This window comes from Armigeres subalbatus, chromosome 3, assembly GCF_024139115.2.
Source record: "Armigeres subalbatus isolate Guangzhou_Male chromosome 3, GZ_Asu_2, whole genome shotgun sequence".
NCBI classification, from domain to species: domain Eukaryota; kingdom Metazoa; phylum Arthropoda; class Insecta; order Diptera; family Culicidae; genus Armigeres; species Armigeres subalbatus.
The window spans coordinates 282,287,594-282,359,682 of record NC_085141.1 but is presented as its reverse complement, the minus strand read 5'-3'; positions in this window follow the sequence as shown (position 1 = coordinate 282,359,682).

Here is a 72,089-nt window from a genome sequence, read left to right as displayed (position 1 = left end):
TCACCTTAAGCTCAGGAGATACGTTCTGCTATAGTGGAGCTTTAGCGAATGGATGTTGCTTTCGATGGTTTTAGCCCCTATGACGATGGACGGAAATACCTGCCGTGTCCCTATAGCTTTGTTTGTGTCATTCTATCATTACAGAACAACACGTCTTGGGTTCCGAAAGTAATCCTTTATACCCACCCCCATATCGCAGTGTGATGCCATGCTGTTCATTGTTCATCACGGCTTATGCTCCCACACAGATCTTGCTCGGGTTGTTTTTGTACCCGTGAGAAAAAGAAAATTTAATTAAATGCATATTCCCGTGCATTATAGACGCCACAGTATATTAAATTATGTTCATACATCAACACAGTCTTATGAGCCCCATAATAATTAAAATGAAAATCTGCGCTCCTGGCGGCTGGCTAGGACAAGGTGCACCCTATGAACGATGGCCATCATGATGCTTGGCTACAGCGATAAACTTCTGACGACGGTATGGTGGTGTTTAATAGTGCCACTGAGACCTGCGGTTGAGGTCTTCTACAAATGGTTGATGCCCGGAAGGCTGAAATAATGTGGTGTTTTTTACTCCATTATTGCTGCAGTCTAATAAAATCATAACTTTTCTTAACATAATTTATGAACGTGCAGGGTACGGATTCTGTACTGATCGAAGACTTTCTTAAGTAAGACATGACATGAAACATGTAGGTAACAGTGGATGAAAAATAAATAAAAATGACAATCAAATTTTCAGCTTCTTGTGAGTCAGCCTATTGTCGCAGAGCCATGAGGCTGCTGCAGCATGGCGCTCAACGAGGTGCACCTCAGGAAGGTGTAAATAACTGTTACTGCTTGTTTTTACTTGCTATGCATAATCACTGAGAGTGTAGAAGAGAAAACCCAAAAGAGTTTTCATTGTACTACGGGTCCGGATATAGTTTATAGTCAAGTTAATGGCTGTGCATGTGCAGTTATTGTTTTCAGTTTCCAGTAATTACCATTTTTTGCCGTCGAGTTACTTTAATCTACCATACGTGTAATTAAAACACTTTTATTGAAAATTTAAAATTACCATCGTTTTGCCGTTGGAAAAAAAACTGTTAGACTCTCTCTGAAGGAGTAAATTCGCCCGTATAGAAGTATAATTCATGACAAATTAAACAAAAAAGGTAATTAACCCTCTAATGACCAAACCTGCGTTTAGATTAGGTGGCACTTCTGTCATTTTTATCATTTTTAGTCATTATCAACTAAACAGAATTCAGAAAGTGTTTGACTTTGGTAAACAATATAAACTTTAATGCATGTTAAGTTAAGGGATATATCTGATGTTTGTTAATTTCCAAAATTAACCTTACATAGTAGAAGGTTATGGTACAATTTTTAAATATTTTTTTTATTCTAGTGAATTTGTATTTTATATATTATGTAAAATTCTAATATGTTCATACCAAATATTTTTTTACACGGTTCTTTATTTTTTCGGTTAACCTGAACTTTTACAGCTTTTAAAACACCACCTGAATTTTCTTTGATTTTTTGTGATTTTTTTTCGTGATGAAAAGATTCAAAAACTAATATAAATGGATAAAAAACTGGGAAAACGAAATACTCAAAATTCAAAATCTGTAGTTGATGAAATCGTGAAATTTAACTTTTAATTGCCCAGCACGTAATTAGATACTACTGTTATCGTCGTACGCACTAATATTTTTTCTAAATTAATCGTTCTATATTTCAAGGTCTACACCGGAACGAAATTATTGCTCAATCATTCATGTACTGCATTTTTTGTGGTAGCAAATCAAAAATGTTCGAAAAATGGAAAAAAAAAGATCATCTCGCTATGCTATGTTGCACAGATGTTCTGACACGGCCGGATACGAACTAACCAACAATATCACATCGTTATCGCTATCGATGCGCAGCTCAAATATAGTCGTCCCATAATAAAAATAAATCAGTCAACGTTGTGGGACTTTTTGGGTCTTCTAATTCGTAGTTTTATAGTGGTTTTATGAAAATACATGAATATTAGTGCTTGGCACTATTTCCTTCTAAGTTCCAAAAACTTTGAAACGAAATCCACAACCAACAGTAAAGGCTGGGTCACAATAGCACGTTGCGCTGGGCGTTGAAGTCCGCGTTTTGTACTAGAACGCAACGCTAATAAACGTGACGCATTCATGCCCACCATGCAACGTTCGCGTTGTGCGTTTATAAAACAACAATAATGATATTGGAGTTTCTAAACAAATCCGCTCTGAAATAATATTTATTATCAAATAGGCAGAAAAAAAAAACAATATGCAAGCTTCCTCCAGGAATTCCTTCGACAATTGCTCCAGTCCACAATAGGACAGCCCCATATAAAGGTGTGGCCAAAACTACCAAAAGGCCAATTTTTGATTTGGGCGAGTAAAATGTGATGAATACACAGCTTATAAACTATATTTCTATAATCAGGACGGTTTTATTTTTTAGATTTTTAAGGGAGGGGTGGGGGGCGTTCAAACAAGCCCCTCCTAGAAATGGTATTTTTACGTTTTTTTGGGAAAACAGACAGCTTTGCCATGTTTTCGTTTCAAAAGTTACATATTTATATATCTTTACAAAGCTCATACACAGATCTATGCAATATGCTCGATAATGTAATAATAAGTAGCTCCGTTCAGAATTTAGTTTTTAGTAGTTTTGTAAAAGCATATTTTACGCAATATTTAACGAACAAAACAGTTTGGTACCCAGCAATACCCCGCAGTAAAACATCATGTACTTCACTATTGAACTCTTAAGCTTTGAGGACCATGAATAAAATTCTGCCCAAACTCACCATTTTGTAAAATACATGAGTTTTAATAATAGCCCATTTTTGCCTTTCTCGTGTACTAAGTATACGTAGAAGCTATATGATCGCTCTAAAAGTATTTAAAAAAAGCCCAAACACTCATAGTGTTATATACCGATCGACTCAGTTCGAAGAATTGAGGTGATGTCTGTATGTGTGTGAGGAAAAATGGTCTTAACTTCTTTTTAAGCACTTACTCTAAACCGATTTACTCGCAATAAGTTTCATTCGTCAGAGAACGTTGGTCCATTCTTCCATATTAAAAAGAGGCTGGATTGGACTTTGGGCTCAAAAGTTATGGCCAAAATACATTTTCTTATAATGTACGATAAAGACAACATTACCGCTAGGGGGGTCAATCAGGTGTTTTAGTAAACTTCTTATTTTTCAATTTAAATCTGAGTTACTCAATAATGCCACTTTAATTGAATTTGGTGACGAACACAATTTACATAACATTTTAAGGGGGAGGGTTATGCCTTAACGTTGCGCATGATTCAAGAAAAAAACATTTATCATATAAAAAGCGTTACACATTGAGAAGGGAAGGGAAGTTGTTCAAAATTTACAATTTTGATATTACTACATTAAAGGAGCGAATTGTAGATTTAACCATAACGTGTCATAACGTGTTGGATAACTAGTGTGTTGAATAACTCCTTGCCACAATACCTTTTTATAATTATGAAAGAAATCTTAATGAAATATCAAATAAATGAAATTCCATTTCGTTGATGTCACAATATGACTCTAATTGAATCTGTTTTACCCTCCTTTGTTGGTTTAATAAGTTCTACTTAGTAAATTTTCAACACCAGAAGCTAATAGTGCTTTTTTGATCATTTTAGGAAATCTGTGTTGCGTCAATTTGTCTGTAACACGAATATACAGTTAAACCCTTTATATGACCATAAGTAATTTATCCAGCATCAAACAGGCTTATTGCAAGCCAAAAAGTGACCAAATTCCGTTGGTTTTGTAGAATATGACAAAAATCGATACTATGCCGAAAATTGGCCCCATACCCCATTGAAGGCTCAGAAAAAATATTTTTCTTTTCTATCTATGTGCTTATGATGAATACCACTGTTTATTGCAGGATTCATAATTTTGGCCAAAAAACCTCCTTTTTTCCTATTGTGCAGTCATTCTATCCGAAGTTCTATCAGGAATTCTTTAAGTATGCCTCCAGCAACTTCTTCGGCAATGTCTTCAGGAATTTTACCATTAATTTCGTCGAGAACTAATCCAAAAATTTCACCATTATTTACTCCAAGAAATCTTCCACGAGCTCCTTTATTGTAAGTACTGCAGGGAATAATTCTTCGTGCTGTTTCTCATAAAAATTTCTGAAAAATTGCACCGTAAAGTTCCTAAGAATATTCCCTGGAAATTCCGCAGACATTCCAGTAAACATTCCTGAGAATTTCGAAAAAAATCTTCGAATTTCTTGTGTAAATTCCATAAAATTTTCCCCGAAAGTTTCAAATAATTTCTTGTGAAAATTTCAAAGAATTTCTCCTGGAATTCCACCGAACATTTTAACAGAAATTATACCGAAAATGAAATTTTCGGAGGAATTCCTAGATTAATTCCCAAAGTAATCCTGAAAGAATTCCGGTGAAAACATCAAGATTTCCACTGCGAAATCCTCCAGGAGTTTCTCCAAAAACTCCTCCTGGAATTCTTCCAGGAGTTCCACCGGCAGTTCCTCCAAGAGTTCTTTCAGGATTTCCTCCGAGAATTATTCCAGTAGTTCTATCGGCAGTTCCTACGGGGGTTCCTCTGAAAATTCTTTTGGGAAATTCTCCAGAATTTCCTCTGGGAATTCATTCAGGCCTTCTTTGTAGAATTCATTTAGTTTAGGAATTTATATAGAAATTTACCCAGAAGCTCCTCCGAGAATTTCTCTGGGAGCTCCTCAGGGAATTCTCCGGGATGTCCTCTGACGATGACGATGGTCCAACTATATACCCCTACAAAGGTTTCAGCTAGACGAGATTTGTCTATAAGATGAATTTTCCACGATTTTTTCCGAGGATTCTTCTGATAGTTTCACTGGCATTTCCTCCGGGAGTTCCTTTGAAAATTCTCCCGGGAGTTTCTTCAGAAATTCCTTCGGAAGTTCTTACGAGAATTCCTCCGAGAGCTCCTTCGGGAATTCCACCAGCAGGAATCCACTCTGCCAGGAACTCATTCAGGTTTTTTTCAGGAAATGATTTTGGCTTTCTTCAGAAATTTAAATGGAAATTCCTCCTGAAGTTCTTCCGATAGTTTCTATGGGAGTTCTTCCGGGAGGTCCTCTAGGAATTCTTCTAGGAGTTCCTCCTGAAATTCTTTCGAGAGTTCTTACGGGAGCTCCTCCGGCAGTTCCTTCAGGAACTCCTCCGGGAGATACACCTCAGAAGAGGAATTCCCAGACTAATTTCTGGAGGAACATCCGGAGGAATTCCTGTAGAAATTATCAGAGGAATTCTAAGTCGCTAAGTTAACTAAGTCCTGTTTTATTAGGAAATTCTAAGACAATGTAACAATAAAACCGGACTTAGTTAACTCCTTGATAAAGGTACAATATACGTAACAGAAACGTCGGATAAAAAGTAAAACCCGTTTTTGAGCATAAGAAGACTGAAAGCCATAACCTCAAATATTATTATTATCTTTATTTGGGAAGTTTTCAGTCCAAGGCTGGCTCACCTCGAATCCAGGAATTCCCTGTGAAGTTCCTGGAGGGATTCCCGGAGGAACTCTTGGTAAAACTCCTGGAGGAGCTCCTCCCGGAGGTACTCCCACAAGCACTTCCAGAGGAATTCCCACAAGGAAGTCCTGAAATAATTCTTGGAGAAGTTCCTGAAGGAATTTCCGAAGAAATATCAGAAGTAATTCCCGGATAAAATACCAGGAGGAATTAATGCCGAAATTCCCAGATGAAATCCTGAAAGTATTCCCAGATGAATTGCTGATGAAATTACTGGATGCATTCCCGGGCGTTTGTTCTGAAGAAATTCCTGGAAGAACTCAATGAAAGATGTCCAAGTCCGGAAAGAATTCTAGGACAATTCTGCGAAAAAAATCCCGGTGTAATTCCTGAGGGAATTCCAGGAGAAGTACCTGAAGGAATTCCCGAAGAAATACCTGGAAGAATTTCCGGGGAAATACTTGGACGAACTCCTGGAAAAATTCTCAAAGAAATTTGTAGAGGAATTCTTGAAGGATATTCTGAAGTAATTGCGAAAAGAATTCTAGAATGAAATCCTAAAGGATTTCGCTATTAAGTTTATGGCGGTTTTATCCCAGAGGAGATTTATCCCTCCTGGAGAAATGCCTGAAGAAGTTCCTTGAAGAATTTCCGAAGGAATTTCTTATAGATTTACAAGTGAAATTATGGAGCAGAATCGGAGAATTTCTGTCATAATTTTTTGAAAAAACTTCTGGTGGAATTTCGGGAGGAAATTCCATATGTATTCTTGAAGGAACTCTCGAATACATTCCAGAAGAAATGCCGGAGATTTTGCTGGAAGAATAGCCGAAGAAATGTCTAGAAGTAAAACTTAGAAAAAAGTAAAAAATCTTCAAGGAATTTCCTCATGAATTCCCTAAAAAAAAATAGTGAGGGGTTTATAGATAAAAAGGAATTACAATTACATGAGAAGGATTTTAGAACGATTTTCAAAAGGAATTTGTGGATAACTTTCCGGAGGAATTAAGAAGTTCCTAGGGGAGCTTCTAGAAGGATTTTAAGGAGAATTTATGACCCCGAAATGTTTCGAGTTGTTTGGAACTTTCATATGTATTATGGATTCTGGATACCCTAATAAGTTTTTGGGAATCTTTTGAATTTCAACCACCTATTTCTGAATATGATTGGATTGTGAAGTGCACATGTTAAGGGAATTCATTCCAGTCCCCGTTCAATCTTACCATAATACCCCCTGCCCCCCTCTGGCTACGCCCTTGCTCTCCTAAGGATCTCAGAAGAGATTTCGGGGCGATTCCGGTTGCTGAGATAACAACAGGAATTATACGCACGTCCTCCATGTGCTACATCTGCTTCAACTCCTCCGCCAAGTCGTGGTATTTCGTTATCTTGTTGGAGAATATTGTTTGGACATTATGGTCTAGCGGTACAGCAATGTCGATGAGGGTTACCGCTTCATCCTTTTGTCGTAGACCACAATATTAGGCCGATTGGCACGAATAAGCAAGCTGTTGGTACACAATCTTGGCTATTTCGTTATGGCGACCGAGATAGGCTGAATTAGTTAAGGCTGAACACCCGGACACGATATGCTCGATCGTCTCTCCTATTAAATTGCACTTCCTGCAGCGGTCCTCCACGTTTTCGTGCAATATATAATGCCGATAATTCTTCGTCACAATTACCCGGTCGACGCCGCTTTGTCGATATATCCCAGCTCCATCTGATGGGGGTGCGTCCCATGCCACTTCTTCTGCTTCCACGATGCGATCATCTCGTCGACAGATTTGATGTCAATTCAGCTGATAATCCTCCTGCGCCAGATGCAGGGCACTGAATCCGTGGTCAGCTTCATAGATTTCGTGGCGGTTCTGGCTTTCCACGAAGTATCTTCGCAACTGCTGGATCTGGGAAATACATATATATCGGTATATCGGTGACGCCTCTTCCTCCTACTGTACGTGGCAGGGTGACTCCCTCAATTGACGATTTTAGATGGCGCATGCGATGCTTAGTGAACGCCACTCGTACTGCTCGTTCTAACACCTCCAAGTCAGTCTTGGTCCACTTCACCACCCCGAAACTGTATGTCATCAAGGGCACGGCAAACGTGTTTACCGCCTTCACCTTGTTGCCGGCCGACAAGAGGCTCTTCAAAATACCGTTGATATGATGCAAGAACTTTTCCAACAGCTCTTTCTTGATCATCGTATGGTGAATTCCTTTCTCCTCCTGTTCGTTAACGCGGAAACTGTCTGTATCCACCAGGTGACCCCGGTGTAGATGTATGGATCGACATTTATCGATACCAAACTCCATCCGGATGTCGTTGCCGAATACCGTTACAAGCCGCAGAAATTGGTGCAGCTTCTCCACAGATTCCGCAAACAGCTTCAAGTCGTCCATAAAGAAGGTGTGGGTAATGTTTGTACTCCTTTCCCCACTCTTCAAATGATAGCCATAGTTGTGTTGGTTGAGTGCTCTGCTAAGAGGGTGCATGGCAAGGCAAAACCATAGAGGACTAAAGGTATCGCCTTGGAATATGCCCCTCCTGATGCTGAGAATCCTGGACCGTAACACCTTTTCTCCGTCGGTAATGTGTTGGGATGTGCTCCACATCCCCATAGCGTGCTGCATTAGCCTGATGACGTTACCATCTATCTTATACAACTGCAGTACCCTAAGAAGGTACGAGTGAGGTACTGAGTCGTATGCCTTTTTATAGTCGATATGCGTCATGCTCAGGTTTCTTTGCTTGTGGGTGGCCTGCCCAACAACGACTGCAACAATGATGACCTGATCCTTGCAGCCTCGTGTGTTACATCGACAACCTTTTTGTTCCTAGGTCATCAGGTTGTTAACGTCGCAATGGTTCTGCACCCTCCTCGCTATTACCGATGACAGCACTTTGTACAGACTCGAAAGGCACGTTATTGGTCTGTACTTGGCTGGGTTCAAAGTGTTCCGATCTTTCGGCAGAAGATAAGTGACACCCCTAGTGATGAATTCCAGTAGCTGCCCGGGGTTATCTAGTACCGTGTTGAAGCATTCCGCCATCCGCCCGTGGACCGTTGTGAGTTTTTTATACCAGAAATTATGCATAAAATCGGGTCCTGGTGCAGCCCGATTCCTGGTATACCGGGTAGCCTCACGTATGTCTTGGGCGGTCACGTTGATAGCGGTCATGTCTCCAATTCCACTACAATATTGCTCTTCTTCTGCCATCCACACCCCATCGCCGTTGTGTATGACGGGGTTGGACCAAAACTGCGTGACTTCTCCAATCTCCGGAAGGCCCTCCCCAAAATCTGCTTTGTCGTTTCGGATGATGTTGTAGAACTCCCTTTCGTTGATGTTGAACATTCGGTTTTGCTTCTTCCTCTTCGAACATTCTCCATAAGGTCGCAGTCGTTTAGCAAGAGCACTCAACCGCTGTACATGGGTATCAAGGATCTTAATTATGTTCGCCTCGGTTAGATCACAGAGTTCAGCAACATTCCGAACTAGCCTGGTTGATCGATTCCCCTGCTTGTACTGTGTTAATCGACCAACCTTTGACCGCAGTGTAGCGATGCGGGTCTCCAGACGTCGCATCCACGCGGGTTTTCGTGCTTTGTGGCGTGCGCGTCCATCACTCTCACCTTGTGGGCGCGTTCGCAATCCCAACGTTCTTACAACAGCCACTGCAGCCGAATACACGATAAATTGCAGCTCCTCAAGGTTCTCCACGGTTTCCAAGTACTGTGGCAAAATATCCTGGTTAAGGATGCTTACCGTACTCGTCAACCGATAGGAGTACTGCAACTTGGGTATCCGGTGTCGGGACATGGGGTCTGTCCCACGGAACTGTGTAACTGCTGTGCCCATATGATTAGCTAGTTATTATTATTTATTCAGACTAAGGCCGAAGTGGCCTGTGCGGTATATAAGAGTCTTCTCCATTCGGCTCGGTCCATGGCTACACGTCGCCAACCACGCAGTCTACGGAGGGTCCGCAAGTCATCTTCCACCTGATCGATCCACCTTGCCTGCTGCGCACCTCGCCTTCTTGTGCCTGTCGGATCGTTGTCGAGAACCATTTTCACCGGGTTACTGTCCGACATTCTGGCTACGTGCCCGGCCCACCGCAGTCGTCCGATTTTCGCGGTGTGAACGATGGATGGTTCTCCCAACAGCTGATGCAACTCGTGGTTCATTCGCCTCCTCCACGTACCGTCCGCCATCTGCACCCCACCATAGATGGTACACAGCACTTTCCTTTCGAAAACTCCAAGTACGCGTTGGTCCTCCACGAGCATCGTCCAGGTCTCGTGTCCGTAGAGGACTACCGGTCTAATGAGCGTTTTGTAGATTGTCAGTTTGGTACGGCGGCGAACTCTATTCGATCGGAGCGTCTTGCGGAGTCCAAAGTACGTACGATTTCCAGCCACTATGCGTCTCCGAATTTCTCTGCTGGTGTCATTTTCGGCAGTCACCAGTGAGCCCAAGTACACAAATTCTTCTACCACCTCGATTTCGTCACCACCGATGCAAACTCGCGGTGGGTGGCTCACATTGTCTTCTCTTGAACCTCTTCCTATCATGTACTTCGTCTTCGACGTGTTGATGACTAGTCCGATCCGCTTAGCTTCCCTCTTCAGTCTGATGTAGGCTTCCTCCATCTTCTCAAAGTTACGTGCCATAATATCTATGTCGTCGGCGAAACCAAATAGCCGGACGGACTTATTGAAAATTGTACCACTCGTGTTAATCCCTGCTCTTCGTATTACCCCTTCCAAAGCGATGTTGAATAGCAAACACGAAAGACCATCACCTTGTCGTAACCCTCTGCGGGTTTCGAAGGGACTCGAGAATGCCCCTGAAACTCGAACTACGCACATCACCCGATCCATCGTCGCCTTGATCAACCGTATCAGTTTATCCGGAAAACCGTGTTCGTGCATTAGCTGCCATAGCTGGTCCCGATCGATTGTATCATATGCGGCTTTGAAGTCGATGAATAGATGATGTGGGCACGTTGTATTCGCGGCATTTCTGCAGTACTTGGCGAATGGCGAACACCTGGTCCGTGGTGGAGCGTTCGCCCATAAAACCCGCCTGGTACTGCCCCACGAACTCCCTTGCAGTTGGTGCTAGTCGACGGCATAAAATTTGGGAGAGTACCTTGTAGGCGGCGTTCAGCAATGTGATTGCGCGGTAGTTGCTACAATCCAGCTTATCGCCCTTTTTGTAGATGGGACACACGACACCCTCCATCCACTCCTGCGGCAAAACTTCCTCCTCCCAAATCTTGGTAATGACCCAGTGCAGCGCTCTAGCCAGTGGCTCACTACCGTGTTTAAATTGCTCTCCTGGTAGTTGGTCAACCCCAGGAGCTTTGTTGTTCTTCAACCGGCCAATCTCCTCCTGGATTTCCTGGAGATCCGGAGCCGGGAAGATTATGTCCTGCGCGCGTTCTCCCAGGTCCATCACCATACCGCCATCTTCGTCTGCCACATCGCCATTCAGGTGTTCTTCGTAGTGCTGCCGCCACCTTTGGATCACCTCACGCTAGTTTGATTAGCTAGTTCGTCCTTCATTTGCTATCGTTGCAATTTCACTGTTGGTCCTGGAGCGGCGGGTGCAATCGAATAAATAATATTATTATTATTGCAAATAATATTATTATTATTATTATTTATTCAGACCGAGGTCGAAGTGGCCTCTGCTGTACATGAAAGTGGTCCAATTTAAAAAAAATTATGTGCAATCTGAAGAACTCTTTTAGAATATTTTTTATTAATCCCTGCAAATTTCGAACAATTTTTTGGGAAAATTCAAAATAATTTTCCTTGTAAATTCCTGTTGAAATTCATCACCTGTTGAAGTTTCGTTCAAATCAAAGTTTTGAATAAGAAAAAGTCGAGAGTCACAATACCCAAAGTTGTTTGGCCGAGCAAATTATTAGACTGAAACCTATTTGACCGAATATTATTTGGGCGAAAGTGAAGTTCGACCGGAAAGGTCATTTGGTTGAAAAAGTTGTCTGGTCGAATAGATCATTAAGCCAAAATTGTCGTTTAGCCGAAAAGCCATTTGACCGAAATGGACATACGGAAAGCTTAGCTTGGCTGAATATGTCATTTTGCAGAAATAGTCATTTAGCAGAAAGGGCCATTGGCCGAACGGGTCAACATATGTACCGTTCAGAAAATGAAATTTTCGACCGTATGATCTGTTTGGCCAATCGACTTTTACGGCCAAATGACATTTTCTGTTACGCCAAACGAAGTCTACAGACCAGATATTTTAAATCCTGTGGGAATTTCCTTGCCCCAATTTTCCCCTCTGTTGCATATGAATTCTTCAAATATCACTATTTTCGACCTTAAATCGCCGATAACAAATCATGTTTGCAAAAAAAAACATCCCTGGTCTATTTTGATTATATATACATTTTTGTAGAACATTATATTGACCTGAAACTGTTAGTTTCGAAAATATCTTTAAATACTGTTTTTTAGGGTCTGTCCATAAAAAACGCCCGTATTTCAAAAACGATGATAGATGGACACTTGGTGTCTTCAGCAATAAAATTCATAATAAATTACACTACAACTTTGCCAAAGACAGCATATTTAAAAATCGTTTATTAAAGAAGTTACATTTTGCAGCGCCACCTGTGGCAAAAATTGGAACTACACCTTTTCGTCATTCGATGCGCCATATTTTTCTAAAATTTATTCCCGAAGACACCGATGCCAAAAAATAACACCCTGAAGTGGTAAAAAAAAAAGTTCACGATTTTCGTCAAACGCACCACTGTGCGATGTCTGTAAACCCTGCTGAATCAGTGGTTCGGATGAGCTGACCGGTTGAGTTTTTGATGCTTATTGAAAACATGAATAGATCTACAGTGCATATATTCCAAATCGCGATCCTGAAGCGACAAATCAGAAAGTTTTATGAAAAACCCAGATGATTCCACCTAGCGGTGATGGCGCCTTTCTCGTTTCTTTCGAGTGAGTAATTTCTACGCACTTGTGGTGAAAAAAAAGTATATTGACCATAACTTCTGAGCCTATAGTCCGATCCGGCCAATTTTCAACAGAAAACAATGGGACCGGATTCTGCATCGAATGCAACTTCTTGCGAGCAAATCGGCTGAGGGTACATATGTGACTAAAATGAGTGAGATTTTGAAAAATGTATTTTGGCCATAACTCCGAATCCCGCCAATTTTCAATACGAAACAATGGGACAAGATTCCGCGTCGAATGCAACTTTTTTGGGCAAGATTCTACGTCGAATGAAACTTGTTGCGAGTAAATCACACTACTAAAAATCCACACATATTTATTGGCAAAAATCCATAGATTTAACTTATGGTCTATATCAGCGCACACATAACCATTCTCCACGCGAACTACTAATAAAATATATATCCAAATAAACTTTATGTGTGGTCTCGAATTAGCAATTATTTAATTTATGTGTGGTTCTATATCGATTATATTAGGGTGGAGCTATTGCAAAAATTTATAATGGCGACACATATATCTTATATAGATATTTTTGGCAGTGCAGCTAAGAGTAAGTGCCTAAAAAGTGAGTTAGAATTTGTTTTATGAAAAAATATATTTTGGCCATAATTCCGAAGCCCATAGTCCGATTGGGCCAATTTTCAATACGAAACAATGGGACAAGATTCCGCGTCGAATGCAACGAAACAATGGGACCGGATTCTACATCGAATGCAACTTCTTGCGAGCAAATCGGCTGAGGGAAATATGTGATTACAGTGACCGGCATAATAAAAGGCCCACTAGCCGTTTTTCATACAAAATGGTCAACTTTGGAGATCTAGATCTCGATTGCGTGAGAACCAATTTTGCTGAAAATTTGACCAGAGCTCAGATATAACTTGAATTTTACCACACCTGAGTTTCGACCATATTGATTCATAGGGTAAAAAATTATTGCGGTACTACCAAAATGATTTTTTTGGCAAAAATTTCTTTTTTAAATATCTTGAATTCTATAGGTTGTAAGCTGATGACTTATTCAGCAAAAACGCGTATTTTGGCAATACAAAAAAGTTTGCGGAATACACTTGTACACTAAGAGTTGTAGTTTTCAAGATATTATAAAATCATTTTTTGCCAAAAAAATCGTTTTGGTATTACCGCGATAATTTTTTACCCTATGAATCAATATGGTCGAAATTCACGTGTGGTAAAATTCAAGTTATATCTGAGCTCTGGTTAAATTTTCAGCATAATTGGTTTACACGCAATCGAGATCTAGATCTCCAAAGTTGACCATTTTGTATGAAAAACGGCAAGTGGGCTTTTTATTATGCTGGTCACTGTACATGAGTGAGATTTTGAAAAATGTGTTTTGGCCATAACTCCGAATCCCGCCAATTTTCAATACGAAACAATGGGACAAGATTCCGCGTCGAATGCAACTTGTTGCGAGAAAAACCGTTAAAAATAAGTGCCTGAAAAATGAGTGCGAATTTTGAATGTGTTTCCTATGTAAAAAAATGAATTTTGGCCATAACTTCGAAACCCATAGTCTGATCTGTCCAATTTCCAATACGAAACAATTGGACAAGATTCTACATCGAATGAAACTTGTTGCGAGTAAATCAGCTAGGAGTAAGTGCCTAAAAAGTGAGTGAGAATTTTTCTTATGAAAAAATATATTTTGGCCATAATTCCGAAGCCCATAGTTTGATTGGGCCAATTTTCAATACGAAACAATGGGACAAGATTTCGCGTCGAATGCAACTTTTTGCGAGCAAATCGGTTAGGGATAAGTGCCTGAAAAATGAGTGAGAATTTTGTACGTGTTTCTTATGTAAAAAAATGAATTTTGGCCATAACTTCGAAACCCATAGTCCGATTGGGCCAATTTCCAATACGAAACAATTGGGCAAGATTCTACATCGAATGAAACTTGTTGCGAGTAAATCAGCTAGGAGTAAGTGCCTAAAAAGTGAGTGAGAATTTTTCTTATGAAAAAATATATTTTGGCCATAATTCCGAAGCCCATAGTCCGATTGGGCCAATTTTCAATACGAAACAATGGGACAAGATTCCGCGTCGAATGCAACTTGTTGCGAGCAAATCGGTTAAGGATAAGTGCCTGAAAAATGAGTGAGAATTTTGTACGTGTTTCTTATGTAAAAAAATGAATTTTGGCCATAACTTCGAAACCCATAGTCCGATTGGGCCAATTTCCAATACGAAACAATTGGGCAAGATTCTACATCGAATGAAACTTGTTGCGAGTAAATCAGCTAAGAGTAAGTGCCTAAAAAGTGAGTGAGAATTTTTATTCTAAAAAATATATTTTGGCCATAATTCCGAAGCCCATAGTCCGATTGGGCCAATTTTCAATACGAAACAATGGGACAAGATTCCGCGTCGAATGCAACTTGTTGCGAGCAAATCGGTTAGGGATAAGTGCCTGAAAAATGAGTGAGATTATTTTGCGCACACACATACACACACACACACACACACATACACACACACACACACACACACACACACACACACACACACACACACACACACACACACATACACACACACACATACACACAGACATCACCTCAATTCGTCGAGCTGAGTCGATCGGTATATAACACTATGGGTCTCCGGGACTCCTATCAAAAGTTCGTTTTTGGAGCGAACATATAGCCTTTACGTATACTTTGTATACGAGAAAGGCAAAAAGAAATGATTTGGTCATTTTCACGTCAAAATATTCACGTAAGAAATTTTTATTTTATAATTAGGCATTTGTTCAACTGTCGCTATTCCAAACTTACGCATTGGAGAAAAAACAAATACCTCGCACCAATGAGATAACATCCGACCATCTTGCTTCTACATAGCTACGGTGATCTGAACCGACCGCTTTTTCCCGTCTGGTTCCACTTTGCGAAGTGGTAGATTGAATTCCGCTTCCCAACCTTTGTGCTTCGATGATCATCATATTGCACCCCATCCTAATGCGGGCTTCATATGCAGCACACATATGGATTGCAACCAATGATGATGTAGAGCAAAATGTGCATCGATTGCAATCATTTCACTCGCTGATTGTCGAATTTATGTTCGCTGCATCCAGAGCTCGTTTGGTGTGTGATGAATGGAACCTGTGATGATGATTCGTTCATGGTCGATATAGGAATTTCAACTGAGCAGAATGTATGCACTCGCGGAAGTGATCCTTTTCCCGACTAAAAAGTAAATTTTATTTTTAAAGAATGTTATGCTTTTTAAGGAACTTGTAGTAAATAGTGATTAATTGAATAAATCTGAAAAGGTAATATACAAATTGAACCGCAAAACATCACATAATAACTACTTCTATATTTTTATTAGGGTCGATGCTACACTGTGCCATGCTAATTCTAATGCCAAACAATCGTTATGGGCAAATCGTAATACAAGTCATCATATTTAGTATTATCTCAGGTAAGCAGCATACATCGTACCAATCGTTTTGATGTGGTCCGTTTTTGTATCTTTATCCAATAATTAACCACGGTTTACACAGTCATCATTAAAAAGTAGTAATAACCATATATTAAACACTTGATTCAGTGCTTTCGAATGGCCTCTGGCAGAACAGCAGCCATACAATTTGCAATCGTTACGGGAACTGGCACTTCGCTTTTCCAAGCAGAAAATTAATGGGAAACAGTAAGGTGCATGAGTAATTAAGAATTTAAATGAAGTTCAACATCACAGGATGTTTCGAGGGGGTACGTACCAATTGCGTACAACAGGAAAACATGGTGGTTAGGGTTTCCATGTTGACAAATGCATGTGGAACACGAAATGGGTGCAAATTGGATCTACATATTCGTTCGGCTATATATTTCGGTTCTCACTAGTACGGAAAAGGCGATATAATCCATGTTCAGTCCACATGGCGGACTGAAAGATGAAATTCTTAACCACTAACAGCACGCGCCTTCAAATCATCGTTGGATGTGATCGACGCTCAGAACGACGATGGGAACATAAATAACAACAGCAGCACCGACACGACGTCTATCCATCTAGCGAAGCAGCACCCGTCGCCGACGACGCGAGAGAGTGAGTGTCAGCATATCATCGACGCGACGCCGCGGTGAGTACCACTGAAAGCGAGAGATGTGTCACCGTGCAGTGGCGCGCAATGGCAATCGTCATCATCAATCATCATTGTTATCATCGATAACGTACGCGGTACGCCTGGAATACTCCACGTGCTGCGTGATGTTTCTGGAATGCGCGTCAAAGGGATATAAATATGCGCGCTCGTCGCGCAGTAGAGTCAGTATAAGTATGAATTTGAATTTGACCTGGCTAAAGGTAGTGATAAGTAGTGATAGCATAGTTATTAATTGAAGCCTGGCGAAAGGCAAGTGAAGTATAAGCTTGAAGTTTAGCCTGGCGAAAGGCAAGTGAGTTTAAGTATTATAAGACCCGGCAAACGGTCTAATGAAGTGTAATTAGTGAAAGAGAAAATGCTAATAAATCCTGTGTAAAGTGAATTTATCCGGTGTTTCGTTTCGAAGTCCTAAAGTCCGCCCACATTGTAGCGTGGTGTTTCAGGATGAGCACTTCACTTCCGTAAAGAGTAGTATATATTGAGTGTAATTGAGGTGCTGCCAGTCGAGCGAGACTGGTCCAGTCCACCACCATCAAGGTGAAGTCACAGGGACTTCACAGCCTGAGGGCCATCCAGGGAAGGAGTCACCTAGCACTCCTGCTCCCACCCGGCTTCGTCACTGCGGGACGCGAGCAACAATCCCTATCCACAGATCTGCTTCCACAATCCACACCATCCAAGAATCACCTATACAGTCCACTTTTGAGAAATCCAACATTTTTTTGGTCCTTCGAACCGGATAAGGATTTAATGCTCCGAGAGCTGCATCCGCAGCAGAGTGTCGTCAATTGACTGATTAAGACAATCCGTTCCCACTGCTATTACCGATAGCAGTCAGCAACTCCGTCTCGCCCAGACGGTTGCTGTCGTTCTGAGAGCTGCACCCGCAGCTAAGTGCGTTAATAATCAGCCGTTTGAGACGATTTCCATTTCCACTGCTATTCCCGGTAGCAGTCAGCAATCCCGTTACATTCGGACTATTGCTGTTGTTCCTGTCTCGGTAGCATACAATCCAGATGCTTGGTGGAAGTAAATCCATAGTAAACCGGTCATCAGTCCAGTACTGTCCGGTATCCAGTAGTGTGCGGAATGCGAACGAGCAATACCGATCAGATTGAGTGATTCGTCAATCGACGAACGAATACATCGAGTTGTGGCCAGCGGATGACGGACAGAGAAGCGGAACCCGGAGAAGTGAATCGTGTGAATTGAAACAAGTGAACCTAAACTGAAAATTGAACATTAACCAAAGTGATAATCTACCGAACTCAAGTGGTAGTGATTGAAAAGTAATCCAAAATGCCTCCTAAAAGAACACCAGTAAAGAAAAATCCTGAGGCAACTAAAAGTGATAGTGCGGCTGACCAGGACCTTGAGCTGTTGGTCCACAATCGTGGATTGACAAAGCGTAATGTGATTCGGATTCAAACCATCCTGGAAAAGGCAAACGAGGACAACGCTGAGCTAACTACCGCTCAAGTGAAAGTGTATCAACGAAGTGTCGAGAATGCCAATGCAGAGTTTACCAAACTTCATCAGGAAATCGTCGCCCAGATTCTTCCTGTCGAACGCGAGGAGCAAGACGATATCTATTTTGGCTTCGTTGAGCTGTACGAAGAAGTATCCATGCTGCTTGAGAGCTGGTTAGAGAAAATCGATACACCACCAGCTCTTGAGCCACAGCCTGTCGGAAACCAGCAACCGTTGATCCTCCAACCATCCCTACCACGTGCCATACCGACATTCGACGGGAAGTATGAGCATTGGGAAAAATTCAAAGTTATGTTCAAAGACGTTGTGGACAGGTCTAATGAGCCAGACCGTATCAAGCTCTATCATCTAGGAAAAGGCTCTAGTTGGCGACGCCGCCGGTCTGATTGACGCCAAAACAATCACAGACGGCAATTATGTGCGTGCTTGGCAATTACTCGAGGAACGTTTTTCCGACAAACGACGGATGATCGACAAGCACCTAGCAAGCATGCTAAGCGTGAGAAGACTCACCAATGAATCCTACAGTGAACTGCGAGCATTGGTGGAAACTTTCGATGGTCACGTGGAGAACCTCAAATTTCTGGGTCAGGACTTCGCCGAGATATCGGAGTACATGGTGGTATTTCTGATTGCTCAAGCCTTGGACGATGAAACCAAGAAGCTGTGGGAATCAACCGTCAAGAAAGGAGAGTTATCTGAATATGCAGACACCATACATTTCTTGAAGGAACGTGTGTCTGTCCTGGAGAGATGCCAAACAGCTAATGACAGCCAGTACAAGCGAAGACCGCAAATCAAAGCAAACCCATCGAAGCATCTTCCAGCGAAGATCAATACTGCTATATCGCCAACCCCGGCAGTACAACGTTGTGGCTTTTGTGCCGAGAATCATTACACATTCAATTGCTCGGCATTCAACAACTTATCAGTCAGGCAAAGAATCGCCATCGTAAAGGATAAGCGTATCTGCTATAACTGCCTCCGGCGAGGGCATCGTGTCAAAGATTGTTCATCGAAGAAGTCCTGTATTAAGTGCCATCGAAGACACCACACTTTGCTGCACATGGAAGAGTCAATACAGACAACGAAGATTAGCAGCGAGACGAAACACGCAAAGCAGCAACCTGCTCCAGTTGTTCCAGCACAAGCAGCAGTTCCAGTTCCATCGTGTCAAACATCGACTAGCAGTGCATTCACAGGTGCAGCCCATTCACCAGTTCCAGTCCGACAATCGAGTCAAGTGTTCCTGCTCACCGCTGTAGTCGACATTTTGGATCAGCATTCGAAGCCTCATCAATGCAGAGCCCTGCTGGATAGTGGTTCTCAGGTCAGTTTCATCACGGAATCATTGGCCAACGCAATAGGAGTTCTAACAAGAGAGGTGAGTGTTCCCATAACTGGTATTGGTAGTGCTAAATCCACAATCAAGCAAATTTGTGAAGTTCAAATCCGCTCCAAATGCAATAACTTTAAGTTATCTCTGTCCTGCCTTGTGTCGCCTGAAATTACCGGTCTTCTACCTTCCTTCACAATTGACATTGAGTCTTGGAATATCCCACCTGGTACTCAACTTGCGGATCCAAGCTTCCATAAAGCAAACCAAATCGATATGCTTATTGGAATGGATCATTTTTATGACATTATTAAACCAGGCTACATGAAGCTATCGGATGATCTTCCCGGACTTCATGATTCCCAATTAGGCTGGCTAGTAGGAGGTAACTATCTTCAGAGTCAGAGTTCAGGTTTAGTTTTGAAGTCACTGACTGCTTGTGCAGAGCCCGTCCACTACCCCTCAGGGATATTTTGGGAAATTGAGAGTGTGAACACGGAGCTAGTACCAACAACCAAGGAGAAAGTGCGTGAGGACCGATTTTTTGCAACTCATCGTCGTGACGAAACCGGTCGTTATGTGTTTCAATTTCCATTGAACAACCGTGTAGCGCAATTGTCAGATTCTCGTCATATGACATTGCGTCGTTGGTATCTTCTAAGAGCCAAATTAGTACGAAACTTTGATCTGAAAACTCAATACGAAGCGTTAATTGAAGATTATGAATCGAGAGAGGTCAAGGCATCCAAAGATCCACCCGATCTAAAGAAATGGTATCTTCTTCATCATGCCAATCTTCGCCCATCGCCAGATAACCCTATTACAGTTTCTCGAAAGCAAACTGTCACTGAGTTGGTTAAGAAGAACATGTGGAGGAATAGACCCAGTGCTCTACGTAGTACATTTTATGAAGTCGATGTTGTCGACCTTCCGGGTGACAACGAGATACCAGAGTTGAAGCTAACTGTATCTGTTTACACAGTAACGAGAGTTGACGAGTTTCCAATATTTTATATGTTTGAATCTTTCCGGAAAACGCAGCGAAGTGTAACTTACACATTGCATTTCCTGTCCAACTCTCGAGAGAAAAGGGAAAAACGAGTTCTTTCATCCTATCTAACCGTTCCTGAACCTAGAGAATCCAGACTGCTTTTAAATAAGTTAGTAAAAGTGAAGACAGGTGACAAAATCATCGACTTAGAAATTTGAATCCCTTTCTCTACATCGATTTGCAACGAGTTGCAAAACAAATTCGACACTCTCAGCTCCCCAATAAGACAAAGGCCAGTACATCCAACCTGATATAAATCCAGTTACTCGGAACCTTATTGCCGCAGTCCGTAGCGAGATCTATTTAATTCTCAGTCATTTACGAGAGCACTTTTGGAGCAGATAGTCCACAAAATATTTAACGGAGCTTCAGGTTAGCGGCCAATGTACTCAAAAGCAAATGAGTGTAAGACCTGGTTTAGTTGTCTTGTTGAAGGAAGATAATTTTCCACCCCAAAACTGGCTAGGCCGTGTAGTCAAAGTATATCCAACAGTGGATGGTTTAGTTAGAGTTGTGGATGTGAAAACCAAGTCAGCAGTTTATAAGCGATCCATTTACAAGTTAGCACTACTACCAATACATAACAACCTCTCATCGTCTGAACCAAACGTTGCGGCTACCACTCTTGCGGGGGGAGAATGTTCAGTCCACATGGCGGACTGAAAGATGAAATTCTTAACCACTAACAGCACGCGCCTTCAAATCATCGTTGGATGTGATCGACGCTCAGAACGACGATGGGAACATAAATAACAACAGCAGCACCGACACGACGTCTATCCATCTAGCGAAGCAGCACCCGTCGCCGACGACGCGAGAGAGTGAGTGTCAGCATATCATCGACGCGACGCCGCGGTGAGTAGGGGAAACTGGACACACATGATCCCCACTTTTTGTTTAGGATATTTCTCGATGTAACATGCACTGATTTGCACGCTTTTTGATGGACTTGATAAAGAATTTAATTAGTTATTCAAAAACGTCATTGGAAGCAATTATTTGTTCATAAAAGTTACCAAAAACTCAATATTGCCGAAAGATAGAAAATTTGGCATTTTCAAAACTTGCGGGAGACTTGATCCCCATATAGGGGGAAATTGATCCCTTTATGAGCTGAACATGTTTAGGTTCTTCCAAGCCTAATGAAAGGTCAAATTGGTCTATTCTCAAATCCTAACAATTATTCATAGTCTGTCGTAATAGCAGTCGTGCGAAAATGAAATATTGTTGGTATTAAGCAAGGCAAGTATTTTGGTTCTCGAATAGAGTAATAGTGACAGATAGAATGTCGGCTATAGCAACAAAGTTGGCATGGTGATGATGATTTATCTGCAAACCATTCACTCCACTGAAAGAAAGTGGTCATATCATGACAACCATGATGTTCCCAAGTGGATCTCTACTGAAAATTGGCCACACTGCAAATGCCATGGCCAATGGTAAATATCCCTGAGTGCCTGTTTTGGGACCAACGAAAAACTCTGTGATACATCGAGATCGGCAGACTACTACCAATACCAAAACCGTGATCATACCAGGATGCTGACTTCATACATCAATATGGCCCTGTCACTCATCATTTAAACATCATATTTTTCTGTAGTGCGTGTTATTACTACACAAATGCGATTTCTCTTAAACGACTGGCCAAAGGTTGTTGAATGAGCCTATTATAAAAATTCTTTAGGAAGATTTACAAATAAATGTTGATTATAGGCAAACTTTCCCTAGTTGCAACGGAAAGAATTGAATACCAGATCGAACAATACTGATTTAAAGCCCAGTTTGTTGAGTATTTTCAAAGCTCAATTTATACTCGTTTTCATTGAAAATAATGTTGAAATGCATTTGATAAAACTAATCAAAACTAATGTTCAACTACACTTTGTTCTGGTTAATGAAATAAGGCTATTGAGACATTCAAATTGCGCGTGTATTGCCTGATTGACAAAATTAAAGAGAAATAAAAATTATTTATACTGTTTAACTAGAAAAGAATTTTAACAGATCAATTTAGTTACATACAATACAATAATATGCGATGGTATACAACAAACGCCTTAATATATGCAATATCGGGATCAAGTGTGTCCAAACTGTGGGGATCAAGTGTGTCCATGTTGAGTATTTATCTTATTTCGTTTATTGTATTATATTGAAATAAGCAATAGTTAATACAATGAATTTATTCAATTCTACAATAATAAAACTTTGTCCAGTAAAAATTTGATACGTTTTGGTTGGACATATTCAAAGTTATTAAACTTTTCTCCTTTGAAGAAAAAAAGGATTGAGAATGCTTAAATAATAAAACCTCTCTAAAACCCATATACATAAATTAACTAATATCAAATGTTACTCAGATTCAATAATCTATCTAACGGATCCTTTTGCACATATCAGTGGTATAAAAATGTGATTAGTTTTCGAGAAAACAGGGGGGGATCATGTGTCCCCGGGGATCACGTGTGTCCAGTTTCCCCTACCCATGAAAGCGAGAGATGTGTCACCGTGCAGTGGCGCGCAATGGCAATCGTCATCATCAATCATCATTGTCATCATCGATAACGTACGCGGTACGCCTGGAATACTCCACGTGCTGCGTGATGTTTCTGGAATGCGCGTCAAAGGGATATAAATATGCGCGCTCGTCGCGCAGTAGAGTCAGTATAAGTACGAATTTGAATTTGACGTGGCAAAAGGTAGTGATAAGTAGTGATAGTATTATTATGAAATGAAGCCTGGCAAAAGGCAAGTGAAGTATAAGCTTGAAGTTTAGCCTGGCGAAAGGCAAGTGAGTTTAAGTATTATAAGACCCGGCAAACGGTCTAATGAAGTGTAATTAGTGAAAGAGAAAATGCTAATAAATCCTGTGTAAAGTGAATTTATCCGGTGTTTCGTTTCGAAGTCCTAAAGTCCGCCCACATAGTAGCGTGGTGCTCTAGGATGAGCACTTCCCTTCCGTAAAGTGTAGTGTTTATTGAGTGTAATTGAGGTGCTGCCAGTCGAGCGAGACTGGTCCAGTCCACCACCATCAAGGTGAAGTCACAGGGACTTCACAGCCTGAGGGCCATCCAGGGAAGGAGTCACCTAGCACTCCTGCTCCCACCCGGCTTCGTCACTGCGGGACGCGAGCAACAATCCCTATCCACAGATCTGCTTCCACAATCCACACCATCAGAGAATCACCTATACAGTCCACTTTTGAGAAATCCAACAATCCATTTAGTGGCCAACTCATGAGACTCAAGTTAAATTTGGCTAAACACTCTGGTTATGACATGTTTAAATGGAATAAGTATTAATTCTGGGGAAATATGGTCATACATCACTTGATTTGTTCCAATTCCCAAAAGTTTCTGCCCCACTTGCGGGACCCATTCAGATTTCTCACGACGGCACATACGATTTTTAAGCAGATTTTTTCCTTCTCCAACACCATTCCGACGATGTGATGAAGTTTTACCAGCGTATCTCGCGAAGCGTCATGTGTACGCGCGGGCATGATGCCCATAAAAAAGGGGATGAAGGAAGACGAGGAGTGCTACACCCTCAGGGCCACCGGTAATGCCCGAAGGAATATCAAGGCAGCAATACTAGTCGAATGGCAGAGGGAGTGGTACAACTCGACAAAATGCAGGTTGTCCCATCGCTTAGTACCAAGTGTGCCAGCATGGATTAGTATGTAGTAGACCTAATGGAGAGCTGCACGGATGTTTCAGGTGGTACCGAACCGAACCTAACATGCGGCTTTCCCCGCCTGTCCGGAATGTCCAGAAGTGCCAGAAACGACTGAGCAAATCCTGTTCACATGTCCCGGTTCGAAACGGAGTGCAATGGTGGAGGCATGCGAAATGGACAATTCTGCCTATACCACCGACTTCGAGTCATTGAACTGAAAGCTATCTCCACCCGGAATCTTTGGATCGACCTCAGCACTCGTCCGGTCACCTGGTGAAGTGAGAAGGTGTTTAGGACTTGAGCTGGTTGGTATCATTCAACAGTGTCATTCGACAGTATCCTGAAAATAACTCCTCAGGATCCTGCACAAATAGTCAGGGGCTCTCAAACGATGAAGAGAGTCAGCTACGGATTCCCATATGGCACTGTTGAGATCATTTTTTTTGCACAGAACCGGATGCGATGTCTATGTAACCCCGCGCAACCTTGGCTGTGTCTGTGACGGCCAGAATTGCATCGACGATAGATCGGTTCTTTCGGAAACCGAATTGGGTACCTGATAAGCCACCAGCACCCTCGGTGTACACACTAAGTTATAGAAAACCCCCTTGACAATAATAGAACAAAACCTGCCAAAGCCGTCATTCCCCCTATTACAGAATTATTATATTAATGTTTACTACAGATCTCGAGGCAGATATCTAAAGACTATTGCTTTGTATAGTGTACTGAAGTGAAAATGTGGCAAAAAATGCAAAACAAGCTTTACTATTTGCGAAAGAGAGCGTGAACATAAAGCGCCTCTCTTTTGCACATACGACCTATTCTCAAAGCAATCTTAATTTGTCGAAAATCAGCTAACAAACGTCATTTTTGCCGGAATATCAGTTTTTTATTTTGCTGGGGCAAGGCTGCGCGGATTTTTGCCGAGCTGCAGAAATAAAAACTAAGTGTGTATAGTTCTACCGGTCAGCCACTTACCAGTTGTATCGAGAAAACAGATTAGTCTGTAAGCCGAAGGGTTCCCTCAGGTATTCCACGCTTCGGCAAAAAGCATCAACATGTAATGCTTAAATTCAATTCATGGTACACGACTTATTTTGCGCGATTCTGCCGATAGAAGATGTAGCACGTAAGTACTCTAGTATTTAACGATCAACAAATCGATTGCCTAAGGCAGGGTTCTCAACCTTGGGTACATGTACCTTCACTGGTCTCAGAGGATACCTAAAACATGAATGGGTAATGGCGGATGATGCATTATAAATGCAACGAAAACTAATAAAGATAAAAAAGATCACTATTATTAAGTACTTAAGTAAGTATGTTGACTTGATGGTAAGGGGATCCTTTGTTGAACAGTTCGAATCAGGTTATTTTATTTTCATGATTCATATCTTGCCACATGATCGAATATCTGGATCTTTTCAATAAAGAACATCTAAACTAACAAGCCTGGATTAGAAACAAAGAGACTCAATACTCCTACCCTTAACAACCTTGTGCTCGATTGGAACAACCGATTTGACAGCAAATGCGCTGTTCCAATGTTGACACTTCATCTCTTTGTTATGAGTGCAGCCTAATCTAAACCATACGTCTAAGACGAGTTTAGTACTCTCCATTTAATTCTACCAATTATTAAATGGAGAGTACTAAACTCGTCTTAGACGGTTGAATACATTCCACTAAAAAGAGCCTAAAATATTTTTTCTGCTCTAAACCATAGATCAATTTCACAGTTCCAGATCTGTTCGCTTTTAAACAACAAATTGAACTTCTTAACCACCCTTTCAACCACCCTTTTTTGAAAACGAAAACAAAAATCTTTTTGGTTGTAACTTTTTTTTTCTATCAATTTTTTTTCGGAACTTTCACCAAAAGAAGCGAAATTTATTCATATTTCAGGATTGGCGTTTTTGTTTCGGACTTATTCCGGATTTAAAATGGGTGTCAGCTTTTGGCCACTTCCCAGAACGCACTCTTCGGAAATGATTATTTGGAATGGAAACGACGCATAAATAATGCTTATATTTATCAGAAATTTGATCGGTACAAAATATGGTCTGTGTTCCGGATTTACCTGTAACCGGATCACTTTAGGCAAATAGGCGAATGCCATCATGCAGCACATCAAACTTCATGATTTTAAAAGTTATGGCATTGAGTGGTTGTTTTGGACTTTCTGGTTCAGATTTGATCCGATTGGAATTGGTAGAAGGGAGTTCCGGAGGAAGTCCAATAGTCAATAATGAAAAATCAATAAATCAGTGAATCGAGTATCTATTCAAAAGACAATTTTGGAAAATATACAAACACTTTTATGCGGCATATCAAACTTCATGATTTCAAATGTCATGGCATTCTACAGTTATTTTTTACTTCGTGGGTCATATTTGAATCCATTGCAATTGGTGTAGGGTAAGACGGTATAATGTGCCCTCCTGGCCAAAACTCCCTTCTTTGGTATCTCGCAAACAAAGTCTAGCTCACTTTTTTGGCACTTATCCTTAAAGCTCACATAAGTTGCATTCGACGGGGAATCCTGTCTCATTGTTTTCCATTGAAATTTGGCCTCGGATCTGGCCTATAGGCTTAGAAGTTAAGTCCAAAAATACAACTTTATATCAAAAACGCGTAAAAAAAAGTCTTGCACACTTTTGGCCACTTTTCCTCAATCGGTTTGAACGCGCAAAAAATTGTGTATTGTGGAAAATGAGCCAGATCGGATTATGGGCTCAGAAGTTACGGCCGAAATACAAATTTCTGTATACAAAATACGCAATTGTTTCCTATTTTTTTAAAAGCATTATTATCGTGTTTAATTATTTACATAGTTCTAATTTATAATTCTACCATTTTTACTAACAAACATATTTTTTAATGTTTACTGGCGGGACTTTGAATAGAGTAGAAGCCTCTGCACCAGGCCTTTGATGATACCGTAGCATAATTCCTTTCGAAGCAGTTTGCCTGCCGTACACGGAACATGTCGTTCAAGAAGACGCAGTTGCAACTAAATCAACATTCATAAATAGTAGACATCTTCAAGTTTTCAAAAAGAGTCAAAAATTCAACCGTTCAGCTCAGAATCACAATTCTAATGCTAGTTAAAATAAGCCTCCTGTCAAATTTTCAGCTAATAACGGATAACATTTTGAGGTGGCTCCAGTCAATTTAGTGTTTTTGGGCTATTTTCAATTTTCGTTGAATTACTTTGTTTGCCTAAGTTATTGGTTCTTCATGATTTTTGTTCTGTGACATTACAATCAAACTCAATGTAAGTTAGCTAAAAAGTGAAAACTGTTCGTACATTTAGTCTATTTTTTTATTCCTTTATTTATTTGTTAGGCACTCTGTGTTACTTAACCGCTACTGTGCCGAGATCTACTGTGGTATTGGAAGAACAAGTTGTCAGTCGTCATCAGGCAGCCGTGACGGTAAGGCGCGTACCCCAAACGCCACCGTATGGGCTGCGGATCTGGCGACTGACGAGGGTTTGGTGGAGGGGCTGGGAATCGAACCCATGACCATTCGCTTGTAAGGCGAACGTATAGCCAACTACGCTACGGGATCCCCATTTAGTTTATTTATTATCATTCTTTTCTAATCTAAGACCATAATAAGTAGCTTATTCAATTCCAAACTAACTGTTATTATCTATTATCGATAATGTACTCATGAGTCAGCTATGGGATTCACTTTTCATTGGCAAAGTAGAGCTTCATCACGCCTATTCCCTAACTATTAGTAAACATTATCGAGAATGAAGCCGTCATAAGATTGTTCAGGGGCGACTCGTGACTCTTTTGGCTACCTGTTCAACTTTGTTGCTTCTGTTTATATTTAGATTCAAAATATTTTTTTTTGTATTTCAATCAAATCATTTATTGTACATTAAAATCTTATCATTTATACAATAATGCTATTCGTCTATCAACCTTACTTGCAAAAATATCGATCACTTGATCATAGAAACCTGGCTTGTTTTGCATATTCGAAAGCAACTCTTTTTCAACAGCCATCAACATCAAATAAAAAAGTCTATCTTCTGCCATGGTCGTCCGAGTATAATCCTTTATCCTACGCATTGCCGAGAAAGACCGTTCCACCGTAGCTGTTGTACTTGGTAATGTAAGAATCAATTTAGCTAACTTCAGGGTCTCGGAGAAAACATCTTCTAGTTCTCCATCAATAATCAAGTTTATGATATTTTTCACTGTTTTCCCCCTGAATTCATCCCGAGAATACAGAACCTTAAGTTCATTAGTTAACTTGGTGGTATCAAATGCGGTTCCGAACATTTTAATTAAAGAGTCCATTAGTTGTTTCGGGAAGCACTCATGATAGATATGAAATTTTGAACTATTGAGTAATCCAACGTATTCCATGGTCTCTAGGGACCGGAAGCGACTATCCAATTCCTTCAGAACCCGATCGAATATTGCTCCATATAATGACTGATACGACGACTTAGACTTGTTTCGCATTTTGTCATCACCTCCGCAAGTTTGAACTGTTGCATCGTATACTTGCTCGAAATGTTTTTTCGTATGAACCTCTTTTCGGCAATGCTGAACAGTTTTCATACATTCTATTGCATCCAAATCCTTTTGCTGTAAAACACTATAGAGTATATCAGTGTAACAGAAAAAGGAAGCGAACAGTTTGAGCAGAAATATGGATTCAAAATCCAATAAGAATCCATGCAATCCACGGGCAATTGTACACGTATCTCCATCCCATTCCGTGTCACCGAGGTACACATCACCAAGACAAGTTGAAATGCCAGCGTAATTGTCATTTACGACATTCACCATCCTCGACGAATATGCCCATTTAGTTTTACATACGTTCGGTATCTTAGCTTCAATATATTTTTTCAACGCTTGGTTTCGCTTTGTAGATTGCGAAAAGAAAGAAGCCAACGACGATAGGGTTTTGAAAAATTTTGCTGTTCTCTTTTCCTCTGAACAAGAGTGTAGTAAAACAAGATTCAATATGTGTGCTTTGCAATGGATAAACTCAGCTTTTGGAAACTTTTTTGACGTAGGACTTACGTCTTTCTTTACTATACTGGGTGTCATTTAGATTTTTGGAAATCGAGAGCGTTACGCTGGAAGGGAAGATTTTAAACGTTACTAGCGCCTTTATCTTTCAATGGATTTTAAAGATTTATATATCAATCGACTCGGACACTCTCCAGCATTTTGCCTATTTTATTGAAACTTAAGATTATTAACTTAAGATTATTATTAAGCTATTGAAAATTGTAATTCTTGTCAAAGCCAGCAAAAATTTCATATGTAATCATCCCTAATACGGACATCAGAATTCGGTATGTACGGGCCATCGGGTCTACCGCAAGATTTTCTTTGTGTATAAAAGAAGCAGTGCCTGCCGTGTGCGAGTCATTACGATTTGTGACAGCGCGGTACTGATGTGCTTTATGGCTAGCACATTTTTCGTTTCGTTCGTTCGCTGTGTACTGCGGTAGAACGGGTCTGAGAATATGCATGAAAGAAATGGGCGCATGTCTTTTTGTCATTCTGTGCTTGATGATGGCCGGATGCAGTGGTGTCGGTTGCGATGGATGTAATCGCCCATCGCGACGCTCGGAGTTCACGGCAAGAGGCTAATGATGACTGAGGCAGCAAGGGCAGCAGTGGTGGATGAACAAGAATATAATTAGAGATATTAGGTCGCTTCATCCACGAAAAGTGATTGGTTTCATAATCCACATGATCCCGGGATGGGTACGAGTCATGTCATATGACTGACCATATGTTAAGTTGTGCTTGGTACTAAATGACACGTACATTAAAGCATGGTTATACTAAAGTCCTATAAGAAGAGTAACGTCATGTGTAATGTTTGATAGGTCTCCTGCTCGTTTGGAACGCGCATTTGTATGAAAATGACAGACGATTATGTTCCAATTATGAGACTTGACGACACTGTTATTATAGTCACTGTAGGTTATACTTCAACAGTTCTGATTCCCCAGCAAAAAAAAAATCAACTCAAAAGTCCGCAAAAAACAATTTCCAGAAGAATATTTAAATAAACTATACCTTATTCTTTGCTTCATATTTTCTGAGAAATTATATTATTAAACTTGACGTAGACTCGGAGTTTGGAATCAAAACATTAAATAATTTTTCGTTGACGTATTAGCAGTACCTCCTCTATTTTAGTAGGGTTACTGCTCCTTGACTTGTTTCTTATTGTTGTGATTTTTTCAGCAGTAAGCACGCATGTTAGTAAAAAGAAGCAACGAAATTGGTGCTGTATTTCTTTGTTTGGAAAACGGAACAGTTCCCCTTAAATAGTACATTTTGACAAGTCTGATTTTATAAATAGAATTTTTTAACTCCGAATACTATCATCAATAAGAAATCTATAAATTCCCTACATTTTTTGAATATATATAAGGGCTTAATAGTTAGAAATAAAGCAAATCTAATTATGTATTTAATTATTAGTTTTATTTCCAGAACTTTTGAATAAACAAATTGCTAATAATTCTACACAGCATGGAAGTTGTCGTTTCCAATATCAAAACCTATAATCAAACTCCATAGATCCAAAAGCTAGAAGTTAAATGTTACGTTTTTACAAGTCCTACGTCTACTCGCGGTTATGTTAAAAAAATTACCCATTGCTCGTTTTTTTTCACCAACGCTTGTGTTCCTCGCAACTCACCGGACATTACCGCCGCACCGTCATAGCTTTGAGCAATAAGCTTGTCAGCACTTAGACCAAACTCGCTAGCAATGTCATCCACCTTAGACGCAAGAGCTAATGCTGTCTTATCATTGCTGACGTCGCAAAGACGAACTAGCTTTTCAACAGAATAAATCGTTTCACAACACGAAGACACGAAAACTAATCATCTTACCATAATTTTTGACATACCGAAGAGCACACGACAACTGAGCCATCCTTGCAGCGTCTGTTGTTTCGTCCATCAATATGGCTACATATGATGCTTCATTGACTTCTTTCATAATTTGTTCCATCATTACAATCCCCACCGACTCAATCAAATCGTTTTGAATCTTAGACGAAGTACCCGTGAAAACATTTGATGAGGACAGGAATTCCGCGAAAATAGCTTCCCGAGCAGCAACGAACGAACACAAATCCTTATAATTACCTCTGTTTGTAGACGATTGTTTCTCGTCATGTCCACGAAAACTCAATCCATGAGATCCCAAATAGCAAACAAGTTCTATAAGTGTTCTCAATCCTTTTCTGTTTTTACTTACGAGAAGATTGTGACTCGTTTTAGCTATTTCGCGGGCGTGATCAAGTCTCTCATCTATCCGTACTTTACCGAATGTTTTATGGGCCACTGAATTATCGATATGGTCTTTTGATGACGAATGGACCTTCAACGCAGCGGACAAATGATTCAAATCCGTGAAACCCGTTCTTGACCATACGCCACGGTCATGCTCGCTATGAAATAATATACATGGCCAGCAGAATAGTTTGTTCAGTTTGTTAGATCCACATAGCCACTTTGCGCTATTATACGAAGACATATTGAAATTTCTGAAAGGAATATCCATTTTCACGAGGCGAAGTTTTTCCTCTAAAAGTAACGTAGAAAATGGCCGCAGCAACACATTTTCAACGGAACATTCGCAGTCAATAAAATATTCCATATTTATTCATCACAATTTACCATTTATTATAATAGGCAACTCACGTTTTGAAGAATGAAAAGAGATAACAAAATGCGCACTATCCAAATCCACTCAGCAACTTCTTTGAAAAAAAAAAAACAATGTTTACGCGACTGCTTGGTCATTCACAAAACTACAAGTTCGATTTCGTTGGAGCACAGTTAAACTGTTTTTCGACCATGGAATCACACACACAAATGAACGATTTTTATCAATGTATTTTCATTCAAACGGATATAAGGCATTTTATGAGACGTTTCGCGGTGGCTCGATTATTTACTTCTAATGATTTGTTTTGGTATGATTCTGCGTGAACATTCCGTTAGGTCCGAACACAAAATAATGTCTGTAACGTTTTACTTTTCATTCGTGTTTTCTTCAGCATTTCATGCTTAGAATGCAATGGTATGAATAATCAAACGACACGTTTTAAGAATCATATGAAAAACTTTGTTATAAAGCCCTGGTAGACGAAAAGTAAAACAGGCAGAACTGATGATGGGACTCATCGGAATGTTTAGCGCGAAATTACCAAACAAACGGGCTCCCACTAATTGTCAAAGCAGATAAACACGATCTGTCTCATAAAATGCCTTATTCCCTCGTTCAATGTTGCAGTTGATCATGTGCGACAAAATATTGTAGCTTGAAATGTCAAAGTAAGATGCCGCTGGAACAGACGTGCGGGTGGGGTCTTAAAGCGCCTATATACCAGTGCATGATGACGTAGGTTGACAGTTCACACAGCTTGTTTACAAGGACTTAGTCTTTGGAGCAGCTTCCGGAAAAACTATTTTGCGATTAATTAAGAATATTGATGTCTGTAGTGATTGATTTATAGTAGGACTCAAAGCATATCACTTGAATATTCGGACCAAAATGATTTTGAACGAAAATTACGGATTGTTATTTCCAGCTGATCGATTATAATTCTAACAACTTGTAAACAAGCTCTGTGAACTGTCAAATAATTGAAGTTAAGTCAAGATCTTGCATTGGTCTATTGAAATGTTTACATGAAGGCAGCCGAAACCGCTTGCATGGATACACAAGGGAAAATCTTTGTTTTTTCATTGATGGATACCTACACTCTGAGAAAAATCTATACTAAATAGATTAAAAGTCATTCTAATTGGCTATTCGCCTGGTTGACCCCGATTTCGTATAAGTGCCACATAAACGAGCTTAGTATAACTTTGAGTTATTATGTCAAAGTATACTATCCAGTTTTCCGCGAGCGGTAATGGCCGCCAGCTTGCTTGCGGTTCAGTCTCTGATTTGACGTGTCTGGAGGTCAACTGCACCCACCGCTCCGAGCATTCTGACCAATGTTGCGTATAAGAAGGTGCTGATTCAGTGAATTTAAGCCTTCTTATATACCACATTGATCAAAATGCTCGAATGGTGGGTGCGGTTGACCTCCAGAAACGTCAAATCAGAGACTAACCCGCAGGCAAGCTGGCGGCCATTACCGCTCGCGGAAAACTGGATATGGGCCACATTTTTTCTTTGTGTAGATGGATTCTGCATTAGAATGATTTGTTTTGCTTCAAAGAAAAAGAAAAATAACGAAAAAATATTATAGTCATATATTTTATTATTATCTTTATCCCGGAAAACGTTGCGCGATTCACTTTTATTGTCAACATAGGTACCGAAAAATTATTTAGATAATATTGTAATTAAAACAACCATCACCGACTGCAAGTCGCTGCAAGTAATGAGCAAACTTTTGCACCAAAAATTTTATCAATCACCAGCAGCTGAGCTGATGGTATGTTTGGTGGGCATATGCATTTCCTGGTGAATTCCTGTTTATGGAAAACCATTTCACACTCTCTGCCTGTATCCTACAGCATGCATGGCTTGAGGCTCCATCATCGTAATTCTCCTATAGGGTTCCAAGAGATATAATAAATTAAAATAATATCATGAAGAGCATGATTAAGTAGCAGAAGACATACCATATCAGGATAACGGTGATCTCGATGTTTACTTTTTACATAAAGCGTTTCGATTTCCATTTCCATGTCCGGAAAACAGTCCAGCTTCTTCACGAGGTCTTCGGCGGCCGTATTCGACAAGTTGAACAGCGAATTCAATGAATCCGTAGATTTCAGCACTTTCACGCCACTCTCCATTGGAATCTGTTAAATAACGCAAACTTTTGCTTTTCAAGCTTATTGAAATCATTTGTTTTATCACCCGGCAATTTTTAGGGACAACGAATAAGCAATTTAATGTTTTTACGATTTTTCTTGAAACAGGTAGTTGGGCAGATAAAATTGAGTGCCTATCATGAAGAATACATAGACTAAATAAATCAGTTCAAATCATTCATAGATTAACTTTTAATATCAGATAGTATACATTTTAATCTAACGTTAGTTTAAACTGGAAAAATGCCATAAAAGGTTAAGTTTAAATCTAACAACAGGTTTCTTTATTTCTGAGTGTATTAGTGTTGCACGACGAGGCAATAAGTTTTGAAATTTGTCACACTTAAGGTATGTAGTTGGTTAAGGTATAACAGGCAAGTGCAAAATTATTATCGAACGGTTATATTATTATAAAACAATTATAAGTAGTACTAAATCATATTTTATTCACATGTTCGATGAACAGGTAGAACATATGGACGCGTCGCCCCTGAGATTGTTCATATACCATCATTATAATGTGTGGTATTTTTTATTATGGCTCTTCGAAATGAGGCATATCAAAATAAGACTGACACCACGTTCCTAGTTTAAAAAAAACTTCTACTCAGTAAATCCAGCAGTCAATTCCGTACAAATGTCTTGAATACATTGTTTATCAATAAATGCCTAGCTAGCTAAATATAAGTGTGGCTACGAATCATCGTCACAGGGAACGCATTAGAAAAGTATTGCCGAAAAAAGAGAACTCACATCATTATCACTGATGAAAAAGGCTTCTGCCTGACTGCACTTCAAGACACAATGTCCGTTGGATCACATGCGCATGCGTTAAATTAGTGCGTCAATGCCAGATATGTAACGAAAGCGGCACCAATAAAAAATAGTCAACATGTGATACCACCACGACATGATATGTCTTTGGTTGCCATCTCAGTGCTAATGGCGTAAGCCCACCCATCGCATCAAGATCACATATCCGAGGGGAGGGAATTCTACCATTTTTACTGACAAACATTTTCAATTAGATATCTCTATTTTTTTTATGAAAATATAATTAGCCAAAGGGTGAAGCCTTCGTGTCATTTGTAGTAGATTGCAGAAATGTTTGGATATTTTCTCCACTTACTTGCAAAAATGGAAAATTTCCCTGAATGCTTCCAAAACTCAGCTTATAATTTTCCCACATATCAACAGATAGCCACGTTCGCCTTATAAGTGGACGGTCATGGGTTCTCACGATGAGATGGCCCCGGCAATGATAACATGATAACGGCACAGTAGCGTTTGCGAAACACAAAGTGCCTTCCAACTAACAGAAAGGAATATAAAACAGTGGAAAGTAAAAATGAAACAAACTAAGAAGTAAGAAGTAACAAGTGAGAAATAAGAAGTACAGACAAACAAACATAAAGCTCATGAATTTTTGATCGCATATTGATTTACCAATCAATTTAATTAAAATAATGGCGCGTGAATCGGTTTGGCTTGAATTTGACGTTTACTCGCTACCGGTATCTATTTAAGCAGCACGTTTATTACTCACCAGCATTCGAAACCAAACTACTTGGTTCATGTTTATAAAAAATGTAATTATTCATAATCATAATTGTAAAGTACAAGACATGTGTAAGCTGAAAGTTAGCGTCAGTTACTGTTAGCCACTCTGGAATTAATGCACGGCATAGGAATCATTTTGCATAAGAATATTATTCATGTACAAACCATGCCACACTGTTCTGCCATCCTAAATCCAGTTTATGGAGTGCATGGGTCATCGGTCCATAAATACATGCGCTCGATCCCGTTATCCTTGGCAGACATTAAAAAGTTACGATTTCCAGTGTTATAACTCAATTCGCTGCCAGTGACAGTTTACGACTTTGCTTTGTCAATTTCGCTTCTTTCCACACCCATTGCCAAATTGCAGCAGGATTATGTCGCGGCACCACTTAATTCCTCTTTATTGCACCCAGCCATCGCATCGCAAATAGGACTGTTCCAAGAGTCGAACTTAATCCGCATAATTGCCGTACTGGCTGCTGGCGACATGACCACTAACGTACGTGTCGGATAACAGACCCTTACGGGAACGGTTGTGGCGTGTTTTATTAAAGGAGCGACAAAAAAATCTGTTACATGCTGGCAGTTTGAAGCACTTAAAACCGATCCAGCTGTTTGCAGGCACGAAAGTCCCGTTAATAATGACGCTTACTAATGGTCGTTTAATACCACCAAGAGCACCACTTGAAGGTGGACCACGAACCCAAACAAAGGATACAACCGGCGGGACGTCAAGCTCTACTTTTTGTCGTTTTACCGAAATCCTCTTATGAGTGCGCGCACATGTGTAACCTATACGTTAGGTTCCCATAACTTTTCACAGGCGAGTTCAGAGCTCAATTTTACCCTCTGCAGCAAAAACTAATTATTCCTGTTCGAGTTGCCGTCTCTGTCCATGTTGACGTACGTGCTCCCGGTGTTAGAGTGATGCTTCGTCTACTGTATGTACATAGTTAAGCTTTTGTTTGGATGTCGGTCCACCAGAATCGAGCAACAAGGATTCAGTTCGGCTAAAAATGCTGTTCGCTATTCACGTTCATGATACCTGGTTTTATAGTTTATGTTTGAGCAATAAATCTGCGTACTTTTCCCTATCTAAGGTACATATTAGTTACTTATGCAACAGGTTGCACAAAGATTATTTTTCAAGCAAGCATTATACATTTATCCAACGAGAGAGAATGCTTTTACTCAGCTCAGGATACTTCACATGAACCATGCGAGCGAGTGGAGGAACATTTGAATTTTTGTAGATTAGGAAAATTATTTGCGAATCGTCCCCAGAAGTTCAGTTACTTACCTATGTAAGCAATATAGTACATATTGCCTCTTCTGGTTTCCTGGGGTTATTTTTGAACAATTCACAGGCATAATACAGAATCTACTAAATGCAAATGGTTTGAGCTGAGCAACAGTTACCTCTTTAATTTTACGACGGCGCTTGGACTCGATGCACTTCATCTAAATGTGTATACAGAAAACAAATACGAAAAAATTTCCAATTGTATGAGCATGATTGAAAAATTGCCAACGATTGCTACTCCGTTATCAGCTTTAATTACACAGAGAACCAACAGATGATGTTTGGGACTAACATCATCTTCAATGTGTAAGAACTGATGACCAAACATGTTAAGCAATACCAGCGCCAGTCGTGCCCGAATACAGATCAATAAAGGAATGGGTAAGAAAATGTTGACGTGATACTCGCTTTGATGCAAGCCGACAAGTCATCTGTACATCCACACTATATCACTGGAATTTTGAATGCATGGGGTAGGTAGTTTAGCAGGGTTCATTTTAATAAACGGTAAGCCAGGTGTAGCGTGTAGTTTTATCAAGGTTAAACAAACTTTTATTGAAATCGATGTGCCCACTGTGATCGGTTTTTAATATGGTAGCTTCCCCATTTTTGGCTTTGTGTCCTAATTAGTTTTAAGCGATTTGGCCGAATGCCGCTTGGCATAAACATAAACATAAGAATATTTGAATAATATATAAGTTTTTTCTTCAATCTGCTTTCCTTGCTGCTAAATATATTCTTTTTTTGCTTACTGTTTCTTTCTTCCTCTTTGAAACTTCTCCATTCCTATTTATTTCTTCTTTTCTTTTTTCCTTTTTATTTTTCTCTCTTTCTTCATATGCTTTCTTCATTCAATTTGTACAATATTCTATTTCTTCGTTTTCTCCTTCAACCTTCTTCCTTCATCCTTTTTTGCCTTTCTCGTATACTAAGTATACGGTAAAGGCTATATGATCACTCCAAAAACAAACTTTTTAAAGGAGACTCGGAGACCCATAGTGTTATATACCGATCGACTCAGTTCGACGAATTGAGGTGATGTCTGTATGTATGTGTGTGTGTGTGTGTATGTGTGTTCGTCTGTGCGCACCCACGTACCAAAATGTAGCAAAAGTGTCACTCATTTTTTGGGCACTTATCCTCAACCGATTTACTCGCAACAAATTGCATTCGACGCAGAATTGTGTCGCATTGTTTCCTATTGAAAATTGGCCAGATCGGACTATGGGATCGGAAGTTATGGCCAAAATACTTTTTTTACGAAATAATCGCGTAAAAAAGTGTCACTCATTTTTCGGGCACTTATCCTCAACCGATTCCCTCGCAACAGGTTGCATTCGACGCAGAATTGTGTCGCATTATTTCCTATTGAAAATTGGCCGGATCGGACTATGAGATCGGAAGTTATGGCCAAAATACTTTTTTACAGAATAATCGCGTAAAAAAGTGTCACTCATTTTTTGGGCACTTATCCTCAACCGATTCCCTCGCAACAAGTTGCATTCAACGCAAAATTGTGTCCCATTGTTTTTTATTGAAAATTGGCCAGATCGAACTATGGGTTCGAAAGTTATGGCAAAAATACTTTTTTTACGGAATAATCGCGTAAAAAAGTGTCACTCATTTTTCGGGCACTTATCCTCAACCGATTTCCTCGCAACAAGTTGCATTCGACGTAGAATTGTGTCTCATTATTTCCTATTTAAAAGTGGCCAGATCGGACTATGGGATCGGAAATTATGGCCAAAATACTTTTTTTACGGAATAATCGCGTAAAAAAGTGTCACTCATTTTTCGAGCACTTATCCTCAACCGATTCCCTCGCTACAAGTTGCATTCGACGCAGAATTGTGTCTCATTATTTCCTATTGAAAATTGGCCAGATCGGACTATGGGATCGGAAATTATGGCCAAAATACTTTTTGCCTTTCTCGTATACTAAGTATACGGTAAAGGCTATATGATCGCTCCAAAAACAAACTTTTTATAGAAGGCCCGGAGACCCATAGTGTTATATACCAATCGACTCAGTTCGACGAATCGAGGTGATGTCTGTGTGTGTGTGTGTGTGTGTGTGTGTGTGTGTATGTGTGTGTGTGCGCGCAAAACTACTCAAAAATGTCACTCATTTTTCGGGCACTTATCCTCAACCGATTTGCTCGCAACAAGTTGCATTCGACGCAGAATCCTGTCCCATTGTTTCCTATTTGAAATTGGCCAGATCGAACTATGGGATCAGAAGTTATGGCCAAAATACAAATTCATACGAAAAAATCTCGTAAAAAATGTCACTCATTTTTCGGGCACTTATCCTCAACCGATTTGCTCGCAACAAGTTGCATTCGACGCAGAATCCTGTCCCATTGTTTCCTATTTGAAACTGGCCAGATCGAACTATGGGATCAGAAGTTATGGCCAAAATACAAATTCATACGAAAAAATCGCGTAAAAAATGTCACTCATTTTTCGGGCACTTATCCTCAACTGATTTATTCGCAATAAGTTGCATTTGATGCAGAATCCTGTCCCATTGTTTTCTATTTGAAATTGGCCAGATCGAACTATGGGATCGAAAGTTATGGCCAAAATACAAATTCATACGAAAAAATCGCGTAAAAAATGTCACTCATTTTTCGGGCACTTATCCTCAACCGATTTGCTCGCAACAAGTTGCATTCGACGCAGAATCCTGTTCCATTATTTCCTATTTGAAATTGGCCAGATCGAACTATGGGATCAGAAGTTATGGCCAAAATACAAATTCATACGAAAAAATCGCGTTAAAATGTCACTCATTTTTCGGGCACTTATCCTCAACTGATTTATTCGCAATAAGTTGCATTTGACGCAGAATCCTGTCCCATTGTTTTCTATTTGAAATTGGCCAGATCGAACTATGGGATCGAAAGTTTTGGCCAAAATACAAATTCATACGAAAAAATCGCGTAAAAAATGTCACTCAATTTTCGGGCACTTATCCTCAACCGATTTGCTCGCAACAAGTTGCATTCGACGCAGAATCCTGTCCCATTGTTTCCTATTTGAAATTGGCCAGATCGAACTATGGGATCAGAAGTTATGGCCAAAATACAAATTCATACGAAAAAATCGCGTAAAAAATGTCACTCATTTTTCGGGCACTTATCCTCAACTGATTTATTCGCAATAAGTTGCATTTGACGCAGAATCCTGTCCCATTGTTTTCTATTTGAAATTGGCCAGATCGAACTATGGGATCGAAAGTTATGGCCAAAATACAAATTCATACGAAAAAATCGCGTAAAAAATGTCACTCATTTTCCGGGCACTTATCCTCAATCGATTTGCTCACAACAAGTTGCATTCGACGTAGAATCCTGTCCCGTTGTTTCCTATTGAAAATTGGCCATATCGGACTATGGGATCGAAAATTATACCATTTTGTTCTGAAAAAAATCGCTAAAAAAATGTCACTCATTTTTCAGGCACTTTTTCCTCATCCGATTTGTTCGCATTAAATAGCATTCGACGCAGAATGTCTCATATTTTCTTATTGAAAATTAGCCAGATCGGACTATGGGCTTAGATGTTATGGTCAAATTACTATTTATTGTGAAAAAGAGTTAAAAAAAAGTCTAGCTCACTTTCTTAGCACTTATACTTCATCTATACCCCAAGCAATACAATTTCAACAAATCTGGTTGCAGTAACCATATTGTGACTGAATCCGGTCATATATAAGTTACTGTGATTGATGTGCAATATGTGTGCTTCTCAGGTCGCTCGCAACAGATTGCATTCGACGCAGAATCTTGTCAAATTGTTTCCTATAGAAACATGGCCGGATCGTACAATTGGGTCAAAAGTTATGGCGAAAATACTAATTTTAAAACTACTAAATAAAATGCCATTTTTAGCTCTTATGCTCATCCGATTTGTTTGCAACAAATTGCGTTTGGCGAGAATTTTTTTATGCATATAAACAAATATGAAAAATAAGACCAATCCACATATTGGTGTTATTTGCGATTTTTCCAAACCTTTTGAACGAACGAGAAAGGCACCATCACCGCTAGGTGGATTAATCTGGGTTTTTTTTTCTTTACTTTGGCATTAATGACTTTTAAATTTCACAGAAAAATCATATTTACTTTCATTATTTTTCCTTGTTCTTGATTCCTTCATTAATATTCTTCTTTTTTTCTATCGTCTATCTTCTGTCAATAGCCTCCTTCCTACAATTTTGTTCTTTCTTCTACATTTTTCCCTTCGATTTGAAGCTTCATGTAGTCGCTTAATTGAACTATTAATTTTGTGAAAAAACACCCCTCTCCCTTTTCCCAATAACACTGCTATTCCCTATAATGGTCTACATGGTTGGATAATATTTGAACCACATATGGTTGAAATTGGTACAGAAGCTCAAAATGTACACAAAATTGTTCATTTTTCATACAGAAAACGTAGGAAAGCCAATCTATAATTTCGCACATTGGGCACAGAACCACATTCGGCACAGTGGAAAAGCCCTTATTTAGGACTGAAAAACCCACCGCGTTTATCTGCATCGGGTTGCTAATTTTACGATCATAATCGTAACAACCAGTTCCAACCACCACAAATCACTGAATTGCTCCTCAGTTGTGCGCTCGTCATTCGACGCAGCGAAGGCGTGAGACGGTCATTCCAAGAACCCTATGGCCACCATGGCCAGTGCTGTCGCAGCATACAATAAGTAATGATGGCGACAACATATATCATAAATCATGAAGCGAATGCCACTCAAACGATAATGGGGCGCTGGGCTGGGATAACCGCTTGGAAGTAAAATTCGGTTTTTATGTACGTATGGTGGCGGAAAACTGGGGAATTTACCCGCTCTGGAACTCAAGAGTATCGACGAAAAAAAAGTGTAAACCGGTGTTGTCCTTTTTATGTTCGATGGTTTTTCCTCCGCAAACACAATTCACTGTGCTGACAAAGATGAAAAGTATCCATTCCGCTTTGCAAATATTGGTCCTTTTGGGAAACCATAAATTCACATCCGTTGGCAGTTTATACGAAACGTGAGTATTAAAGTTAGCTACCATTCTACCAAAGTTTTGACAAAGGTTGGATTTGATTTTGTGTATCAGATGACTAACAATTGGACTTAATTTATCCCGAAGGTATAATAATGAATTTTTAATAATGATGATAACATTTCAGAGTACAGTACAATATACTAAATGTATGTAGCCAGGAGAGTTCCTGTTCTCAGAGCTCCCATATTCAGTCATATCAAAACAAAAGCATAGTATGAAGTCATTTATAATTTTTCAGCAGTATCTCTTTGCTATTGGTTTGATGCTGATCTTTTTTCCTCTGAATATATTCGCATCCTGTTTTTTTTTTTTTTCAACATTTGCGAATATTTATTACCGACCTGATAACTTGATAATGATAATTGATAATGATTGGCATTATTACTTCTACAAAATGTACTGTTTGTCTCTTTTACATTTGAATCGTAAAAGATCCAGATTTTACCAGCTGTTCGAGTTTTTTAGAGATACATATGTTCTAAACGTCAGTGGGAACAGCCTATTTTTGATCTAAATAACCGTCATTTGATTGAAAATCCACGTTTCTTGCTACAAGACCCGAGATAACTAGTTTAGAATATTTTCTCCAGCACTTCAATCTAATAATATCACTATTATCTTCTACGTGAATTACTGGGGTTTCATGATCGGTTTAGCGCAACCACAACCCGAACAACTCATAAGCAAATAGATGGACCGGATACCGCACTTTAACCATCTCGCTATTACCTTCACACAGCTTTCAAACGGTAGGGGAAGGAGGGGCAACATGCCCTAGCTAAGCATAGACTGGGTGTTTCTACTTCATGCAACAGTTAAATAATATAGCTAGCTGATGCCATATTGAAATTAGAAAAAATCTCAATCATATTGATAAAATTCACATTTAAAAAAATTGGTGATGTTTCGTTGCCAGAAAGCTCTTGAGGCAAAACGCCTTTCAGTCGACAACTCTTAGAGAACAACGCACCACGCATCGGCAAATCAGCATGGGACCTCTTCCCCTACCAATGCAGATGACACAAAACACAGAAAACAATAAAGGCGCAAAAATGTTAGCGGCCACCAGCTGCTGCACTAGCGGGTCATTGTCTCTTCGTGAAAATTAGGAATAAAATTCGTTGAAACTCCCAGTCCAATTTCCTAATAAAGTTCGGAAATACTTCTTGTGGTAATTTAAAGGAATTTTTCGTGGAAATCTGAAAGAACTGCATACAGTCACTCTCAAAATTGAGCGTACAGCATGGATTAGATGAATATACTCGAAAATTCCATAGGAAATTTAATTGTTGACTCAGTTGTTTTTAATGCATTTCAATTTACACTTTCTGGACCTTAGCTTTGACTGAATTACTCGCAACAAGTTCCATTCGACTGAGAACCCTGTCCCATTGTTTGCTATTAAAAATTGCCCATATTGGACTATGGGATCAGAAGTTATGTCCAAAATACTATTATCTACATGATATTGATCACTTATTACAAATAGCATAACTTCATCTTCCTATGATATTTTAGTGCAAAATATTGATATTATCGTCTGATATTTTATCTCTTATATCAATCATGTCCATATCTCATTTTGATATCTTATCAACATTTGATATTATTGAGCTATTTTCTCACTCACACTCACTCATATTGTTCAGTTTTTTTGGCACGAGAAACGCATCAACACCGCTAGGTGGATTAATCAGTGTTTTTTTTTCATATTTTTTTACTTGACACTTGACACTAATGAGTTGCATCCTCTTGGTGAGTCTGCGCCTAATGGAATATTTTTGCAGAGTGAAATGAAAAACGACCGGTTAGAATGAATAACTAACGACTAATGAAAAATTTATTTCAGTTCAAACCACAGGTTGCTACGATTTGCCATGTGTTGCTATGGTAACTTAGATTATATAACAGAGGGCACGGCATACAAAAAACAAGGCAGGCTCATCACGCAGGTAAACATTCAGTTTGAATGTAAACATGTGACGTAAGTACTATCTTCGCACCAGCTGAACCGAGACGATGCTCTACGGTCTCAGCATGCTTACTTTTGTACTCCAACATGTTGCGAAAAAATATGCGTCATTCCTGAAGTGTTACTTTTCTTACGAGCCTACCTTGTTGTCTGTATACCGTGACAGAGGGTACTTAACGGACTAGTTCGATGCTTATTCAAAGTCAATGACTACTGCGATTGCAACATTCCTTCCTAAGCAACGAATCCAATTAACCTTTTTAACTTTAGATTCGCCAGGGCTTTTGTAAACACATCTGCAGGCTGCTGTTTCGTGCTCACATAACCCAATTCGACAACTCCTTGCTCTAGAACGTCTCGGATAAAATGGTACCGAATGTCTAGATGCTTCGTCCGGGGATTATACGATTGGTTCCTTGCGATACAGATGGCTGATTGATTGTCACACCGGATGGGAATTCTTTGCACACCAAATATCTGCGATTGGAAGTGATGCCACCAAAGGGCTTCCTGTATAGTGTGGGAAAGCGCAATGTATTCCGCTTCGCACGATGATAGGGCAACTGTTGGTTGCCGTTTCACGTTCCAAGACACAGCTCCTCCCATAAACGTGAAGACGTATCCAGTAGTGGATTTCCTGGAATCAGGTGCTCCTCCCCAATCGGCATCCGTATAGCCAACCATATCCGAACATCGATCCGTCGAATATGTTAGCCGATTTGATTTCGTACCCCGCAAGTACCGTATTATGCGCTTGACAGCATTCCAATGGCTTCGTCCCGGATTTGCATTGAATTGGCTGACTTGATTGACCGCAAAACTGATATCCGGCCGCGTTGCTTGCGCAAGATAAGTGAGACAGCCCACTGCTTCCTGATAAGGAACTTCTCTCATCTCCAAGATTTCCTCCGGCGTTGTTGGCGACATCGATTTATCCAGCTTGATACTCGCCTCCGCTGGTGTGGAGACAGGATTGCAATTCGCCATGTTGAACCGTTGCAAAATGCTTTCGATGTAGTGCTCTTGATCTACCCACAGCTTACCGTTCTTCCGGTCTCGTGTGATCCGCAGTCCTAAGCGAAAAGTTGCTTGACCAAGATCCTTCATCTTGAAACGATTGTGGAGAAACGATTTTACGCGCTCTTCAGTTTGGCGTTGTTGGTAAAAATCATGAAATCGTCCACATAAATAGTGACGAAAATCATTTTGTCACCATCAATTCGGAAGTACAAGCACGGATCCACATTGGACTTTTCAAGCCCAAACTCTTTTAGCGCCTTGTCCAACTCAGTGTTCCACACTCGACTCGATTGTTTGAGCCCGTAGAGTGCCTTTCGCAATCGACATACTTGCTTCGATGTACCAGCAAACCCCTGCGGGGGTTCCATGTATATGACCTCGTCCGTCAATTTTCCTTGAAGGAACGCAGTGACCGCATCCATCTGCTCCACATCAAGATCGTGCTTTACCGCCAGTGCCAGAAGGTATCGGATGGTGGAATACCGTACCACCGGAGAATAAACTTCGTCGAAATCGATTCCTGGCCGCTGCGAGCACCCCTTCACCACCAAGTGCGCCTTGTATCGCTCGATGTTACGTTTTGTTTTGAAGACCCACTTGTTCCGTATAGCCTTTCTATCGTTTGGAAGCGTGGACAGCTCCCAAGTTTTATTATCTTCTAGAGCCTTGATTTCATCACGCATAGCCACGATCCACTGCTCACGATCCGGTCTTTCAAGAGATTCTTCGTAACTCTGAGGATCATCAAACGGTATGTGTGACCGAATCTGCTGAGGGGAAATAACCAGAAAAAGAACTATACGTAACGTAATCTGAATACTTGCCTGGGATTCGGCGCTCCCGCTCGCTGTGCCTCGACCCTTGCTGCTGATCAGCTAGTCTATCTGATTGCGACGGGAGCGCAGGCTCGATGTTGGCATCCAGATACTCCGGATCACTCGAATCGCTTTCGGATGTAGCGAACCCTTCAAATTCATCCTCGCTGTCATCGCTTTCTTCGACAATCGGTTCCGCTACCAGCTGTATCCCACCAATTGTAGTCGGCTCTTCATATGAATACAGCTCCATGAATTGTATCTGCTGCTGATTCTTGCTCAGTTGTAGCAAATGTTGCGGTTCGCCCTCTTGAACCACAACCACATCACGGCTGATCTGGACCTCACGCTTCACTGGATCAAACACTCGATACCCCTTGGTACCATCGGCATATCCCACAAAAATGGTCCTACAGGATTTCGGGTCGAATTTCTTTCTTCTTTGCTTCGGAATATGGACAAGTGCTAGCGAGCCGAAAATCCTAAGATGCCGCAAATCTGGTTTCTTACCGCACCATGCTTCTTCTGGTGTCATCGCTAGTGATCTCGTAGGGCTTCTATTGGTGAGGTATGCTGCCGTTGAAACCGCTTCAGCCCAAAATTCTTTCGGCAAACACGAATCGTACAGCACGCTTCTTGCTTTTTCGATGAGTGTCCGTTTCATTCTCTCCGCCACCATTTTGCTCGGGGGTGTACGGACAAGTTTTCTCGTGGAGCACTCCATCTTTTGCCATTCTGCTCTTGAACAATTTATTCACGTACTCGGTGCCGTTGTCCGTTCGAAGGACCTTTTATTTCCTACCTGTCTGGCGTTCTGCCATTGACTTGAATTTTTCATATGCTCCAAACGCTTCATTCTTCCGTTCCAGGAAATATACGAATACTTTACGGCTCGCATCGTCGATGAACGTCATCACATATCGGCTACCACCGAGCGAAGGAACTTCGATGGGCCCGACCAAGTCTGAATGAACTAACTCAAGTAGCTCTTTGGCTCGCGACTTACTGGAAGGAAAAGGATCACGAGCATGTTTACCTTCAATACAAGGGATGCACTCTGGACGATTTCATTTACTAACTCGATTCCGTCTGCCATCAACACAAGCTTGCGTAAACTTTGGCGATTGAGATGACCAAGTCGTCTATGCCAGACGGCAGTGTTAGATGTAACGAGGGCTTGCTCTTCTTTACGATTCAACATATACAAACCGCCTACCTGTGTACCGGATGCAATTACATTTCCTTCGTCTTCACGTACCTCACACTTGTTCGCATCGAAGACCACCGTCAATCCTTTCTGGCAAATCTTGCTGATCGAAAGCAGATTAGTAGCTGGCTCCGGAATTTGCAGCACTTCTTGAACTTCAACGGGACCTTCACTAAGTTCAAGCTGAACTAAACCTCTTGCGACTGACATCATGCTACCGTTATTGGCCGTTCCAACAGGATGCTCCATACTTTGCTGCTTTACAAATTTATTGCCACTGCGAGACATGTGGCACGTGGCGCCGGAATCGAAATACCACTCCTTGTCGCTTACCTCTCCAATTGCAAAAACGCTGCACAAAGCTTTCCCAGACTGCCTAGCAGTATTTTGCTTCTGTGGGCATTTCGATGCAAAATGTCCCCGCTTCTTGCAGTTGTTGCACGTGTCGTCCTTCTTCGCCGAATTGCCACGCCGTTTGGATTTTGGATTTGAATACAAGTAGTTGGTAGTTTTAGGAGCACTCGACAACTTCACGTCCTGCAAATTTTTTGCCTTCACTGCATCCGATGTTAATGCAGTTCCCGATGCTTCGAGTCCCATAATCAAGGGTTCGTAGTACTCCGGAAGTCCCATCAGCAACAACGCAGCAAGCTATGAGTCGTCGACCTTGAAGCCGATCCCTGCAAGCTTATGTGCAGTGGACATCAGCTCATCCACGTACGATTCCACGCTGCCGCATTCGTCCAAACGAATTGAGGTTAGCTTTCTTAGCAACCCGATTTTCCTGGTCAGACCGTTATCCTGAAAAGCGTTCCGTAGCTTGTCCCAAGCTTCTTTGGCATTCTTGGCGTCCTGGACGAGACTGTAGTTGGTCGTTTCCAGGCTCAGGCAAATTGTGGCCAGCGCCCGCAAACTGACATCGTCATCGATTGCTTGCCCTCGTGTTGGCGAAACGGCGTACCAAGTACCCTCGCGAATGAGCGTCATTTTCATCGCGAACGCCCACGTGGCGTAGTTTTCGCGACCCTTCAGCTTCTCGATGATTGGCAAAGCGACCGTGTAGATTCGTCCACTCCCAGCAACCGGCACTCCGGCTGCGGCTCCAGCGGTCGGCAATCCAGCTCCGCTTCCAACACCGTTATTAATCATTTCCGTTTAACTAATTTGTTTAAACTAATTTACTTTTCACTTGGCTATGGTCACACGCTGGGCCCATAACCTTTTGCAGAGTTAAATGAAAAACGACCGGTTAGGATGAATAACTAACGACTAATGAAAAATTTATTTCAGTTCAAACCACAGGTTGCTACGATTTGCCATGTGTTGCTATGGTAACTTAGATTATATAACAGAGGGTACATAACGGACTAGTTCGATGCTTATTCAAAGTCAATGACTACTGCGATTGCAACAAATATCATATCCCGCTTTCCACGCTAGCCATAATGGCGGATGCTATAACAATTTTGACATTAACTGCTTCCCGACACTGAACTGGAATTTTCATCTTAGCAAACACTGTAGGGTTTCCGTTACCAACAACAACCTAATGTGTTGTTTGTTTATTATCAACGAAAAAATTGATAATGAAATTCATTTGGGAACTTCTTTAGAAAATACTCCGTTATTTTATATTATAGGCACTAATGTTTGTTTTATTTCAGATATTTAGATACCCTTATAACTATTTATGGGGCCAACTCATTCATGGAGTGGAAATCAGGATGTAAGCGCAAACAATTCGAATGGACATACATGCATACATAGACATACTCTTCCGTGAAATTTGAATGAAGATGATACTTTTTCCATGACAGAGCTTAAAGTTAGCTATTAAATGGGGAACTGCCGATCGCTAGACTTATCGTTTATCTAAACACATGAGGCACAAGTTGTGAATATCATAGTCATACCTTCAGTACTCAGATGAATCCAGACATTGTGAATGGCTTAAATTTAAATGATTCTCAAGTGGCATTATCCCTTAAAAATTACGTGAAGAATGATTTGACTTGACCTCGAAAAGACTACAATTTTGGACAATGGACTCCTCACCGTTATTTTTTCTCACTTCACTCGCACGGAATGTTTTCTGCTCATCGTACACTGAATATTCCCGGGATTTCGTAGATAAAACGCTAACAAGTTCTTTACCCAACTTCAAATAATTTTACTCTCAATCGTTTTTCAAACATTTTCATTCCAAAACTCTTCTCCCTATTTTTGGACCGGATCCTGGAGAAACATCACCAATTTTAAGGCCTCACGAGAAAAGAGTATGATGATTTCAGAATTACATTCAAGTTATCATGTAGATCAATAGTGCAGAAAGAAACCTCCTTGACTAGTAGGGTTGGTTTTTCCCAAGGGAAATGACACACGTTGTACCTCGCAAAAAAGACGACACAACCCGCGCAAAATATGCCGTCTTAGCGTTATAGACAGTCTTTTGGGAATTTAACGACTAGGAAAAACTTATGTTGTTCCCATTGGCTCAGCAGAATGTTTTGGACATGGAAAACCCTTATGTATGTATATTTAAAAAATGACAAACATTTGCAATTGTTAGGTTTCAAATTTCTAAATATATTCCATAGCTTTCCAAAGTAGGTCGTTTGGGATCCCTTTTCACAAGATTTACGCAAACCAGGAGGTCCCAAGAAAATATGCCTGATCTATAGGGAAGTGAATAGTGGAAAGCCAGAGGTGAACCAGCCAAGAACTGAAAACCTCTTTAATAAAGAAGAAAATAAAAAAAATAGTGGAATGGCCGACTTAATATTAACAAAATTCTTGTAATTGAGTACAATACACTGCCCTATAGCTTCCGTAGTTATTTTAAAAGTATTTTAAAGTAGTTTTAAAGTATTTTAAAACATGCGATTTAAGACATTGGTTCCGTGCTTCACTTTAGAGATGAGTATGTAGATGCCACCCTTTGAGGCAAGTTTCGATTGAACATCCGAAATTTTCATCAATCAGAATATCCACAAATATCAGAATATCTGAAATAATATAAAATATAAGATTAGTTAAAATTTATTGAAAATATGAAAAATGTTAAACATAATATCGTATAGATTGTTGACAAAAAATAACAAACTTATGGCTGTCATTGGTGACGAAATGATGAATGCTTACTTAGATGAAAATTTCAGTTCAGTGTCGGGAAGCAGTTATTGTCATTTTTTTTATAGCATCCGCCATTATGGCGAGCGTGGAAAGCTGGATAGCTGTATAAGCTATCTATTCATCTCTTAGACTAGGTGTTCCATGTTTTAACACTATCATTCTTATTTGCTTTGTTACATTTTTGGTTATTATTAATGCATTTCAATTGCCACTGGCAGTTAGGATTTTTCCTCTGGTTGAATTGAACCATGTAGGAATTGCAATGTTTACAATGTTTGTTACATTTGGCTTGAATGCCTTCAATGTGACTACTAAAAGTATTTAGCTTCGCTAGACCAATTAATTGGAACCTGGAGATCGAAGTAGCCAACGCGTGTGAATGGTTGCAACATAACTTCGCTGTCAAAAATTTTCGTCTGTTTCTGTATACGACAAAATATTTCTGTTGAATTTATTCGAAAACATCAGCACATGGCCTCCAAATTATCCGTTTGAGAAGTGATCTACATTCCTTGATAGTTCCCTGGCACAAGCTGCCCGATATGTGCCAATATGTGTGATAGTGTTACCATCCGACGTCGCGGTCAAGGTGTAATGGATACCGAACAATTGTCCAGCAAACATTAGTGAGAAGAAAATAAAGTGACTTCAAATCTATTCCCCATCAAGCATGTAAAGGTTGATTCGATCCGCAATTCATTTCAAGTTTTAACACATCTCGGTTCATTGCAATTAACATGTGTGTTTCGAGTTCTAAACGTCACGAGCCAACCGCCAATTTTCTGCAAGGATGAGAAATTTATTGAGTTCTTCCACAAGATCGCACCCATGCTGCGAGACCCGATTCAAGAACTCAATTTTCCATAATCTGAACGCTTCCTTATATCTGTATACTCCAAGATGTTAACTCAAAATTGTGAGCTGTGCTGAGCTGAATCAACTTGAATGCATCAGCCAGGACAGTAACAGCTGCCGGAAGCTGATAACCCCACAGGAAATGTCGTAGCCGCCACGTGGTTACCGCGTTTTCATATTGGAAGCAAAGAAGAATAACAACCCGAGTAGACGAAAATAGCTCAATAATATCAAATGTTGATAAGGTAGCAAAATGAGATATGGACATGATTGATATAAGAGATAAAAGATCAGACGATAATATCAATATTTTGCACTAAAATATCATAGGAAGATCAAGTTATGCTATTTGTAATAAGTGATCAATATCATGTGCCATTAGTTTGTTTTTATCCATAGCATATATTGATATTTAAATGATATTTCGGTGCAAATTTTTGATATTGTTGCCTGTTCTTTTATCTCTTATATCAATCAAGTCCATATCATGTTTTGTTATTCTGTTCATGGCTTCTGCCCGGGAAGTGCAAAACTTTAGGGAATCATGTGGTCTCTTCGGATATCTTTGGTGTTTGCTGTTCAAAATTGGAGCTCTTTTGGATAAACTAAATTGGTGAGCAGTTCATTACTTTTCTTTGCTTCACGAATCTGTAAAAAATATGCACTTAATACGTACAGGGCGTCGTTTGCTGCTATTGCCGGGTATTGTGGGAGTCCCAGGTATCCGGTTCACGCTTTAGTTAACAACGATGGCTCTTCTTGACCTTCTACTCCCTGAGTAGTAAGTACGAATAAGGGCATCCTTGTGAAGTTTTGCTGTACCTGTTATAAACAACTAGTACATCCCTTTCCCTCCACATCCATCCATTTCATGTTTCAGATGTGATTCCTTTTTGTCATACTAGGTGTCGTAACAAAAAGGGTACCATTACGGAGCATGAGATCTGATCAAATTATTCGTAGTACTACTTAATCAGCGCCCCCTGGTTGTGTGAGGGATAGAGGATGACGCACACACGCACACGCTAGACCAATTAATTGGAACCCCATTCATAGTGACAATATGCCTGCTAGAAGTTTTCAAATAAGAAGCTCTCGGCTTATGTGGGAAAATTATAAGCTGTTTCCAAAACACAGTCATTCATGCATTCGGGAAAATTTTCCATTTTTGCAAGTAAATGGAGAACATATCCAAACTTTTTTGCAATGGAGCCCAAACTACAGCAACAGCGTTGAAAGAGTTGAGTCGGTACAACGTATGTTTTTGCGCTTTGCACTACGTAAGTTACCCTGGAGAAATTCTGTTCAACTACCGAGTTACCACGATCGTTGTCAATTAATTCACCTGGAGCCCCTGCATGTGCGTAGGAATACGGCTATGGCTTTGTTCATGGCTGACACTCTTCAAGGTCGCTTAGATTGTCCATCGCTTCTTGGGCAAGTGAACATCAACGTGGCCTTCGGTCTTTGAGAAATAACTCCTTGCTCCATTTACCGTTTCAACGCACCAATTACAGCATGTACGGTGCGATGACTGGACTGCAAAGACTTTAGTGTTAGTCGACTAAACCTAAGACGGTTTTCCAGTTTGTTTGCTTCAGGTGCATAGTTCTACGATTCTGTTTATTTTTTTAGTATGTTAAACCGCTTCAGTATTAGTTATTGTAACCTTATTCAACATCATTTGGGCTGTAGGAAGCCTGTTGATATACATATGAATGAATCAAATAAATCAATTAAATATTATAGTTGGATGAAACATGTTACGGTTTTGTAATACAATGTACCACGCGTCTCCACGAACTGGCCTAGCAATATCATAGGCTAGCCGAAATCCGGAAAAGCGCGTTGTTTCCCTGAGTTTCACGACGATAGAACATCGTATCACCTCTTCTGTGAAATGTGAATGTTAACAATAATATTGCGAATTTCTACTAGTTTAGATGATATCAGATAGCTATGTTTATTAAGTGGTGCATAACTTTATCTTATGTAGAAATATCCAAGAAAACCCTACCACTGAAAAGATCTAGCAGATCTAGATCTTCATGTAAACATTTGAAACTTTATCTGTGACTATTTTTATAAAAATGTGGCTTGCATTACTAGCAGTGTAGACCAGGGAATCAATATTCGGGCAACGCCTAACAATATACTCTTTGTCATCAACAAAGTTTGTTACTGACAAACGCACCTAGCGACAAACCTTTATCCGAACCCGAACACAATATGACAAGAATCATTTGCCTTGCATGCTCTTATATTTCCGAGAATACGATTCTAATTTTGTAATCATTGTTCGACTCTCGAACATTTCCATAAAAGCAGAAACTATGATAGCATAAAACCAATTTTTTTTTTCTCCTTTGTTTTGGCACAGACCTATTGATCCATATTTGCCAGGGTGTCAAGTGAAATATTTCAACATGTCATTTTACGAATCGCGAATAAAAAGTTGTTTGTTCTTTCGAACTTCTGATCAGTCGGAATCATCAACCGGCATTTTCCACCGCAAAGATAGTGCGGATCACTTTAAATACTATTTTATTTAAGTTAAAGGATTCAAACGTTCACTTTGGCTTCCTCCAAGAAATTGGCTATTTGGGCATATTCGTCACCGTTTTTATTGTGTAAAATATCGTATATTAAATTTTTATTTTGGAGTACAGAATACCTCCGCCTAATAATCGATAATCTTGAGCAGTCAAATAGTATGTGGAATAAATCTTCTGATACCTGGCATGTTTCGCATAAATCGGATCTTATTAAGTTCCACTTCACTAACCGATCTTTGGTGGCTGTATGGAAAGTTCTTATTCTGCCTAATGTAATAGTCTGGCTGGTCGGTAAGTCTATGTGTTGAAACCATGGTTCTAATTTTAATTGTGTCATTATTCTAAAGTGTTCTTTTCCTTTATCTTTTGATATTTCCTCATATTCTCTATTCCATTCTAATAACATTTCATTCTTAAAAGCTAGTAAACCGTCCTTGATGGTTAAAGGGTATTTTTCTATTGTTCGTTTTTGTGTTCCTAGTTTTGCTGCTCGATCTGCTCTTTCATTTCCTAAAATATTTGCATGTCCTGGAATCCATTGAATTATAATTTGTTCTATACTATTGTAATTTAATATTGAATATAGTTTTTGTATTAAATAATTATCTTCGTTTTTCCTGCTTTCTAACATGTTACAACTACTTTGAGAATCTGTAAAGATAACTATTTTGAATTCATTTATGCTTATTGCATATTCAATGGCTTCCATAATTCCTACTAATTCAGCGTTCATTATAGTTCAGTTCAAAACTAAAAGATTTATTTATCATCAGACTAAGGCCGGAGTGGCCTGTGCTGCACATAAAAGACTTCTCCATTCAGCTCGGTTCAAGGCTGCACTTCGCCAACCACGCAGTCTGCGGAGGGTCCGCAAGTCGTCCTCCACCTGATCGATCCACCTTGCCCGCTGTGCACCTCGCCTTCTTGTTCCCGTCGGATCGTTGTCGAGAACCATTTTCACCGGATTACTGTCCGACATTCTGGCTACGTGCCCGGCCCACCGCAGTCTTCCGATTTTTGCGGTGTGAACGATGGATGGTTCTCCCAACAGCTGATGCAACTCGTGGTTCATTCGCCTCCTCCACGTACCGTCCGCCATCTGCACCCCACCATAGATGGTACGCAACACTTTCCTTTCGAAAACTCCCAGTGCGCGTTGGTCCTCCACGAGCATCGTCCAGGTCTCGTGTCCGTAGAGAACTACCGGTCTTATAAGCGTTTTGTAGATAGTCAGTTTGGTACGGCGGCGAACTCTATTCGATCGGAGCGTCTTGCGGAGTCCAAAGTACGTACGATTTCCAGCCACTATGCGTCTCCGAATTTCTCTGCTGGTATCGTTATCGGCGGTCACCAGTGAGCCCAAGTACACGAATTCTTCAACCACCTCGATTTCGTCACCACCGATAGAAACTCGTGGTGGGTGGCTCACATTGACCTCTCTTGAGCCTCTTCCTATCATGTACTTCGTCTTCGACGTGTTGATGACTAGTCCAATCCGTTTAGCTTCGCTTTTCAGTCTGATGTAGGCTTCCTCCATCCTCTCAAAGTTACGTGCCATGATATCAATGTCGTCGGCGAAGCCAAATAACTGGACGGACTTCGTGAAAATCGTACCACTCGTGTCAATCCCTGCCCTTCGTATTACTCCCTCCAAAGCGATGTTGAATAGCAGACACGAAAGACCATCACCTTGCCGTAACCCTCTACGGGTTTCGAAGGGACTCGAGAATGCCCCTGAAACTCGAACTACGCACATCACCCGATCCATCGTCGCCTTGATCAACCGTATCAGTTTATCCGGAAATCCGTTTTCGTGCATTAGCTGCCATAGCTGGTCCCGATCGATTGTATCATATGCGGCTTTGAAGTCGATAAATAGATGATGTGTGGGCACGTTGTATTCGCGGCATTTTTGCAATACCTGACGTATGGCGAACACCTGGTCTGTGGTAGAGCGTTCACCCATAAATCCCGCCTGGTACTGCCCCACGAACTCTCTTGCAATTGGTGTTAGTCGACGGCATAAAATTTGGGAGAGTACCTTGTAGGCGGCGTTCAGCAATGTGATTGCGCGGTAGTTGCTACAATCCAGCTTATCGCCCTTTTGTAGATGGGACACACGACACCTTCCATCCACTCCTGTGGCAGAACCTCATCCTCCCAAACCTTGGTAATCACCCAGTGCAGCGCTCTAGTCAGTGCTTCACCACCGTGTTTAAACAGCTCTCCTGGTAGTTGGTCAACTCCAGGGCTTTGTTGTTTTTCAGCCGGCCGATCTCCTCCTGGATTTCCTGGAGATTCGGAGCCGGAAGTCGCATGTCCTGCGCGCGTGCTCCTAGGTTCATTACCATACCGCCACCGTTGTCTGCCATATCGCCATTCAGGTGCTCTTCGTAGTGCTGCCGCCACCTTTGGATCACCTCACGCTCGTTCGTAAGAAGGTTCCCGTTTATGTCCTTACACATATCGGGCTGTGGCACGTGGCCCTTACGTGAACGGTTCAACTTCTCATAAAACTTTCGTGCGTTATTAGCGCGGTACAGTTCCTCCGTCTCTTCACGGTCTCGATCTTCCTGCTGGCGCTTTTCCTCCGGAAAATCGAGTTTTGTCTGTTCCGCGCCCGTTTGTATCGTGCCTCGTTCGCCCTCGTGCGGTGTTGCAGCAATCTCGCCCATGCTGCATTCTTCTCCTCAACTAACTGCTCACATTCGCCGTCATACCAGTCGTTTCTCTGATCCGGAGCCACCGTGCCTAGTGCAGCGGTTGCGGTGCTTCCAATGGCGGATCGAATATCTCTCCAGCCATCTTCAAGAGATGCTGCGCCTAGCTGCTCTTCCGTTGGGAGTGCCACTTCCAGCTGCTGCGCGTAGTCTTGGGCTAGTCTACCGTCTTGTAGCCGCCCAATGTTTAGCCGCGGCGGACGACTCCGACGCGTGTTGATCACCGTCGAGAGTTTTGAGCGCAGACATACTGCGACGAGGTAGTGGTCGGATTCAATATTCGCACTGCGGTAAGTGCGTACGTTCGTGATGTCGGAGAAGAATTTACCGTCGATTAGAACGTGGTCGATTTGGTTTTCCGTTACTTGATTAGGTGATTTCCATGTGGCCTTGTGGATATTCTTACGGGGGAAGAAAGTGCTTCGGACTACCATTCCGCGGGAGACTGCAAAGTTGATGCATCGTGGGGCGTTGTCGTTCGATACGGTATGCAGACGATCCGGGACGAGTACCGGTCGATACATTTGCTGCCTACCTACGTGGACGTTCATGTCACCGATAACGATTTTGACGTCCCGCAGTGGGCATCCATCGTATGTCTGCTCCAGCTGCGCATAGAACGCTTCTTTCTCGTCGTCGGATCTCCCTTCATGTGGGCAGTGCACGTTGATGATGCTATAGTTGAAGAAACGGCCTTTTATCCTCAGCTTGCACATCCTTGCGTTGATTGGCTGCCACCCAATCACGCGTTGGCGCATCTTTCCCAGCACTATGAAGCCGGTTCCCAGCTCGTTGGTGGTGCCACAGCTTTGGTAGAAGGTAGCCGCTCGATGCCCGCTTTTCCACACTTTCTGTCCTGTCCAGCAGATTTCCTGCAGCGCTACGACATCGAAGTTGCGGGGATGTAATTCATCGTAGATTATCCTGTCGCAACCTGCGAAGCCAAGCGACTTGCAGTTCCATGTTCCAAGCTTCCAATCGTGATCCTTTCTTCTTCGCCTAGGTCGTTGCCGATTGTATCGAGTCGTATTATCTTCTATGTTGTTCGTAATGGTTGTTTTTAAAGGCGGCTTATTGGGCCTGCGCAAACCTCCTGTCTCGTCGGAGGGCCGTCGTGTCAGGGCTGTTTAGCGTCCCACCTAACACCAGGACTTGGGCTTGTGCGCTTTGAGCGGCACACGGTCGCTTTGGCGGAGCCTACTTGCGGATTCATGCAGCTTTTTATAGAGGTTTAACAGGGCCCACTGTCAAACCCCACCACATCCTAGGCAGGCGCCACAACTCGCAGATGGCCTGGGGAGGGATCGTCAAGCCCTTGGACATAGTCCCTGCTGCCCCCAAACTAAAAGATGTATTGGTTTTTTGGTCATATATTCCGTATCCAACCCCATCGTTAGTTTTTGATCCATCTGAGAAAAGTTGGTAATAATCTTGATATTTTTCGTTTATTAATTGTAAAACTATTGCTTTCTGTGTTGTTATTGATGTTGTAGTTTTATTTATTAATTCTATTTTTGATACCACTTTAAACTGTTCTTCACTGGGGGTTCTGCATGACTGTTGATCAAATTTACATTGCAATAGATGATAGTTGTTTAGGGAGGCTATTTTTTGTATGAAGCTTGTGTATTTTGGCATGTTGTTTGAAGTTATTAACTGGTTGAAACTTTCGATAATTGGACTGTTCCTATGATATTTAGTTTTAGTTATCTCTTTAAATGCAAGGTACTGTGCTCGATATTTTAGGGGAAGCTCTCCTGTTTCTGCATAAAGGACGTGATTTGGTGTCGATTGTAAGTATCTAAAGGTGGTTCTCAATGACAAGTTTTGAATTTTTTCTATTCTTTGTAAATCCGTTTTTGATGCTGATGAATATATGGTACTTCCGTAATCTAATTGGGACCTAACTATTGCTTTATTTATTTGACTGAGTGTGGTTGGGTGTGCTCCTCCTTTCTTCCTACTTAACATTTTCAGTATGTTGATTCTTTTCTTGGCTTTGTTTATGGTTTCTGTGATATGGGTTCTGAAACTGAGTTTTCGGTCTATCCATATTCCTAAATATTTGTGTACTCCTTTTAATTCTACCGGTTCGCCATTTATTTGAATTAGTATGTTCTCGGGTACATTAATGTTAAAGCATAAGGCCGCTGATTTATTTGGATTGACTGTTAATCCAAGATTGTTGAACTCTGTACAAACTAGTCCTAAGGTCCTATTCATATTACCGATTGCTGTTGCTAGATTTAAACTATTTACTAGAACGGAAAAATCGTCCGCAAATTGCACAAGTATCCCATCTACTACTAGTTCATGTATTACACTTGTATAAATATTGAAAAGCATTGGAGACAATGGGCATCCTTGGGGCAGTCCCTTATTTGTTTTCCTTTCAAGCACCTTTCCGTCATTCATTATTAGTACAATTGTCCTCTCCCTGAGATAGAAGTAGCACCAGTCAATGAATTCATTTGGAAATTGTTTTTGTTTTAGTATTTCTAGTAGTTTTTCAATATTTACACTATCAAAAGCCTTGGATAAGTCTAAAAATGTACAAAGCGAAAACATTTTCTCATTTTTCGCGTTATTAATTTCGGCTATCAACATATTAACACAGTTTATTGAAGATGTTTTCTGCTTGAATCCAAAAGAATGTTGTGGCAGTAGGGCGTTAAGTTTAATGAAATCCATTATTTGTTTTTTGTATGAAATGTTTATAGTTTTTAAAAATGTTGGTATTAGGCATATTGGTCTATAAGAACTGGCATCATTGTCTATTTTATTTTGTTTTAAAATAGCTACAGTTTTAATAGTCAGCCAGTTTTTGGGAATTTTTCTGGTAGATATAACATTATTGCTCATTTCTGTGATTTTAATTATTAAATCCAAGTTAATTTGTTTTAAGAAGAAGTATGAAATATTGTCCGGTCCTGGTGCTGATGTATCCTTTTTGGATTTGAATAAAGTCTGAATTTCATTAACTTTTATTTTGTGTTTTGCTATAGTGTTCGTCGGAGTATATTCGATATCTTTGGTTATGTTTGGAAAATTTAAGTCCATGAATTCTGATGCTAGTGTTTCCTCATTCAAAAGTTTGATGTTGTTCTTTTTGGGGAATCCCCCACTAATTACTTTAACTGTATTCCATAACTGTTTCACGTTCATTTCTGGTGTTAAGCTATCTGTTAGTTCCCTGAATGATTTTCTTTTCTCTTTTCTAATAGATGCTTTCAGTATCGTTCTTGCTTTTTGGAAGTCTAAGAAATTTTGCAGTGTTAGATTTCTAAAATATTCTTTCAATTTAAAGTTTTTGTCGTCATATAGATTTTGAATTTCCGCTGTCCACCATTTTTTTGGTTGATGTTTTTTTGAAGGTTTGAATTTTGCTCTATTTATGGTTTCTTCCATTATTGTACTAAGTTGTTCGGGGTTTAAAATGTCTTCTGGGTTAATTTCGTTCAGATATTCTATTGCTTTCTTCTTATTTATTGATGTCCTATTGTATTGATATTGTTTAGCTTGATCGCGTAATTCGAATAAAATAACTTTGTGTTCTCCACAAATTTCTTGATCCAGAACTGACCATTCTACTTTTGGGGAAATATTTGATGAAACGATTGTTAAATCTATAGCTGAAGGGATTGCATTGGGTGGCCTGACAGTTGTTGGTTCTCCATTATTCATAACTATGAGGTCTGTATTTTCTAAAATTTCTGAAAGAAGTTCTCCACGTTGACATGTTTTATTTGTTTGATTCCAAATGGGATGGTGAGAGTTAAAGTCTCCTGCTAATATTGCTGGCATATTGGTTTTTTGTATGTGATCTACTAGTTTTAGTAGTTGCGGTTTAACTTGATTGTTTCCTATTGAGGGTGGTATGTAAACTGAGACAATCATGAGACTGTCTGCTGTGTTATTTGTTTTAATTGCTATTGCTTCTATGGGGTGTAGTTTTGGTAATGGGTGAATGGTAAAATCTATTTCATTTTTTATAATTAATCCTACTCCTCCGTAACCTTTTTCTCTACACTGTTTAATGAATTTGTATCCTGTAAAATTGAAATGTTCTTCTGGTCTTATCCAAATTTCGGAGAGGATTGCTATGTCTACTGTATATTTTTGTAAAAGTAGTGTTAATAGTGAACGGTTTGAAACTGGTCTTATGCTATTGATATTATTTTGTAGAAAAGTCAGATTTCGTACTGGATCCATCAAGTAATGTTTGAATGAACTATTTGAGGAGTTACATTTGATTTTAAGAAGGTTGGGTTCACTAACTCTTGTATTTGGTCACTTACATTTTTGAGAATACTGTTACTATTACTTGTTATCTGTGATTTGTCTGTGTTTTGGATTGCTTTGTCTATCTGTTCTTTGATTTGTTTCATTTTGCTGATCATTTTGTTCATGTTTAGTTGTTTTACCAGTTCTGCTTTGAGTGTGTTAACTATTTGTTCAAGTTCTGTCTTAGTTATGTACTGTTCTGTTGGATTCTCTTGCATTTTCTGAACTTTGCCTGTGTTATTGTTTGGTTTTGAGGTTTTTTGTGTCCAGTTATTCACGGTCGGGATGACGTGATCTGGATTATTGTCGATTGTCGGAAAATCTTCGTTAGATTGTAGTCGAATTTCTGTCTGCGATTGTCTTGGGTATCGTTTTTCAGCTTCGTTAAATGTCAACTTGTTGTATGCCATAGACTTATTGATATTTTCCTGTCTGATCCTTTCCCTACAGTTAATGTCAAACGCCTTGTGTTGGCCTGCACAGTGGAAACATCGAATGTTCATTGAAGTGCAACTTTTGCCCTCATGTTCAAGGTTCCCACATACATAACATCTATCTTGTTTGGACTTACACGCTTTTACCCTGTGGCCATACCTTAAACATTTCAGGCAATACTTCAACGGGAACAAATAAACATCTACAGTAGACTGGCCCAGATTACTATGGGGAGAAAAAAATGTTGTCGAATTCCAAGGGGCACCCCCTAGAATTGTGTCTTTGGGTGAGAAAATCAATCTCTGAAAATTTCAGCTCAATCGCTTGTTGCATAAGCTGGCGCATTTGATTTGAAGTTTGTATGGGGATTTCAGCCAAAATGTATAGGAAAATACACCTCCGTCACTCATTCGATCTGGAATTTTGTTCTGATTGCTCGATTGACCTCAGAATTGCAAAAACGGCAGTTGGTATGCTACAGAACAATTTCACAGAACATTGCATGATGATTAAATGAACTTTTATATAATTTTCGGCTGATTTATTAGGAGCTGATTTGTGTTTTTTGATCGAATCGCATCAGCCGAAACCTATATAAAAGTTCATTTAATCATCATACAATGTTCTGTGAAATTGTTCTGTAGCATACCAACTGCCGTTTTTGCAATTCTGAGGTCAATCGAGCAATCAGAACCAATTTCCAGATCGAATGAGTGACGGAGGTGTATTTTCCTATACATTTTGGCTGAAATCCCCATACAAACTTCAAATCAAATGCGCCAGCTTATGCAACAAGCGATTGAGCTGAAATTTTCAGAGATTGATTTTCTCACCCAAAGACACAATCCTGGGGGGTGCCCCGTGGAATTAGACAACTATTTGTTTCCTGGGCCAGTCTAATCTACAGTTCTCGGCATTCCAAAAATAGTTACTTCCTTGGGTAATTTGTCACCTTCCGCGAATATTCTTACGCTGTATGTCGGAACTAGTTTGCCCTTGTCCATTTTCATTATTCTTTCCACCTTTGAGATTTTTATTCTGTTCGACTCAAGCTTGGCGAAAATTTCTGAATCCGAAATGCTGGGTGGGATGTCCCTAACAACTCCGATGGTTTCCTTGAACATGTTTGGAACGTAGATTTTGTATTTGAAGGTTTCTGTGAGAATTTTGGAGTTAATCAAATTTTCGGCATGTTTTGGGTTTGCAAATGTGATTTTGTATCTGTTTCTTCCTGCTGTACTGAGTTCTGTGTAGTTCGTGATCTTGATGTTGTGGAGTGTTCTGGCTATTTCCATTACGTGGATGTGTTTACTATCTTCTGTAGGTTCGATGAAAAAAGTTTTGTATGTATTGTTTTTCTTCCAATCATCTTCAATGAAACCATCGCGTTCCCTGTACTTATCACTGACATCTGTTTTTTCTTTCTTGCTCTTTGCCCTGTCTTTGTCTCCATTTTGTTTTTCTTTGTCTTTCTTCCTACGCTTCTTATCCTTCTTTGCCTCATCTTCACTTCCACTGCTCATTTTCCTGCGCTGGGGATGACTCCCCTCACTAGCCGATTCGTAACCTGTTCCTGAATCTAGTTCCCTATCATTATCGATTAGAAGGCTAGAGGACCTTCTGTACTCATCGTCATCAACGGACATCCAGCGAGGTAACACCTCGTGGTTAGGTGATTCAAACCGAAAAAGCCAATTCCAAGATGGCCGCCACTTGTAACGGAATCTTGAAAATTATATTTACCAATTAGTGATCCGTGCTGCCTTCACAAGTTTTACAACAACGATTTCAAACACACAACCAATCTTTGTTCCTTAGAACCACCAACTTGATGTTAAACAAGATTTTTCTACTACGAACGCGCACTTGAAACACCTGAAAATACTTCTCAACTGTACTCTGCGACTGCTGAACGGAGAATGAAAAACCAAAATTTGCTCTAGAAATAATGCAAAATGACGGGTTGAAAAGTTAGCGACAAGATTGTCTTCTTTTTTGTTGCTGACAAAATTTTTCGGATCTTTGTCATTATTATCTCCGACAAAAACAAAGCTTTGTCGTTGGCTCGCTTTTTTCGCTTGTTTCGCACACGCATTCCAGAAAAATTATTCATTCGTTTGTTTTTCCTAAAAAATATCGATCATGTTTATATCCGTTCTGATGATGACCTATGATTTAGTCATCGTCTATTTTTCCATGTTGGATCCATCTATAACCTACCAACTGGCAGATAATAAGAAAAAAAATCCATAGCGAAAACGTGGGGTCTAGTGCGAGACACTAAAGACGATCTTACTTTACTGTTGAAGTTTTTTAACCAGTTCATTCATTTGGTAGGCTCGGTCGTGTGTGACACTTTGCGGTGACGCAATTCTCAAGTATGATATTTTTTACATGGTATCTTATCTTAACAGTTAGTTGGAAGGGGACATAGACCATATTACTCGTGGCGACTCGAGGTTGAAAATTACTTAATACAGGACGGACGGGGTAGGGAGACTTACTGTTGAAGTTGACATAGGTATCTCTAAGGATGCAATCGAATGGTGAAACTAAAAGGTACTTATCTTATGACAAACAATTTTTGGTTTGAAAAGAACAATATTGATTATTATTATGTATCACTATCTAAGTAATGAGCCCGAAATTCATTTTTATTTGGAGATCTGATTTTATTGTGTTTGTCATTGCAGAGCCTCACATTAACACAGAATTCAAATCAGTCAAAATTCTCGGCAGATCCTTAAATTTGTATCCCATTTCGTATAGTTTGAAGAGCGTTTTGCATCAAGATATATGTCGTCAACTTTTCATCGAATCCTGATTTGGCTGTCCTTATGTACAACATTTTGTCGGAACGCCATTTTCGTTCCAATGAATGACATACGTACCGCACTCATTCCATCGTGTAGTTAATCACAGTATCACTTGACGTGTTTGCTCAATAAATTTGTTGACCTGCAAGCATCAATTTGTTTACTCTGCTAATATGCAAACACCCTACTCATTAGGCAGGTCAAATCCACAGCAGGCTGCCTGTAGAGAAAATAAGAAAGCTACAAAAAAGAACTGGCCCTTTCATTATGCTAATGATAGGTACTGGTTGTTTGTCGCATATCATCCGATTCATAGCATTCACATACCAAAGTGATTGGTGCAACGTACGGGATTTATCTGCAACATGAAAAAAACAAGACACCTAATCACAACCGTTATTAGATATTCAGTGATTGAGGCGAAACATCAATCAGCAGACATACTTTATTACCTAGATAAATATTGACCTGCGTACAAATTGTGTGGTTTGTTCGCCTATATATACGCTGGCTTTGGTCATTGAATGAACGTCATCTTGGTAAAATTGTAATATAGATGTTGATTTTGATTCAAATGACAGTACGACATGTGACATAATCGAACAAGAGTCGGCTAAACGTAGGGTCCAGGGTATCGATATATCGGTGTGACAGTGCACTGTGCCCGTACATTGAACTCCTATATTCAAAATTGATCAACATCAATTAATAATTAATAATTCCATCAAATTCAAAACAATGATCATTTAATTGCATTTGATTCTTTAATAGCTCACAGCTTTTTTGAAATGATGCATACTAATTCTTACTATATTAATTTTAATTAGTTATAAGGGAATAAAGTACTCTTCTACTTCAAATATAGTCACATGCCATTACGAATACTTTTACTGAAGTTTGATTCTTATTAGTATTTTTTGGTGAAATTGTAATCGATTTTATGTATGGCATTATTCCAAAGGGCTTGGAAACGTAATCTTGTACTTCTTTTTTTCAATTACGTGTTATCCGATAATATGTCAATATTACTGTTAAATTTGCAGTTTTGCCCACTCAGATCTTGCTTAGTCCACGTGGATTTCCGACTCCCTTTTCAAAAGCGTTGCTCAACTTCACGGTTCTTGACCTCTGTCTTTGGTGCGCTTGACACAAATTCCACTGCCTGATAGCAGCAGCAATAAAGAGAGAGTTGATAAGCTCTAGCAAGCAAAAAGCTAAACCTCTCCGTCCAATGTTTCCGCTTTGCTGCCTCTTTGCGACACGGATGTTACCGAACTTTCAGCCGGCATTTTGGGTCGAATTTAGCAGCACTAATCCCTTGTTAATACAAGTGAACAAATAGCGGAGGTGGATCCCCTGGGTTCCATATGGTTTACAATCTGGCGAATGTTTCCGAGACATTGTCTATACGAGACGGAGTACATTATTGTAGGCATTTACTTTGTTCAGGGGCTTTGAATGAGAATTAGAGTAGGGCTAGGGCAATCCTCAAATCCCAGCACATTATATGTGACTCAAATTAAATTTTACTTTTACCGTTCACTTTCAATGCTGACAGCATATTCAATGTTTTGAGCTGGATAATAGCGGCATGAGCATTTTCTGATATGACGTTCAGAAGGTAGAAAGCATTCAAACTCACCTGGCTATCTGTGTGACTTGTTGAAAATTACATTCGTTTTATAATTCGATTTTTTTTTTTGGTCTGGAGAAAAGACTTAAGAGTTTTTAAGATGTTGCGTAGAAATCATTTAGCTTTAATTTGCTTCGGTTTTCTAGTGTCTTGAAAACATTGCCTTTTTAAGTCCTGGGTCTACAATTCTACATCATGGTTATGTCATTAGACCAAACATTAACTATTGCTCGTGTTCACCAACACGCCCTGGGAAGGAGCTCTCGATACTATACATCAGATTAAATCAATCCTGTCGTCAGGCAACAAGTAAATTTTCGACAAGAAAAACAATTAACGTAGACGCCACATGGTAAGACCAAATTTGGTTCTGCGTGTCATTGCTATTATAATTGCCTTAGATAATTTGTTTGCCGCGCGTTTTGTTTACGGCTTGCTCTGACAACTTTTTTTCCGGTTCGGCTTGCCAATCACATTTTTTTTTCTGTTTCTCCCTCCCAAATCAGGCCTAATGGTGTACCTATCAAGTTTGGACACAAAAATGTTTACCCTCGGTAATATTAACAGTAATAAGGAATAAATGACAACTTAATTATCAATTTGATAATGAAATCAATATAATATTACAGAACTAGATTTCTTTTATATGTATTAGTTATTTTAGATATCAATTTTGGGACTCAGCTTTTTGTGTCGCTTTAGACAAAATCAGATATTTTCCCCTTCTCGGGTAATGTATCAACCTTACGATTAATACATAGAGCTCAAATGAATTCGATTAAATCAATAATGATCCACAAGATTTTTTCAAAATTATATTTGGCTCAAACGAATGTGCACCCATGGCTCCAAATTTAATACCCAAGCAAACATTCACAATTAATTGTATCTGAAAACCTCAATTAGAAACACAAAGCTAAACTCATAGGGAAATCAACTGATTGAATTCATTATTAGTGAAAGCGGCACGTAGCGATTCGTGGTATGGATTCGAATAATTATAATCACCAATCGACAGAATTAAATAGAAAAAAACAATCGTAGGGTGGTTGTACATATTGTAGCGGTAGTGAAGTTTATGCAAAACATAAGTTTACTATAATATATTTTTCAAATCATAATCTTCCACATGATGTACATATTCGGCAGCAAAATAAAATTTCCATGAAGAATTAGAAATTTCCTATAAAAAAATATGTATCAGGGTATGAGCAAAAAATAAATATAAAATTTTTACAAATAAAGCAAAATTTCCATAAACAATCAAGAATTTTCCATAAAGAAATCAAAATGTTCCACGGAAAAATTACAAAATTTCCAAAAATAAATTAATACAGTTAAACCTCCATGAGTCGATGTTCTATGACTCGATATCGACTCATGGAAGCAAATTATTACATATTAAAAAATATTTTCTGGGTTACTGTGATGGTCCCTTCAAACAGCTTCCCAAGGACTTTAAATTCCATATCTCGATATTTCCATGAGTCGATGGTCCCTTCAATATCGACTCATGGAGGTTTGACTGTATTAGCATTAAACAATTACAAAATTTTCCACAAAACAAAACAAAAATTTCCACGAAAAATTGAAAACTTTCAATAAAATAATCAATAGAAAGCAATAAAAAAAAGAAAATAAAAAAAATATAAAGAAGCAATAAAATTGATAAAATTTTCCATGAACTTTAAACGCTTTTCAAGAAGGAATCTGTGTCAAAAGGTCGAAGGTCAAAAGGTCGAAAGGACAAAAGGTCGAAAGGACAAAAGGTCGAAGGGTCAAAAGGTCGAATGGACAAAAGGTCGATGGGTCAAAAGGTCGAATTTGTATCATAACGTCGAAGGTCAAAAGGTCGAAGGACGAAAGTCGAAAGGACAAAAAGACAAGGAATGAGTAGTGAAAAGAGAGACGTAAGAAAAAAAGTAATGAGCATAGGTAAATGAGAAGTGAAAAGTGAGAAGTGATAAGTGAGAAAAGAGAAGTGAGAAGTGAGAAGTGAAAAGTAAATAGTGAATAGTGAGTAGTGAAAAGGGTCCTCCTTAGCCGAGCGGTAAGACGCGCGGCTACAAAGCAAGACCATGCTGAGGGTGGCTGGGTTCGATTCCCGGTGCCGGTCTAGGCAATTTTCGGATTGGAAATTGTCTCGACTTCCCTGGGCATACAAGTATCATCGTGTTAGCCTCATGATATACGAATGCAGAAATGGTAACTCGGCTTAGAAACCTCGCAGTTAATAACTGTGGAAGTGCTTAATGAACACTAAGCTGCGAGGCGGCAATGTCCCAGTGGGGGATGTAATGCCAACGAAGAAGAAGAAGAAGAGTAGTGAAAAGTGAGAAGTGAACAGTGAGTAGTGAGTGAGAAGTGCGTAGTGAGAAGTGAAAAGTAAAAAGGAAGAAATGAGAAGTTGAAAATGACAAGTGAGAAATGAGATATAAGGAGAGATATAAGTGAAAATATAGAAAGAAGGAGGAAGGAAAAATATACGGTAAGAAAGGAAAAAGAAGAATAAAGAAGAACAGAGGGAGAAAAAAGAACAAAAAAGAAAGAAAGAAAGAAAAAGATGGAAAAAGGAAAAAAGAAGGACAAAGGAAGAATGAAGAAGGAGAGGAGACACAAGGATGCAAACAAAGAAAGAAGCAAGTAACAGGAAATGAAAACATAGAAAAGCAATAAGGAACAAAGAAGAAAGAAATAAGTAATATAGAAGGAAGAAAAAAAAATAGAAAGAAAAAAAGAAGAAAGGAAGAAGGAAGAAAAGAAGAATGAAAAAAGAAGGGTGAAGAAGGATGAAGGAAGAAACATGGAAGAGAGAAGCAAAAAAGAATAAATGAATGAAGAAGAGAAAAAGAAGGAATAAATAAAAAATAAGCAGAAAGAAAGAAAACAAGAAGATAAAAAGAAACAAAAGAGAAATAATGAAGAAAAAGAGAAGAAAGAAAGAAAGAAAGAAAGAATGAAGAAAGACGGAAGAAAGAAATAAGAAAGGAAGAAGGTAGAAAGAAAAGGAAACAAAAATTAAAAAGGCGGAAGAAAGGAAGAAGAAAAAAGAAGGAAGAAAGAAGTAAGAATGAAGAAAGAATTTAGAAGGATAGTAGAAGAAGGAAAGAAGAAGGAAGGAAGACATAAGGAAACAAAAATAAGTTAGACAGAATAAGGAAGTAACAGGGAAGGACGAAAGAAAGATGAGGGAAATAAAAAACAAAGAAAGGAGAAATAAGGAAGTAAAAAAGAAGGAGGAAGGAAGAAAGAAGGAAAAAAGAAGGAAAAAAGAAGGAAGACATAAGGAAGAAAGAAGAAAAAAGAAGGAAGAAAGAAGCCAAAAAGAGTAAAGAAAGAAAGAAGAAAGAAAAACTGTTTCCTGAAAAACTGAAAAAAGAAAAAAAGAAGGGAGGAAGAAGGAAGAAAGAGAGAAGATAGAAATCAGGAAGATGAATTTTGGAAGGAATAAAGAAGTAAGAAAGAAGGAAGAAGGAAGCAGAATGGAAGGAAAAAAGCATATGAAGTAAGAAGGAAGAAGGAAATAGAGGTTAAAAGGGAGACAAAATGATAAAGAAGGAATAAAAAAGAAGGGTCTTTCTTCATTTCGACCTTTTGACCTTCGACCTTTTGTCCTTCGACCTTTTAAACTTCGACCTTTTGTCCTACAACCTCAAGAAGGGCTGATCTATGGAAAAATGCTCAGTTTTATTGCTTTTTATATTTCTTTATGGACATTTTCATTCTTTCTATTGCTTCTTATTAATTTTTTTGAGGAAAGTATTCAATTTTTTGTGGAAAAAATATTGATTTTGTTGAAAATGTTGTAATTTGTTAATGCTAAAATTGATTTATTTATGGAAATTTTGTATTTTTTCCGTGGAACATTTTGATTTATTTATGGAAAATTCTTCTTTTATAATTGCAAATTTTTGCTTTTAAAAGTGCTAATTTATTTTTGTTCTGTGGAAAATTCTTGATTGATTATGGAAATTTTGCTTTATTTGTGGAAATTTTATATTTATGCACAATACGACAATTTGAGAGCATGAGATAAAATCATCACCTCAATTTGTCTTGCTGAATTGTTTGATAGGAGAAGTTGACCGGTTGTGGAAATAGTAAGCTATTTTAGCCATATCTTTGACGAATTTAATATTCATGAAGACATATGCAAAAAAAAGTTGTGCAATTGTTATGAAACAGTTAAATTTGACCCCAAGTTTTTAGCTGGTTTTGGGCACCTTTGATATTTTTTTATTATGAAGAAATATTATATAAAACACCATTTCATGCTGAATAAGAATCATATAAGCAGTCCTATTGTAGTGGGTAACAAGCTTTTCCGGGATGATTTTCTTCTTCAAGCTACTATATTCTTACAAAATAGTAATCCGCTAGATTGGCTTTTCTCGGTGATATTTAAACTTCACATCACAGCATTGTTTTTCGTGACGCGTTTCGGCTTACTGACCTTCAGCCACCATCAGACGTAACGTGTTGGATGTAACCTTTCAGCTTGGGAATTTGACTGCTGACCAAGCTGAAAGGTTACATCCAACACGTTACGTTTGATGATGGCTGAAGGTCAGTAAGCCGAAACGCGTCACGAAAAATAATGCTGTGATGTGAAGTTTAAATATCACCGAGAAAAGCCAATCTAGCGGATTAATTAATAAGTACGTTAGGGGCCCTCCTTAGCCGTGAGGTAAGACGCGCGGCTACAAAGCAAGACCATGCTGAGGGTGGCTGGGTTCGATTCCCGGTGCCGGTCTAGGCAATTTTCGGATTGGAAATTATCTCGACTTGTTAGCCTCATGAAATACGAATGCAAAAATGATAACCTGGCTTAGAAACCTCGCAGTTAACAACTGTGGAAGTGCTTAATGAACACTAAGCTGCGAGGCGGCTCTGTCCCAGTGTGGGGATGTAATGCCAAGAAGAAGAAGAAGAAGAAGAAGAAGACGTTAAGCATAATGGTCGTTAGTCATAATGTACGTTAAGCATATTGGACGTTTGGCATAATTCTGTCTTCTTTATGTCATGGGCTGTTCTTTGGGTCATTTTATGCCTAATGTCCATTGTGCCTAACGCCCTTATGCCTAACGCCCTTATGCCTCTACCATACTATATAACAAAAAATGCAGGCAAATAGGACATACATATTTATGTGGAAGAGAAGATCGATGCTGACCAAATTCTTAGCCAACCACACGCTATAAGCATAAAAACAAATAGTGCGCACAACCGGTAGAATTTCGGTGCACACAAACGGAGCTGTTGAAATATTATCAGCAAATTCGCTATAAGTGGTCACTGTTGTAACTTAAGCAGGGGTTTAATATATCTCATATTTAAATTTCATAAGAGATTGGAAATTTAAGTCAGTGAAAAACATTATATGTAGCTTTTAGAACATAAATAATGTTGGAAGAGTCATCGTTGCTCTACTACTGAGTATTCGACCCTACATGTGCACAACCGCTACTGTTCGGAAAGAGTATCACTGTAGGCGATTCCCGCAATCTAATTATCATCGGCATTCGGATAATTTATTTTGTGATGCCCATCAGCGCGGAAGATCAGACCTCGCTAATAGTAGGTATATTATTGAGCCAATCAAATGAAGCCATCGAATTTGGGAGAATATGTTTTCAGCAATTTGGCACATTTCTGGACTAGTACTACGATTGGGCGCTGATCGCTGATTGAGCTACCGATGCGAAGAGCTCTTATCAAATTAGCTAACTGAAGCGTACGAGAAAAAACCCTGATTAATCCACCTAATGGTGCTGGTGCCTCTGTCGAGCAAAAAAATACCAAAAAATTGATAATGTAAATGGATTTTTGTGTATAAAAATTATATTATCATAAAAAAGACATCACCTCAACTGGTCGAGCTGAGTTGATTAGTACATAACACTATGGGTCTTCGGGCCTCCTGTAAAAAGATCGTTCTACGAGGGATTCTATAGACTTTACGTATACCAAGCACACACGAAAGGTTAAAAGGTATTTGATATTTGATAAGGTAATTAAAGCTGTGTGATTAAATTAAGTACATACTGCCTTATTAATTTTAAATAGAATATTAATCAATTCAGTTGAATAAGTTTATTTCAAATCATGAGTGTGATCATTCCATCCAATTCTCTTGCCCAGGCTAGAAATGAAATTATTAGTTTAGTTTAGGTGCCAGCACATTAACATTAATTCAGTTTAGGTGCCAGAAATGTTATGATGGGTTTTAGGTTTTTAGTTGTAATTAGACCAATAAGGCTTTGTGTACAAATAACGTAACGGTTGAGGGGGAGAGAGGGGGGTTGAGCAACCATTACTTATCGTGACATAGGGGGGAGGGGGAAGTTTATGAATCGCTATATAACGAATACCTAAGACCAAATTAAAAAAATCGAAATCAGAAATACAACTTGCATCAATATTATATAAAATATAAAAAATAACGTTTTATTGTGATGCTTCTCTAACAATTGAGCAATAGGAAGAGGAGGGGTCAGCGAGCAGTACGTAACTGAAAGGGGTGGGGGGATGGACACGCGTTACTTGTTGTTACTTGACGGAGGGGGGAATTTAAATCCCGATGTTTCGTGTTACGTAATTTGTC